The sequence below is a fragment of the Anguilla rostrata genome, chromosome 6 (genome assembly GCF_018555375.3).
Source record: "Anguilla rostrata isolate EN2019 chromosome 6, ASM1855537v3, whole genome shotgun sequence".
In the NCBI taxonomy this organism is placed as follows: domain Eukaryota; kingdom Metazoa; phylum Chordata; class Actinopteri; order Anguilliformes; family Anguillidae; genus Anguilla; species Anguilla rostrata.
The window spans coordinates 54,354,714-54,426,255 of NC_057938.1; the positions used below are offsets into that span (position 1 = coordinate 54,354,714).

At 46.8% G+C, this 71,542-nt stretch overlaps 3 protein-coding genes and 1 long non-coding RNA gene across 16 annotated transcripts in view; 2 read left to right on the forward strand and 2 right to left on the reverse strand.

The window, feature by feature from the left end:
* map7b (microtubule-associated protein 7b) overlaps window positions 1–9,255 on the reverse strand; it is a 45,052-nt gene extending 35,797 nt beyond the window's left edge. For 3 of the 12 annotated variants that reach the window (XM_064340627.1, XM_064340624.1, XM_064340623.1), the window contains exon 1: window positions 4,284–4,836. In XM_064340627.1, the coding sequence (XP_064196697.1) occupies window positions 4,284–4,422 (139 nt within the window). In that variant the 5' untranslated portion in view covers window positions 4,423–4,836. Of the gene's footprint in view, window positions 1–4,283; window positions 4,837–9,095 lie in introns of those variants that run through there. The other 9 variants (XM_064340629.1, XM_064340631.1, XM_064340630.1 and 6 more) reach the window with 8 other exon arrangements.
* A 4,608-nt stretch (window positions 9,256–13,863) lies between these two features.
* Window positions 13,864–34,533, forward strand: ppp1r14c (protein phosphatase 1, regulatory (inhibitor) subunit 14C). Its single transcript, XM_064340638.1, has 4 exons — window positions 13,864–15,237; window positions 28,895–28,978; window positions 29,673–29,705; window positions 32,163–34,533. The coding sequence occupies exons 1-4, from the start codon at window positions 15,004–15,006 to the stop codon at window positions 32,235–32,237; spliced, it is 426 nt and encodes a 141-aa protein (XP_064196708.1). The 5' UTR covers window positions 13,864–15,003; the 3' UTR covers window positions 32,238–34,533.
* LOC135257661 (uncharacterized) lies at window positions 34,097–42,849 on the reverse strand. The gene is made up of 2 exons (XR_010330704.1): window positions 42,716–42,849; window positions 34,097–36,888 (listed from the first exon to the last, which is right to left on the reverse strand). It is a non-coding gene; the product is annotated as an uncharacterized LOC135257661 (long non-coding RNA).
* iyd (iodotyrosine deiodinase) lies at window positions 41,745–49,735 on the forward strand. Of its 2 annotated transcripts, none has more exons than XM_064340637.1 (5): window positions 41,745–42,999; window positions 45,970–46,158; window positions 47,232–47,391; window positions 48,666–48,822; window positions 49,241–49,735. In XM_064340637.1, exons 1-5 carry the CDS (start codon window positions 42,810–42,812, stop codon window positions 49,421–49,423), a joined length of 879 nt encoding a protein of 292 aa, XP_064196707.1. In that variant the 5' UTR covers window positions 41,745–42,809; the 3' UTR covers window positions 49,424–49,735. The 2 variants fall into 2 exon arrangements, with proteins under 2 accessions (XP_064196707.1, XP_064196706.1); XM_064340636.1 differs by having other exon boundaries at window positions 41,747–42,999; window positions 45,964–46,158.
* Window positions 49,736–71,542: the final 21,807 nt, after the last annotated feature.

The following is a 71,542-nucleotide window of genomic DNA, read 5'->3' on the forward strand; positions in this document are numbered from 1 at the left end:
CGGGGAAGCTACGCGGGATTAGCGGCTGGTCATGCGTGCGCGCGCATTGTTCGTGCACACAAAGCGTTGTGTTTATAAGCCGATGACATCACAGGACCCCGGAGGGGACCGTCGCCAGAGCCCTGCTGCTGATTATGTAAACTAAAGCGTCCGCTTGTTCCAGCTCTCCGGTCGCTATCGTTTTAACAATGAAACAAACACGTCCGGACAAGATTGCATTAGCAACGGGCTATTTGTTGCAGGCGCTCGTGCATACATTAATTGATTATGCTGAAGCCGCTTCACGGACGCAAACACACGCGCCTCGATTGTAAACACTCTAAAACCGAAACTAACGTCACGTTAGTTTTTTCATTTATTTTTTTATTTATACTGTGATTTTATATTGGCAATCGACCTTCCTGCAGTTTAATAGGTTTTTTTTTTCCATGCGGGGGGACAATGACAGCTGACGTGCTGACGTGGCATCTGGAATGGTTCGATCCCGCCCCCACACCGACCGACCCGTCCACAATGCAAAACCAGCCAGTCAGCCGATTTTGCGAGCGTGACACGCCAGTGTTTACATTTCTGTCGGGTCACGTGAACCACGCCCCCGCTATCCGGTCCGACCTGTCGCTTGGCACTTCGCCCCCCGCGCTAGAAGGAAGCAAGGAGTCAACTCAGGTGCTACCCCTCCTGAAGAACAAACAGGAATATTCTCGACCAACACCTGTGCACAACCTCACATACTGTAAAGAGTGCTAAGGCCCTTGGACCGCTCGTGTTTATACTTCATTCCATCTTACACCTGTCAGTCACGCGCCACAACAGGGAGGGGCCTGGTCATACCAGTCAAATAATTGCACTGTGAAATATTAATATTGTCACTACTATTGTGTTCTATCACTATTACTATGATGACTATGAATATTATTAACAGCAGCAGCAGCATGCCAATTTTTTCTATAATTATAAGTATAGTTAATTATTTTATTAATTTATACTGAAAACATTTATTATATTAATAATATATTAAACTAGTAAAAATGTTTAAATCAGGGCCAATTAATTCAGAAAATGAATTACAATGAATTTCATTGAAGGAAAAAATGCTATGATGTCCTACAGTGATTTTTCAATGAACTCATTTTAATTCAGCTTACTTTTACATAATTCTTAAGAAAGAAAATAAGCTCAAACCCTGGCAAGTTCATGGAGAACTTTGAGAGCTGTCCATAGAACAGATATTTAAATCCTTTCCAGGTTTGACTGAACTGAAATGGAATTGATCCCCGACACTGTAACTTAAAGCACTATTGCTGTAGCCTTCAGCAAACGTACAATTATGCAAATCCACCCTTCCTACGTGTGTAGCTGTTCCTTAAGTTAAATTCAGCCATCGTATTCCTTTATATTAGAAAACAGCACTGTTATGAGGTTGTCACTGTGAGAAGCAGTTGAGACTATAAGAACACAAGGACGCATAATGATGGGCGGCAGTGTTGTATAACGGGTAAGGAACTGGTCTTGAAACCTTAAGGTCACAGGTTCGAATGCTGCCACTGTACCCTTGAGCAAGGTACTTGACCTGCATTGCTTCAGCATGTATCCAGCTGTATAAATAGATGCAATGTTAATCCTATGTAAAAGCTGTGTAAGTCACTCTGGATAAGGGCTTCTGCTAAATACCAGTAATGTAAAGTAATGTAATGATGAGGACAGGCCATTCAGCCCATCTATATTGGTCTTTTACCAGCAGACTAAAGTGTTTAGGCAGAGTGTCAACCCTGACCGTCCGCGAGGTCATCAATCACATGAGGTCAAGTCCTTCCGAGCTCATTTTCGGAGGCAGACAACCTGGGAGTTCAGCAGAGGAACATCCCGCCCCCGTCTGAGCGCTCAGACACACGCTGGCGTCCCGCAGCCATCTCAGGTAACGCAGGTAAATATTTCAGCGACGGAAACCCGTGTACCTGATAAGTGAATCCAGCAGCTCAAAACGCACACGCTCTGACTCAGCTGTGAGACAAAGTCGGTGAGGAAGAGCCTCGTGAGCAGCCAGAAATAACAGCGCCATCGTCACAGCCACTCGCAAAAAAAAACATCTCACTGAGGTTCACCGGCTCCAGAGTTTTTGACAGAGGCGGGGTTTCAGACACAGACAGGTGCGCCGATCCTTCGCTCTGGTCAGCCGGTAAAGAATTCGGACGGGATCGCTGCACCTTCGTGCCGTTTTACCGAAACTTGGAGAGCCATGACCACAATTAATGTTCACTGGGTGATACAAATCACATATAATAATCATCAGCGTTCAAAATGGAGGCCTTAACTTCTAAACACCACAGGCTTCCATGGCCATCCACTGAGATGTGCGTGGACGGGGCAGGACGGGGCAGGATGGGACAGGGGAGAGGGGGACCTCAAAATGCCCCATTTTCTGGAACGGTGGCGCTGGCGGCAGATCAAAGCCGCCATTGTCAGGCCACCGGGGGGGGGGGGTAGACAGACAGAGCCTGCCACCGAACGGCACCATCGCCATGGTGAATACCGCCATTCAAGAGGCAGGCTGAAGCAGGCCAACTCAAAACACGGCCCCTCGAGGGCCAACATCTCCAGCGCTCCAGAGTTCAGGGAAAACATCTGTGGCTTCACGGCCAGAGTCCCCAACACTGAGGGTACATTCACCTCACAGGCTCTTAATGGACAAACACTTATCTGGGAGTGGCAAAAGACAATTGTTGTACAGGTCAGAATACATTATGCAACACAAAACAAACAGTTCAATATTTGGAATTTCACTCAATATATCGTGACGTGCCCCTATTGAACATTCAGCCTTGGTAGAGTGTTCTAGAACTCCACTGCTTTCATCTGTCAGTACTGCTTGTTACGTCAGAATTAGAATGTTCAGTTGAGAACATTCTAACCACAAGAAGGGTCGAACTGCCTCTACCGTTTACTCATTTTTCACGAACACTTCAAAGGTCCCGAAAGTTCAAAAGTAAGACACCACGCGATCCGAATCGGCAATTTTCAGAGCAGTTACTGGCAAGGGTAGCTACGCCGGGAGAGGGAGGGGTTCGCAGGGATGAGGGGGGGGGGGGGATGTATGATGTTTATGCATAAACAACCACGGCATCTAATATGCTGACTACAGCTAGTGCACTTCAAAAAATGCCTCAGCTAAGCATTCGACAGCGAGCAGAACAAGCATTCAGTCCCACACAGAAGGAAACCGACACTCGCTATCTAACTACTTAAGACAATTCCGTAAAACTCATGACTGACCACGACGGACCACAATTACGACCGATTACGATACGAGAATAAGGACCGGCTACAATTACCGGAAAATAGGCCTGGAAAGAGGGTGACAGAGAGTTCTCTCCTCTCTCCCTCCTCTCTCCTCTCTCCTGAGCCGGAGGCGAGCCGGGCGTTCTCACGGTGCGGCAGAGAAGGCAGACGTGACGCAGTCCGCCGGTCTGCACGAGCGCACACGGGCCGCCACGCGTGTAGGAGTCGACTCCGCTAAGCACACGCGAGACCGCCCACTCCCAGCGGCAGACCGCTCCTGACGCCACTTCCTGATGCCGCTGACTTAAACCCCACGGCATGTGCGTTTCAAAAAGCCCCGAGGCCTTCGCAGGCCGTCTCACAGGTACCAACGATAACGGTTTTATCTGTAAAATAATCTGGGGTGGGGAAAAAATGTAGGGTATGCGGCTCATGGTTTTAAAAATAAAATAATCAAAACAAAACAAAACGCATGCCATTCCAGCAGAGGCTGAATAAGGAAAGAGGTCTTCGGGAGAGAGATTTAGGAAACTCGTTATGAAGCGTAATGAGGACAACCCTTGCAACCCTAAACAGCAAAAGAGGGACCTAATTGCAGATTGAATTCCTGCCCCCCCCCCCCCCTCTTCAGAATGGGTTCCCAGTGTTCTCTTCCCTCCCCTCGCGGCTCCATGTGACCTGTAGATTTCCTGAGATTCGCGAGGTGGAAATGACAATGGCGTTCCTCTGCGTCTGCACTAAGAGTATTCTGGAGGCATTGCGTTACCCCCCCCGGGGGCAGGACAGTAGGGCCCCCCCAGGACCCGTCACGATCCTAACCGTCCCGTAAGCCAGACTGGGGGTACACAGATCTGCCCTGTGCTGAGCTGCCCTGGTTCCCTGTCCTGGGGGGGGGGGCACAGCGGACGGCGTGTTTGCGAACCCGGACGTGAGCGTGTGTGCCGCTGGGCCGGGCCGGGCCGGCGGCGTTCGGGAACCCTGCTGAACCCCCCGCCCGCCCCCCCTACCTCTCCGCCTCCTGCTCGGCGCGCTGCTGCTCTTCTGCTGCTCGTCTTCCTCGGTGATGGTGAAGAGTCCCGGGGCGGCCGCTCGGCTGCACCCCTTCTTCAGCCGGTCCTGCCGCACCCCGCCGGCCAAACCCGGCATCCTCCCGAAAGCCCACCCCCCACTGGGCGCGCAGGGCGGGGGAACCGGGGAACCTCCTCTTCTGTTAGTTTTCTCTTTGTATTCCTCCTCCTTGTTGGTTTATTTTATAAATGTTTTTTTTTTCTTTCCCTTCTATGTTCAGTCAGCGGCTGGACTCCAGTCGGAAGCTGGCTAACGGTCTCCGGATCACTGAAGCTGAAGCAGGCTATCACTCCGTGTCTCTGAAGCTGGCTAACGCTCTCCCGGTCCACCCAGCTGAGGCTGGCTAACGGTCTCTAGCATCAGCACGGGCTGCCTGCTCATTCACTCCTTCCCAAACATTGAGGGGGGGGGGGTGAGAGAGAGAGAAGCGCGGTGTAGCGGCTGACTCACGGTCCGTGTCCAGCTGACGAGCGTACGGAGGGGCGGCGGCGGCGGCTAGTCACGAAACGAAGGGGGGTGGGGGGTCAGGGGGGAGGAGGGAGGGAAGGGCAGGGCAGGGGTACCTTAAAAAGAGACACACACTCAGCCCTGCTGCTTCCCCACAGCCTCCTGGAGAATAATCCGGAACTGACAGATAGACTAGGATGCTGTAAGCATTGCCCTCTCTCCCTCTCTCACTCTCTCTTGCTCACTCACTCACACCCTCCCTTCTTCTCTCTCTCTCCCTGCCTCTCGTTCTCTCTTACTCCCACCCTCTCTCTCTCTCACTTCCCCTCCCTCCCTCTCTCTCTCTCTCTTGCTCCCACCCTCTCTCTCCGTCTCCCTCTCTCTCTCACTTCCCCTCCCTCCCTCTCCGTCCTTCTCTCTCTCTCTCTCTCTCTCTGTCCTTACTTCCTTTAAGCCCAGATGCTGGCGATGCTCTTCCAGGTCTGAGCGGAGCACACGAACGCAAGGCTGACAGCCTCCTCTTCCTCCTCTTCCTCCTCCAGGCACAGACAGCAGACTCGCTCTCTCTCCCTCTCTCTCTCCCTCCTTTGCTATCCCTCTCTCCTGTGTCTCATGCTGGCACCGCTGGGGTGGGGGGGTTGGGTTGGGAGTGGATCTGAGGGGGTGGGGGGGGTTGATCTGAAATATTCAGCGGGGAACAAAAGGCAGGAGAAGCCGATCCGCGTCCTGGCGGACGGTTGCCGTGACGATGAAACGTTAGACGGTTGCCGCGGACGATAACGGCGCGGCGGCGGATCGCTCGCCGGTAACCGGGGGGGGGGGGGTGCGGTCTTCCGGAACGGTACAGCCACCAGCGCCGCCGCCCTTCCGCTGTAGAACGCCACCGCTAACCGTGCAGCGCCGTTACCCACAATGCCGCTCTCCGAGCACAGAGTGCTGCCTTTTATTTCTGTACAGTGAGACCGTGTGTGTGTGTATGTGTGTGAGTGTGAGCATGAGTATGTGCGTGCGTGTATGTGTGCATCGGTGTGCGTATGTGTGTGTGCATGTGTGTGAGTGTGTGCATGAGTATGTGCGTGCATGTATGTGTGCATCGGTGTGTGTGAGTGTATGTGCGTGTATGTGTGTGTGAGTGTATGTGGGTGTATGTTTGTGTGTGTGAGTGTGTGTGCATGAGTATGTGCGTGCATGTATGTGTGCATCAGTGTGTGTATGTGTGTGAGTGTGAGTGTGTGCATGAGTATGTGCGTGCATGTATGTGTGCATCTGTGTATGTGGGTGTATGTGTGTGTGGATGGTTAAGCAAACATAGCCGTTCCAATGATCAAATGGATCTGAAGTGCCAACATGTGAGACTCCACCCCTTCTCTCAAGAGCACCCGCCCCCTTTTCTCTCATGTGACCGTTTGTCGTATGAGACTGATCTCACGGGTCCTCCCCAAGACGGGTGTATTAAAACTCCCTCCACAGCCCCGCTGACTTTAACACTGATCCCTCAAGCACAGGCACATGAACATGAACATAATTAAAACAAACACAAACGTTATTTTAAACTGATAAAATAAAATGAAACAATAAATGCAAATGCTGAGCACAGCATTCTGGGATGGCACCAACTCCAGCTGGTAACTTATTACACTTGGAGATTATTTATTGAGCAAAGCTGAAAATGTTGTACCCAATAACAGGGTTCTGCGAAATTCTGCAGGATTTGCATTTATTCTGCAACACATTTATTCTGGGGGTGGGGGGTGCACTGCTGGCTTCCAGTGTTCATAGCTCTCCATTTACACACACACACACGCACACACACACACAAATGCACATGCACGCACATGCACACGTGCACACACACACACACGCACGCAATGAGAGTCAAACCAAAGCAGATTTTTTTTACAGCTGAGCATCACCATGGCTGCAGCTACACGGTCACATGGCTACACTCAGTACTGGCCGGGCCGTGGAATTGCCAAATATTTACCAAAGGGCCGACTCACCAGGGCTGTGCTTAAAATATCAACTCAGCAATACATACGCACCCTACCTCTTCAATATCCACATATTAATACAGCGAAATCCACTATGATATGTCTACAGTTTTAAATTAATTTATATGAAATGTGAGCACATGGATTACCAAGGAGGCTCAGCAGTACACCAGTTAAGTTAAAAAGCTGTTTTAGTCCGAAATTAAGGATTCACATCTTTAATTACAATGTATTGTGTGGATGCTCATTGAACTTCAAAGGCTTTTGTGTATTCTTAATTTTTATTATTTTTCTTATGTTGATTATTACTTTGCATTACTTTTCTTGTTTTATTTCTTACACACTTGCAAGGGAACACGTGTCTGCAATCGGCGCATACAGACATGCATTAACTGAAGCTTAGTACAGAAGCTGTGCCACTAGGATTCAAACCAGCAGTCGCCTGGTTGCATGCGCAGTTCCCAAACCTCTAGTTCCTTGCGTTGCATTTATCGACTGAAAGAAGGGAATGCCCGACGCCAGGCCACAGAACAGATTGTTCCAGAGGACTTGGTCGGAACAGAGCTACTAATTAGTATGATCTGCACACACTTCTTGTTCGATGTCTGCATTTAAAAGAGCTCGCCCGGTTACCGGTACTTACACCTCGTCAACTCTGCTGTCTCTCTCCCATGCACTACGGACTACACACGCACTACACACACACAATTGTAAAATAAACTGAGAACTAGCGGACATACTCAGATCTCTGCCAACACACTCAATCTCTCACAGGAGAGAGAGAGAGAGAGAGAGAGAGAGAGAGATTCCAAAAGAATTAGCCCAGAGGTGAAATCCGCTTGGAACGTAAATCCGTCAGTATTTGCCGCGTGCACGGTCTGGTCCGATAAGGAGCATTGCGTCTCCTCAGCGGGGAAACAGGCTTTTTTACGACACTGCCAAGCCCAGAGACAAGCGTTCCTGCGGGCCATCAGCTCAACTACTACTAGCGGAAAGCCGAATCTGCGGGAGACATAGGCTAAAGGCTAATAGGAAAGAGAAACCAGATACTGACAGCGGGGGGATACGATACTCTGCTGTCAACAGGGTATCACAAATCCCTTCCTTGACACCTGAGTGCACACCTTCAGATACCTGTTCCAAGTCACCAGCCTCAGGTGTGACAGCTGCTGTAAGGGATGGACCCCACGGCTTCACAGAACAGTGTTGGATTTATTTTATGTTTTTGTCTTTTTGACCAATCAGACCATTGGTAGCCTTTTAAAAGAGACTTACAAAGTCCTTTACTTTAAATGCAATGTGGGTTTTATTTTGATAGGCTACTTTACCGTGACACAGTCCAAAATAATCTAAATGACAAAACGAAACGAAACGAACAGTCATTTATAATGCATGGCCATTCAGCTTTCTTAAAAACGCATCTGGTATGCAGCAACAATGACTTCGGTGCGTACAGCCAAACTCGCGTGTTGGGATCATTAATCTAATTACGGAATCATTATCAGCTTAAACGCGACACATAGGTCTACAATTTCAAAAATACATTTTATATAGCCCACGTTCTGACAAACAGTTTCCTACTATTGATACTATTGAAATGACTCATTTTAATTAAACGTAATTACGCAGCAGTTTGGAGACTATAGGCCATGACAAAAAAAGACGATTGCTTTGCTACGTCCAATTCTGGGACCAGGACAGAATACCGAGGTCCGTCGAGTTCAATCCACCAACAGCCGTTTCGACAGTTGTTTACTGAAAATATTTACAAGCGTACTGTTTATTTGAAATACAAGTTGCAACGGAAGCACAAGCAGGAGCGAGTAAGAAAGAAGAAAAAAAACAGCGCACCATTTAAAGTAAGGTGCACCTGATCGGGTTGCATCAAACCCGTAGGCTATTTCAATGGTATCCGCTGGTTTGCGGACTAGAGCCAGAATGCGAGATGCCTTAACGCGTGGAATTAAACAGATTTTATGAAGTTGGACAAATAAAAGAACGGACAAGGCTATACTCTCATAATCGATATCCCAAAACCAATGGCTGTCCCGCACTCACTTTAAACGGGGTCATTATCATACCCTTAGAGTGTAGCCTATTTAATACACTGGTTCCGTGCCAAATTGACGGTAATCCCCATCTTGTGATCGGACACGAATGCTTCCATTCACTTTAACCTGTTTGCACGCCCGCACTCTTGGAGTAAACTTTCCGCATCGCCAACAACTGAATTCATTAGTCACTTTTTTTTTTTTTACCATGGTTGCCAAATATCATTAACTTAAAAAACTTTAAATCAGGCTGAACACTCACCTTCCGAGTCGAACGGAGATACGTCTGCTCTCTCCGGATCCGCCATTTCTTCTGACGTCAGGCGAAAGGACTAGCCGTGGGACAACCACCACGTACAGCCAGGAAGTGAGCACCTGGCGGACAGGTGAAGGTGAGAGTACCGGATTAGCCCGTATTCCCTGACTGACAGATTTTCAGAAGACATTTGCGGGGTTCTGCGGGCGCGCGCGCGCCTTGAGATTAATTTACCAGCATCGTCTTTTAACTTACATTTTCACTTTGAATTTTAATTCACGTTCTATATGTATGTAAATATGAATCCAAGCAAGTAGTCATAAACGTGAAGTAATAAATACATTAATATTAACACCCTGACAACCCCTGCGTGAGATTAGATTTATCCCTCAAGGGTAGATACTTGCGTGGTACAGAGAGACATCTACCGGGCAGATTGTTGGCACTTTCGGTTGCAATGCGAGCATGTATCCAGCAGGCGGAGTCTTTCGCCAATTAACCACAATACCGCCGTCATATACTATGACCGTGTCGGAAACAGCCTACTATTGAGTATACATGTTGCATCCAAGGTTCTCAGTAATAGGCAAGTAAATCAGTTTCTAACTCGGCCAGTTTTGAAAGAACAAGTAATTGTCCAGAATAACTGTTCTTCAGCAGTATCAGTTTATTATTATTATTATTATTATTATTATTATTATTATTATTATTATTATTATTATTATTATTATTATTAATAATAATAATAATAATAATAATAATAATAATAATAATTACAACAACAACAACAACAATAATAATAATAATTTACTTATCTACAGGATAATCATCATAACACCACACACAGGTGACACCAGGGATTTTGGGCCCCATGAAAAGATTTCACACAGGGCACCACCACTCCAGATCACCCCCCCCCAAGCCCCCCCATCCCCATCCCTGCGCAATTACAGCACAATTTTCTGAGGGCCCTTGTCAGTCAGGAATCGTTAAATGAATCTGCCCCCCCCAACTCCCATATGGCATCGCTGACATTACACTTCATTTGTGTAGCACATTACATACAGACTGCTAAAATATGAATAGATATGCAGTAGGCTGTGTTCCCTCCCTGCTTATGACTTTAATCAGACAGCAGCAGCCTCATTAGACCCCAGCTCTCGCTCCTTAGCCTCAGTCACCCCCGTGACCTCATCAGCACCGAGTCGCCAGCTGCGCTAACGGAAAACCTAGCATGCGACGTAAATCACCCAGAGGTTAGGCAGCGCTGCTCATGCGCACGCAAACACATGTTTATTCACACGCATGCACATGCATATACGCACACATGCACACACACACATACACTCTCTCACACACACTCACTCACATGCACACACATGCACACACTCACTCACATGCACACACATGCACACACTCACTCACATGCACACATGCACGCACACACACTCACTCACACACGCACATGCACAAGCACACGCACACACATGCACACACACACATACACTCTCTCACACACACTCACATGCACACACGCACACACACACACACTCACACACATACATGCACACACTCACACGCATGCACAAGCACACGCACACACACACATACACTCTCTCACACACACTCACATGCACACACGCAAACACACACACACTCACATGCACACACACACATACACTCTCTCACACACACTCACTCACTCACTCACATGCACACACACGCAAACACGCACACACTCACACGCACACACACACTCACACACACACTCACTCACACGCACATGCACAAGCACACACACACACATGCACACACACACTCACACACACACTCACTCACACGCACATGCACAAGCACACACACACACATGCACACACACACATACACTCTCTCACACACACTCACTCACTCACTCACTCACATGCACACACACGCAAACACACACACACTCACACACATACATTCACACGCACACACTCACATGCACGCACACACACACACACACACTCACTCACACGTGCACACACTCACACACGCACTCTCACACTCACGCTCAAACACATGTACACACGCATGCACACACACACACACATGTTCGAAGTAATGCGCAGGAGATTAATCACACCCTAACGTTCAAGCTGTGAGTAACATTAGAGATTAGCTTTCTGGATGCACACCTGTCACCATCTGAACAGCTTTACAGTCTAACCTGTCTCTTAAAAAAACAGACGGAAAGCCTTTTACTCAGAGCAGGTAATTTTCGCCCACCTTCACTGAAGAAGTATTTGCACTTCAGACAAATCACGAAGGACAAGGGGAATCTTGTCGTGCTATGCCTAAGAAAGTGAAAAAAAAATTACTCTGAGAAGGCATTATGCAAGACAGGAAGACTGCAAATAAAAAGATAGTAGTGCTGAATCTAAGAAGAAGGTATTACAGAGGCTGCAATACAGAAGGGAAATTTAAAGATATCAGGTGGAAGACATAACCACTTGGAAGACGTGTGTATTATAACAACAAAATTAAATGAGAGACATTTGCTCACCCTCACTGGTTAACGTTTAGTATTTATTATTTTCTTTTCTTAAATATACAGTGTAATTAAATTTGCATGTGGTTTCATCTATACTGGAAATTACATTAGACCAGGAAAAGAATATGCTTGATCTTCTAGTTTTTCTTGATCTCTTCAGGTTGTTTTCATGTTTGTATCAACACATTTCAAAGAAGCACTTCCTTCTGTTATTTTGCAAAAGTTACTCTGAGTAAAATTGTGAAAAAATTTATCTAGGGCAAACCACAAAGCTGAAAAACTTACAGTTTTAAGTTTTAATGAGGAGTACCATTTGAGTTATTTTCCTTATGAGAGAAGAAAAAGTACCCTATAGAGTCCAGTTACAGTGCAGTCTATAAGTATTTGGACAGTGGCGGAATTTTTGTCCATTTGAATGTGTGTTTCAGGAGGCAAGACTGGAGGCAAAAGCCCTCTGAAACAGTCAGGAACTGAAGATGGCTGCTGTACAGGTCTGTTAGAGCATCACCAGGGAAAGACACCCAGCATCTTTCCCAGCAACCCACAGGTCCATGGGTCGCAGACGTCAGGCAGCCATCAAATGCAAATTATCTGCAAACCAAGTACTAAATTTGACAACTTTATTTAATCATCATGTTAATTTGTCAGATTACTTTTGGATCCCTAAAATGGAGGGGACTACGTATGGAAAGGTCTGTGATTCCTACACGGATCACTGGATACGAATGGAAATGCCCTAACGTTAAAGATAACGGTCCGTACCATAACCTCATATTCATCGTTTCATTTCAAATCCTATGTGCTGCAGCACACAGAACCAAAACAGAACAAAAACGTCTGGAGCTGATTCTAGGAGTGGCGTTTGCGTTTGTGAATCTGTGGCTGGCTGTTGTTTGTCAGTATGAGGAACAATAGAACAAGCCCAACTGATACTCTGCCTGTGCGCTCACAAACAAGATTCAACGTGACTCACAGATATGGAATTCCAGCTCATAACACGGTTAGAATGCAAATATGAAAGAAACGACTTTCCTCAGATGAGAGTGTATACACGGTAAATAAATCACTTTAGTTCAAACTTGACATCGGTAAAACTGTGTACAGTTATTACAGCTACCGCTGTCAAAATCTATTTCTTCTCTTTCCTGAAGTAAATTACGTTCATCTGATTTTTTGCAGAAAGAATGTTATGTTTCGGCGGTACTGTCCCCAGAACTGGCAGTAGGGGTTCTATAGACTCCGATTCTGTAGGCCCCTGGATTCTAAATGCTGAAAGTTCCGTCTCCTTACCACTGAAGGTGAGACATTCCATTTTGATGAATCGTCTGAAAATGAATTAAGGGGGTGTGGCTCAGAACAGCACCGTGGGATTGGCTGTTCTTTACTGTGATGTAACACCTGAAAAATCCTGACAACAACCAAGATTGAAACCAACACCAAAAAAAATAAAAATGCTGAGGTCCAGAGACTCGGTTGGGGGTGGGGTGAGGGTATGGGTGTGGGTGGTGGGTTAGGCCAGGGTATGCTCTTTAATTTGATCATTTACTTGAGGATGCATTTTGGGGTGTAAATACTGTACATGTGCCAGTAGATTAGGCTTAAATTTGAGAAAATGTCAAAGATCATTCATTCCCTTCCAAAAGGAATTGCAACTGGATTGTCTCACTAAAGAATGGCTTTGGAGATTAACATGAAAAAAACACAGAGAACATGACCTCTGAGTCCTCAATTAAGGAACAGGGCATGAGAGGCCGTGCTGTATCGTTAATACAGTCAGGGCTAACCTTGCTGAGAAACTTGCCAGCGCACAAACTTCAAAAATCTGAATTCTCACCCTCTATTTGACCCTGTCCCACATCAATATTATATTTCCATGTGGGGTGGGGTGGTGACTGCGTGGGCAGGCTAAAATAGGGCTGCCCAACCCTGCTCCTGGAGATCTACCGTCCTGTAGGTTTTCACCTCAACACTGACAAAGCACACCATCATTCAACAGCCAGAGACCTCTTTGTGCTGGTAATTATCAGGATCAGGTGTGCCAAATTAGTGTTGAAATGAAAGAGCCCACACAGGACTGTAGATCTTCGGGAACCGAGCCTGGGAGCCCTGGACTGCTTAAAGAAACTTGGGGGCGTATTGTAAGCACGTGGTGCTATTTTGAGCTCCTCGCGAGTCGAGGGTCCCAGGTGCGACCCCTTTAAATGCGGCGGCTCGAGGCAGGCGCGGCCACAATTAGGTCAGGAACACACACACACACACACATGCCCGACCCCTTGGACACGTCCCGCAGCGACAACGAGTGCCTTTCACTTTCCACTGACGTGCTGATCTAAATTTAGTTTTTTTTAATCCGTCACTCATCACCTTAGAAGAACGCACTGGAGCCACTGTTCGTGGAAGCGTAAATGTCTTTCCTCATAGTCTAACAAGGCTATTTTTAGCGGCTGGTATTATTTGGCGCCCTACCACCTCGTTATTGTTTCAAAATGAAGCCGTATGCAGCTTCTTAAGCGTTATATTTAAGTGCGATCCCAGTATCACACATAGCTTATTCTCGTCAGCTCAATTGCTTTGCAGTTTGAATTAGAAGGTTAGAATTTTAGATCACTTCTCAAATGAGTGGCTTTCAACTTTTGCTGCAAAGAAAGACAAGCGCCTAACTGGATCCAAAATAGCTTAAGCTTTACGTATGTTGTCACATTCAAAATTGTTGTAAAACCTAATTAGTATACTTCATTTAAATAAAGGGAAAAATGTCCTGCAGAAATAGCTGTTATCCATAAACTCTTATTTCGGGTTTCAGGTTTTTTGTCTTACTATAGGTTACTTCATGATATGTTGCTTAAAGGTTGTTTTTGTTTGTTTGTTTGTTTTACAACAACCTAATTTGTTAGAAAGAGAGTTTGCGTGTATATAACTCGAACTGTTAAACTGTTTTCCTTTTGTCGAGTTCCCACTTCCCAATAATGGTTATCTATTTATCCACCACTGTCACGAAGCTTGAAATTTGCCCGACAGTCAAAAATCACCTGTTGTAGATTTGCTTATGCCTACCTCCCGTCCGCGAGGGGCTAAAAGGCGGGGCAGGGTTCCGCCCATGCTATAAATGCGAAGAATCGGATTCTAAAACAGCCAATCGCCACTTTCTGCGAAGACCGGCTTCGCTGAAGTACGGCGACTGCTTGCTTGCACTCCCGTCTCTTACCGCAAAACAGCCTAAGCAGCGTCGAAAGCGTTAAAAACAGCCGGGTAAATTTCGTTGAAAGGCGCCTCCCTTTTTGATGACCGACTGCTACTGCTGTGGTGCGCTTTAAATAGCAGGTGTTTTATATTGTGAGCATATATCGAGTCTGTTTTAACGCAGTGAGCAGTCCACACACAATGTCAGCCACCGGCACAGAGACGAGCGCCCAGCTCCCTCCACCCGCGGGGAGAGTTTTTTTCCAGGCGGCTACCGGTGGAGGCTGCGCGGGGACCGGACCGGTGCCACGGGATGATCCGGTCCAGAAGAAACAAGGGAAAGTCACCGTGAAATACGACAGGAAGGAACTGAGGAAAAGGCTAATCCTAGAAGAGTGGATCATTGAGCAACTTAGCGAGCTGTATGACTGCGAGGTAAGACAACGGTTCGTTCGTTTTTAGCCAACTAGTTGACAAACCAGCCGGCTAAACGTGTCACCGCTGCACATCTTTGTTTGCATGGTACTGAGAATGCTTGAGCGCGTAGCTGACTCGACACCTCGTTCGTTTGACAATGATAAATTACACGGGTTATCCTGTGACGCCTGGAGACTGCCTGCCAAATTTAAACGTTACATATGCTGCCTTATTGTGCACCCCCCCCCCCCCCCCCAAAAAAAGGGGGAAAACCTGTCTAGACAATAAGATAGTACCGATGCATTTTGCTTCAAAGGGGTTAGCGTTTGCAGCACCTTTTGTGTTGGACATAGGAGTCTTTTTTTCCTAGGACCGCAGCTATAGCTTAGTGCAGGTGGCGTCTGCAGGACGATGCTCGTCTTTTGTCTTGTTGCGCCGGCATTGCAGCATCCGTTTCAGCAAACGAGGCTGGATAGTGGATAGCCTACAGATATGCGCGAGACCAACGGATATATCCGACCGTGCTATCCTACGTCTGTGCGCGAGCATTTTTACGTTTCATTTCCTCCTTTCCCTTCACTTTTAACGCGTTTGCGATTTTGTAATGCATTTTGGATTTGTTTCGGGTGGTATATTAGCATTGGAAAAATTCACATTTGTCTGCTAGAGTTTATGTTATGTGAAGCCTTTGCTGTCTGCTTGAATTGTTGTACCCCATACTCTGTATCTGGGTTCGCAAGCCTGCACCCGTTTCACTGGGTGTCTTCTGTTGATATTATTCATATTTTCGTTTCATTTGGAATTAATGTAAGCTTTTTCTTTACGTTTTCGGAAATTGAGAATATTGGGAAATTATTGTTGCGACCTTGAACGAGTCCAACCTCAAGTTACCTATAATTTAACAAAAAAAATTGATTTAGTCTTATTTTAATATTAAACACAACTTAAACGAATTTAAACGTATCAGAGATCGATTTGAATGAAATTGGTTGAAATGACCGTCCCTGCGCTCGGATCTGGAGTGAGTCAGGTCAGTTTCATAGATACAGCCTTTATTCGTTTAATTCGAGGGCAATGCTAGGGATGTAACTGGCAAGCTGTTTCGGCATAATAGCCACTCGTCCTCAGAGTGTGGTTGCATCATTAACCTTTTTTTCTCAGAAGAGGTGTAGTGCTGGTCAGGCCGTGATGGTCAAACAAGTGCCAGTGTATGCTTTGAATATTAAGAAGTGCTGCGTTTATTTTCACTTCTGTGTCAAATTCTGTATGACCGAGTCGGGAGCGGATGGGGGGAGGGGGAGGAGCGGCCTGGATCCAGACTTGTATGCTAATGAACCCACGCCAGCCAATCCCGTGACTTCTCGTTGACCTCCATTCAGCTTGGTGAGAATTTCTACAGGAGCACCGCCGGCGCGAGCGCAGCCGTCTGTTTAAGCCATAAACCGGCGTGTGTTTGACAGCCGACTGGTCGGGAGGCTTCACCGGCAATTATGTTCATTGAGCGGTTAGATGATTGGGTGAAAAAAAGTCGGAGAAGGAAGATGAAAGCTGGGGGGGGGTGAGTGGAACACAATGTCAAAACAAGATGTCCTTCCCTGACATTTTGAGGCATCGATCATGCGCCGTTTTTTTTGTAACCAGTGGACATCAAAACGGCGCGAGCGAGGTGCTTCACGTGGTGCACGATCAAAGGTGTCTGCCCTTGCACAGGCGGAGAATCCGCAGGGGACGGGAGGGTCACGCGGTTGGGCTCATCACTTTGTGAGAGCGCGCGAGGCTCAGACAGTACTGGTGGCGGGGACACCTGCCTGCCCCTGTCAGCGTCTGTGATTTGTGCCGCGTTCTCACATGATGCGCGCGCTTCCCCTCAGAGATGATCGGCTCTCTCATTTTTAACGACACGAGAGAGTTGAAAATGAAAGGGACCAGATTTAACTTAAAAGATTATGCCCACGGATGAGATGTATAACATGGGGACTGTCACTTCAAAGGGTATTGCTACTGATACACTATAGTCTTACTAATCCTCATTTTAACCAGCTGACGTTTGGATGGGAATTACATTTTATGGCACACTGAATCTTTTCTAGCGATGGCTTCACTGCATTCTACATCTGAAACAAGTATTGAAAATTAAGGCAGTTGTATTTTCTTCCCAATTTTCAGAAGTGTTGTATTGAAAAAGTAATGGGGGCTGGGGGGAGGTTCAGTTGACAAGCTTGTCTAGCTTTTCTACATGGTGCATTTAAATGGTCGTTGCTTACCTGTGGAAAACAGGCAGCAGCCAAGTGGTGACTTCATCAGCCTTCATTCCACAAGTTCTTAGTGTGGTCATGTGACTTTACAACAGGAAGTCTGTGTACCAGCTGTGTACCACCCCAATCTCCACCCCCACCACCCCCCCCCCCCCACACACACAAATACACATGGTTCCTATTAGCACATACCTGTCTAGCATGTGTCTGAAAGGTGGAAAATTCACAAGGGAAGCACAAGGCTCGTCTCTGGCATTGTGTTTTATGGCACTGTAGTCAGGAGGGTGTTTTTGAAGTGGGTCCTGGATTAGCCTTAGCCCATTAACGGCTTCCCTAAAAAAACTGTTCTTTGAATGGGCAGGCATGGTAATGGCAGCCCCCCCAACCCCCCCTCCCCCTCAAAAAAATAAATAAAAACACTAAATCTGCTTGTGGAGCAGCCGCTTTCCTTTGGGTGAAAGACGGGAAAAGGGGAGGGGAGTGGGGGAGGGGAGCGGGGTTGCTGGCGACAGATTCTCTATGTCCAGCCCACCACTCGCAGTTTGTTGAAAGCCGTGTGCTTCATTGGCGTGTGTGTGGTGAAAGATCCGCTCCTGTGCGGCACCACGGTGTGACTTGGCGAGGTTGTGGTGCCGAGGCCGTGAAACCCAATCCCCCCCCCCCCCCCCCCCCCCATCCACCCTGGCTGCCGGGAAGCCAACAGAGCCTGGGGGGGGGGGGGGGTTGAGGCCGAGGGGGGGTATATACTGAATCTGCCGGGCTGGCCTTAAGTGCAGTTATACTGGTTTCATGTGCCAGTCTGGTCCCAGGCTCTAGTGGAATGTGCTGGGCCCCAGTTAACCACCACTGGCCCATTTCCCCAGGGCCTGTCCTGTGCATCCGGACTTTCACAATTAATGCATCGATTAACAATGTATCGCTTTCAGTTAACCTAATTTGCAGGGCTGATATGTCAAAGATGACACTGTGTGTGTGTGTGTGTGTGTGCGCGCGCTAAGACTGTGAGGGAGGGGTGCGTTTTTTCTAAAAGATACGTAGATTTGTGTGTCCGTTTCCTCTTGGATTTGGCCGTTTTAAGCTGTATGATTGCAAATATGTGATTAGAATGTTCTGACATCCCAATGCTGATGTAACGGTCACTACTGGTAACGGAAAGCAACGGAGTTCTAGAACACTGACTTTGAATTTTTCGGCGAAGAAACCTGCTCTTAAAAGGGTTTCAGAACATTTAACTGAGAGACGAATCTTTGCCCTGTGATCAGTCCTTGTGGGGTTCGTGATGGAATTTGGAACGCGAGTGTTCCGGAATTCCGAATCGCGGAACCCTGAAGGGGAGAAGCTGGGCGGCGGTGGCGCTTGCCAGGAGGGAGCGGTGACGCTAATTCCAGTCGAGGCGCAGATGCACTTGTCCCACTTTCCCGCGGGCCAGGCTGCTCGATGGATTTTCTACTCCAGTAATTCTGATGCATATTCAGCGGAGGAAGCGATGCAAGACACAAAACTGACCGCACACACACACACACACACACACTGTGCATAGACACAGACGCACACTGTGAACACACAGACACTGACACACACACACGCAGGGACTGCTTTGGAAACAAAAGCGTATTAATTAGAAAAAGGCATCCCTCGGACGGTTATTGACTCACTCCTGGTGGATCCCCGTGTCTGGTCGATGGCCATTGGAGGGATTTGCATTCTGGGAGCAGTATCGCCACTAGGCCGCGTCCAGAAGAAGTTGGGGGGAGGGGGGAGGGGTGCCTTCCTGCCTTCCTGCCTTCCTTCCAGTGCCCTCTGCCGCGTTGTTGCCAGGGCGACCGTGAGGATCGGACCGTACGACGGCGGGCTCTGTGCGGGCTCTGTAGCCCCGCCCCCTTCGCTGTGTCAGTGGGGCACGGCGGGTCTGTCCCAGGCCAGCGTACAATGCGGTCTCTGGCAGTGCCACAGGCCCCCTCCTGATCCGTGTAAGCCTCGTCAGCCTGTGTGTCTGCGCAGGCCGCCCCTGGTGTCTGCGTCTGCGCAGGGCGCCTCTGGTGTCTGCGTCTGCACAGGCCGCCTGTGGTGTCATTACATCGGCATTGCTGCATAGGGCTTGTGCTCAAAGGCACCTCGAAACAGGGTGGGGGGTTTGAGGGGGGTTGGGGGGGGAGCTTGCAGAGCTCGGTGTTCCTGAACCCTGTACGCACGCAGCTCCGCCCTCCAGCGAAGGCAGTCCGCGGAGCGGGGGTGCAAATCCCAGGGGGCGGCCGCGACTCTGGAGTTTGAGGGAAAAACTCTCGGAGTACAAGCGTGCACGCGTGCGCGGTAAAGGACAGAGGGGAAATCCGCTTTGAATCCAGCTCTGCCCGTCAAATGCAGCCCGGAGCACCATAAACACGCATGGGTTGGGGGGTCGGGGGGGCAGGGGGGGGGGGCTGCTTTGCCTTGCAAATGATGGTAACTCCTCAGCCTGCAAGTCAGGCCTGCACTTTTGATTTACTGCGCCTGGTGGAAGAAGAGTTGCTTTTTTTCAAGAATCCTCGCCTGGGGGTGATAGAAGATGGAATACAACAGCCCTGATGTCATCTTGTAGAGAACAGAGGAGCTCCACCAATCGTGGAATGCGTTGCTGAGGACAAATGGAACACCACCAGTGGTGATTGGTGGATGCTAACTGGCTACTTTCTGGGAATTCCCACAGTGTTCACCAGATTAAACCCAGACAGTGTCCACCACCAATCACAATGAAACGTTGTTCTAATGGTTATCATCAGTGATTGGTGTAGCTCATCTGTTTTATACAAGTAAGATGACATCACTGTGATCTTACCCCCCCCCCCCCCCTTCAGTTACCACCTGCATCTGAAACCGCTTAGAGGTGTGTGTATGACCTCTTGTTCCTTTGCATGGCAGTGTGTTACATAGTTGGCTTTTCCGAGTGTAATTTGCACACGCCAGCCATTTTGCATTTTACCTTCTTTTAATTCATTCAGCCAGCTGTGTGTTTACCGAGTTGATTCAACATAAGTAATTTCGCTCAAGGCTACGACAGCAGTGCCCTGCTGAAACGGTGATGTTCTGCTCCTGAAATAATTGCGTTATACTGCTGCTGCATTAAAGATGAGGCTTCACGCTGGCTTCTCCCATCCCAGGGCTGATTAAATATGTGTGAATACTCAGCCTTGAGCCTTCAGGTTTTCATACTTCACTCCAACCCCTGAACCATCCCAGGGAATGGTGTGAATAGTGGGAATAAGGCCACTGTGACATCACCGTACTGGTAGAACACTGGGCACAATTGTGATGTCACAGGTTACAGACGCTGATGGTGATTGGTGGATAACACTTCCCTGCGTTTACATGCTGGGAGGCTGGAATTACAGCCAGAACAGATCCACCAATAATTGGCAGCATTGTTTTATTTATTATTTATTTTTTATTTATCCAACATACTCTATTGTTGGTGGATCTATTTTTCCAGGACTGTCTTATAACAATTTTGTGTTCCTTGACGCAACCCCAGCTACTGGCTGTTTTTTTGCGGCAGGAAAAATACGATGCTCCGTTCAAAACCAGGGGAGAGTCCCATGCTACACCAGCGGGTAGCGCTGGGCACACAGTTGGCACAGTGCCACGACAGGTGCCCAGCTGACAGTCACAGCCGTCCTCTTGAGGAGAAAGCCGCACGCCCGGTGCTTGTTGGCGAGATTCAGTTTTTGGGGATGACTAAATGTAACTCTCTCGGCAGGCCTGGGCCCTTAGCTGTTGCACTTTTTTTTTTTGTTCTAAACATTTACGATAATTTTTATTTTTTCTTTTTCAAGTTTGTGCTCCAGCTCCTTCATCTGATATTCCGCACCAGTCCTCTCTAAGCCGAATCTCTTACACAAACAGCAGATGCTGATTAGATGTCTGTGATGATTACCTAACCGCAGATAATCACCAGGAGTCCTCCTCGTCTGTGAATAATAACGGGCGGCCGTGAGTCATAATGGAAAAATCCCGGTTCAAAAAGCAAACAGCTGCTTAGAAATTAAAATGCCGCTTATTTTATTATTATTATTATTATTATTAGTACTATTATTATTTTAATTTAAAAAATCCATTGATTTTTTTACTGGGTCAGAGTTGAAGAGAAGTAAAGAATGAGGATGGGTTTGAACCAAGAATGACCACAAGGTAAACTGCAATCTGTAAATACATTTAAGCTGAATTAAACTGAATATCTGACTGAGCACAAATATGAAAGCCATTCTACAATGAAAGAACGTTATTATGGGTAGCACAAAACGATGAACTACTTTAAAAAGTAAACAACACACTAAAGTGTGTAAAAGTGAAGTGTAAAGTGTTAGAAGTGAGTCAATATTTTTTAGTGACCCCCCATCCCCCCCGTCCCCATCCCCAGGTTCCATGGTGATGTTACCAGTCACCAGGCAAGAGGTGCTGTGTTGTGTTTGCCTCTCTGGTTATGGCCATTAATCACACATTGCAAATGGCAGCCAGCGATTTTTAAACTGTGAGCGATAAGTGAGGCAGATTAGACGGCAGCTTAATGGCTGTGTCTACATCCGAGACAGATGGCAGATGTTTTTTTGTGTTATGCTTTGTTTTTTGTTTTTGTTTTATATGGCCTGTAGATTAGGAGCGGCGAGCCTGCAGTTTGCCACAGCAGCCTTTAGGGTCGCGCCCGTGCGTCTCCTGCTGCCGTTTTTACGCGGGGCGTGTCCGGGGTCCGACCGCGGGGCGTGTCCGGGGTCCGACCGCGGGAAGTGTCCGCGTTCAGTTCTCAGGAAGGGTGGTCATACGCGTGAGAAAAGCACTTAAACTGAATTGTTTCAGGAAATGTAACCATGATACTGTACAAGGTACGCATGTCAATCCTGTGCGGTTATTGAAGTGAGATATAAATGTAAGGCCACTGTCCTCCTGGTCATTTGAAGTGGGGGGGTACTATACAGAACAGTTAATGTTTTTTTCACTTCAAAATCAGCCAATAAAACAATTTGGAACAACAAGAGACCAGTCAACTGCTCCTTTAAGTCCTGAGTTACATAGAAATCCAGCAGACTCTGCAAAAGTTGTGCGTGTGAGTGTCCCCAGTGCCGGTGCCCCCCCCCCCCCCCAGCGGACGCCCACGCGTGCGTGTCACAGCGCCTCCTGTAGACTGTGTCTAATCGCGGTGACCCACTTTTCCAGCGCGTTCCCCACCAGCTGCTTAACTGGATGCTGCTCACGTTCTCCAGAGCCTCAAATCTCGCCGGAACGCCCCTTCGCCCCCGCGCGGACACTCCCACAATGCTTTGCTTCCAGCCAGCAGAGCGACCCGCAGCTGTCACAGAGCTAGTTTTTGAGCGCTCTGACGTGCCAGATGTCGCCAGGGGCCCGAAGTGAAGGATGCTGTCCATATTAATTCTGAACTACTTCCCTGCTTATCTAGCCGGACTGGGATGCCGTCGTGCGGTGTGTTGGGCTGAATTGACAAATTTCATCTTGGTTTGGATCACAGCAGTTGTGTGAATGCCCACCTTCCTGTGCGCTAAAGCAGACTGCATGGAACTAGCCATTTTTTAAATTTTTTTTTTATGAATGGCTCTGAGTTCAGCCAATCACTGTTGAGTGGAGTAGCCTTCATTCATAAAAAAAAAAAAAAATCCATGATTGGCAGCTCTGTGGCTCCATCCATTATGGTGCTTCATGGAGCCTGGCTGCTTGTAATTATGTTCCATATTCCAGGCTGATGTTCTCTGATGCTACACTGACATATGTGTACTCTAATCATTTATTCTGTTGTTTTCAGTTATTCTCTCTTTTTTTAAAATTAGTCAACCTTTCCTTTCCAAGGGTAAGGCCCCTCCCATTAACAGCTGGATGGCTCAATCTCCTAACCATCTGGCCCTGTTCTGGTTACAGGTGTGTAATCTTGAGGGCTTTCAAAGAACGTCACTGGCTTTGTTGGTTTCTGCCCATTTGGTTTCCTTCTATTGCTCCGATGGGTGTTTAAGGTCCAGCTACGAGGAACTGTAGACTTTCCTTTGGACATTTGGCCTTTTGCATGTTCCAGATCAAAAACGTTCCCACTAGTGGCCCGATGGCTGGCGTTCCCCGGGCGCGTTAGCGTGGATTTAGCACGCGTCTGTTCCTGCTGTGGGTCCGTAGTCACATCGTGGGAGGCAACGTTTAACACAGACCAGAGGAGCGATGCTTTTGTGTCCTGTGACCTTGACAGGAAGTGACATCGCAAGGTCATGTGACATGTGGCACACTGATGGAATGTTTACATGATGATCTCCATCCTTGTCCAATTGCTGCCTAGGGACTGGGGGGGGGTCAGTCTTCATCTCGCTGTCTAGCGGTAGACGATACCAACACAAAAACCGGTTTAGACTAGTTTGGCTTTCCCGCCAGACGGCCCGCAGGTCACAGAGTGAAATTAAACGCGCCATACTTCGGGTTTCTTACATTTTTCTCTCGGTCCTCGTTGCGGTCGGCTCTAATTGGCCGCTGCCGCAGTCGGGCGCCGGTCTGCTTTGTGTTCTGAGCGGGTCCATCCGGGCGCAGAATGTCTGAGATGAATGGGAATGCATTAGCTTTAATCTGGGTAATAGGTTTGATTGACGGTGATTAGTGTGGCGTGTGCGCAGACAGGGCTATTTCTGCGCAGCGCTTGCGTGTGTGATGACGGCCTCAGGTGTGCGGAAGGAAGGTAAAGTTTCCAGTGACGTCTGCTTTCGCATTTGAGCGAGAAAGTGTAGCCTGATCTTTCACTCAGTGGCTTATGTAATTGCATTACTGTGAAATGAACTTGGTGTTCAGTTCATAGTCCGGAACTTTATGAGAGAAAACTTAAAGGGGTATTTTCATGTTTGGATTGTCATTTACTTACTTTTTTCTTTCACAAAACCTTGGCTTTGCATTTTGCAAAACCATAATATTTCTTTTTGTACTCTGTTTTTTTTTGTCACATCCTTAAACACAGCTGTAATAATAAATGTAATGTTTAAAACGGAGAAGCCCATTTTGGTTTTGATTACAGTGGTGTGTTCAATGTGTTTTCCAGTTGAGCAGTCAAGACTTTGTGACATTCCCAAACGAAATCAAATCACAGAAAGTTTTTTTTTTTGGCAAATAAGATTCCTTCCTGCTTCCCAGGGTCAGTGGCAGAAGCGCAAAGCCTTCTGGGGGAAATTGCTGCTTGTTCTGGTCAGACGGTTTTAATGTGTTTTGTCACGCTCCAGCCAATCAGCTTGCGGCCGATGACGTCAGAGACTGCGCAGCCACTGCAGTCAATGCGGCGGCAGCGTGTGCAATGTACATCAGCTGCGCATTTTTCTGTCCCAGTCATGTTTGGCGCATGTATGGGTTCCGGTCTTCTCTATGCTTTCTCTACGCAGTGATGCCTTTTAAACCCAACGCACAGATTCCCCTGAGGCAACGCAAATAGCAAACAAATCACCTCTGGAGTTGTTTCCAGACCGAGTGAGCGGTGACCTATTGAGCCGGTGACCCTGGGTCGTCACCGCACTGGAGAACGGCAGGCTTGCTCTGCGGACGCATTCTCTCACCTGCCGCATTACTGGATTCCGTCTGCCTCAGATAATCTTAAATGCCTCCCTTCCATTGTCCATCAGGCCTAATACAGTGTGTTTATACATCTGCAACCCTGGTCCTGGACAGCCGCAGGGTTCTGCTGGTTTTTGCTATTATATTCAGCAACTTATTCAACCAATTATAGCAGCATATTACAGTAGTACAATTAACTTGCCTTGCTTTGTTACTTTGGTCTGAAATGTTTGCTGATTTTTAGATGAAAACCAGTAGACCTTACAGCCCTCCAGGACCAGGTTTGGGGACCTTGATCTTATCACAGTGCCCATTTACATTTTTTTTTGTTGAGAAAACCACTGTCCCATCATTTATGTCATCTGGTAGTTGAGGATGAAGCGTAGTGTGGTTAGATTGAACTGAGCACAGACCGCACTGCCATTTGATTGAGCACCGACTCGGTTGTCAGGCGTCTGGAACCTCCGTGTCAACCCGAGCTGTCAATCATCGGCACGTTCGGATCCGTCGGCGATCGCGTGCCGAGCGCTCGTGCGCACGGCGAGCTCCCCGCCGAAAAAAAACCAGGAGCCAGAGACGCCGGGCGCGTATCGATCTCCCCGGCGTTCCAACAGGAAGTGCGCCGATAAATACGCTTCGGAAAGACGCCTCGCTGCCTTCAAGGGGCCTAATGAAAAGTGTCTTAAGTGGTCGTTTTAGGAGGAGTCGTTCCGGGTGGAACAAACAGAGGAGCTACTCTCTTTTGAAACCTATTAGAGCGCGATTCAATTTCGGTCCCCCCAAGGGAGGGGGCGGGAGACGCCCGGAACGTCATGGAATGATCCGGAACGTTGTGGAATGATTTTTAAAGCCGTATCTCTTGACCTTTTAATCGGATTAATGAAAGGCATCGTGAAATTTATCACGGGGGCAATTACCCACGGCCCCCGTGAAGTTCGTTAACGAGGCCCGACCCTGTTTTTTTTGCCCCCCCCCCCCTCCAAACTGACGGCGAAATTGGCGGCTTTTATAGGGCTCATGGCTTTCATTCTATAGGCAAATAATTATCTAACGAACCGAAAACGATTCCTTTTTGTTCGTTTATGGGTATTTAAGGTTTAATGTATTCGGTTTGTTGAATGTTCTTCTTATTTTTTTAACCACATTTTACCGGCATCTAACGAGTCAAAGTACGACCAATACATATTTGACCTAGGTTTGAATACAATATATCTGTCATAAGCATGGTGTAAAAATATGAAAATTTGGAAAAATTATGGAAAATGTCAAAATTACACGTGCTATGAAAGCAAAAAAACTTCCTACGATTATTTCCAGCTACCAGCACTTAACACCTCATTACCACCCTCCACTGATTAGTGGGATGACAGGTGTGAAAGGGGGCTGAAAGCCGTACACATTAGAACAGCCCTTCCTCGGGTTGTTGGCACCCGAGTCCGCACGTTACCGAGGAACACCAATCACACGCGCTGGTTCTGGTTTCTACGGTTACAGGAAGTGCGTCGGCAGTCTGAGAGCACGTCGGCGCCCTCCTCTTGGCGAATGTTATTTACTCTTTAAAAAAAAAAAAAAAAAAATTTTTTAACCCCCCCCCCCAGATCAAAGCACAATCTCATGGCATTGGGGGGGGGGGGGGGTCGAAATGTGATCTTCAGTCGCGGTGCTATGGAACGCTATCTGCTGTTAGGAGACTGGCTCTGAAGAGACGTCCTTTATCCTGACCTCATTTTTCACACACACACACCCCCCTCCATACCCCCACCCTCCCTTTCCACTGGTATGAGAAATGAGGATGCAGAGGGGTAGCAGATGGGGGTGTTGAAATGGGGGGGTGAAGGTAGTCCTCAGATCTCACTGCCGATGCACTGAGACCAGGGGTCCCCGATCTGATCAGAAAAGGTGCCGGTGTGGGTGCAGGTCTTTGTTTTAGCCCAGCTATACGACACCTCATTCAACCAATTACCTGTCCTTAACAAAACCTCGATAAGTAGAATCAGGTGTCGAAGTGCTGAGCTAAAACAAGAACCCGCACCCGCACACAAACTCTGCCTCTGTGGTGTCTCGGCTGAGGCTAGCTGTACAACAAAAAACCCCATACTCCAAAATATCTTTTAGTCGATTTTTACTTTAAATTGCTCATAAATGTCTTTGCCTTTTACCTGTTCTTTTGACGGGAACATTTGTGGGCGAGCAAAGCTTTTAATACGACTATAATACTTCATAAAAATTGATTTTTGAATCGACCGTCCTTGGACGTGGAGAAATGGGTGCTTATTTATAAAGTGGTGAACAAATTGCGCCTCCTTTGTGTCTCGATTCTGTGCGTTAATTCCAGTTTAATGGGCCGTGATCTGGAGTCTCTGTTTCTCCTTCAGTATCTCTCTCCATTACAGAGCTGTGCCCACCCTCCCCCACCCCCCTCTGTGTGCACCCTATCCCCCCCCCCCCCCATGTGCATTGCTGATGGTGAAATCCTTTTCCCCCTCGTGGCTATATGCTATTTATAGCTTCCCAACACAGAGAGCCCGAATTCATGAGGGTTGTTGCGGTTTCAGAACGCTCTCGTTCAGTCCGTGTCAGTACAGGCGTTCTCCGGGTAAGACAGGTGTCTGTTTTGAGGTTCCTGGGGGGAGGGGGGTCCCGTTGTGTCTGTCAGGGGAACTGGGGGTCCCGTTGTGTCTGGCAGGGGAACTGGGGGTCCCGTTGTGTCTGTCAGGAAAACTGGGGGTCCCGTCCGTTCTGGCAGGGGAGCTGGGGGTCCCGTTGCGTCTGGCAGGGGAACTGGGGGTCCCGTTGTTTTTGTCAGGGGAACTGGCACACCGAAGGGCTGCCTGGGTGAATTCTGAAACTCGCTCACATGCTGTAAACTCGGGGAAAATAAATAAAAAGCGAAGCTGACGTTAGCGTTTGTTGGCGCATCCTCCTGCAGAAAGTGGGGCGCATGGGGCGTCCTGCTCCAGTGCACCTCGCAGTTAATGGATTTCAGGCATGCAAATACCTTTTTTTTGGCTTTCTTTCTTTTACTCTTTTTTTCTTTTACTGTTTTTAGTCCATGGGGGTTGGGGGGTTGGGGGGGCTCTATTGGTCAGGACAAATGCTGGGAGCACCTCATTACCAAGTAAAAAAAAAAAAAATAAAATCAATTTTAAAAACACTTTCTGTCCAAACCTTCTCCTTGAATTGAATGAGGGCCGTCCTGTATGATTGGGTAACTGGGTAAGGAGTGGACACCTTTCACAGATGATCGCCCAGCATGCAGGCCTGTGTCGATCGATTAATCGATCGACCTCCACCCCCAACTGTTAATGTGAGGGGGAATGCGGACATGGGGTTTTTTTTTAACTTTCTCCCCCACAAATACGATTCATCTGTTGCCGTCCTAATTGTTGCTGTACATTTGAAACATTAAAAAAAAACTATGTTCTGTCCTTGTGCCGTGCACATTGTTTTATTGGTTTGTCTGAGGCTTTCCTTTTAATTCAGATATTATTAGCTAATGGCATCGCCGCCCCTCCCCAACCCTCATCTCCCATTTTAATGGCATCTTCTGATGAACGCACAGACGTGAGCTTCTTTCCGGTGGAAATGTCAGCACAGCCTAGCAGCAACGTGCTCCAGAAACCGAAGGCTTTCTGGGACCTTAAAATGGCGTCCTTTCCTTAATTAGGTTTTGCCTCGAGTTCTTCTGTTGGATAATTGTGGATAACATCTCTCTTTCCAGCACCTTTATTCTCGTGAATATGTACGGCGGATGGTTCAATGGGTCGCTGTCCCTGGTCCTTAATAAGAATGGCTGGGGTCTTTGTAATGCAGTTTGCGATCTCTCATCATTTGCTGAAAAGGTCTTTTTCTTTCTCTCCTGTCTGTTCTAGGAGGAGGAGATGCCAGAGGTGGAGATCGACATCGACGACCTCCTGGAGGTGAACGGCGAGGACGAGAGGGCTACCAAACTGCAGGTGAGCTCACCTGGAGGAGCCTCACCTGCTGGGATGGGTGTGGCGACCCCTATCTGACCCCTATATGTCTGTTCCCCAGAATACACTGCGTAAGGCAAACATCTGCAGGTGTGGTCCTGGACGGGATGGGACGGGGGGTTGCCAGGAGCGAGCACGGATCAGGGGGGGACTGATAGCCATAGACACACAAATTTCATACAATTAAAATGCAACTAATTTTGAAACCTGGACTGCGTGGCTCCGGGATGTTTGTGGCCCTGAACGCCTGGTCTGAGTGTTCATGCCGGCGGCCGGCTCGAGGCGGTGTGCCGCAGCTCACCGCGAACCCGCCCGCCATCGCTCTCGCCGCTGGAATGCGCCCGGATCGGCGGATTCGCTGAGCTGTCAGCGAGTAATAATCCATCCCACTCAACCCGTTACCCTTGAGCTAATGCCACTATTTTTATTCTATTGTTTTTTTGATTTTGCTTTCGTTAAAGCTCTTAAGTTCATGTCCACGCATAGCTGGAGCTGAAGGTTGTAAGGCTGTTTTTGACGACTGAACCTTATTTTCAGGTCATTCTGCCTTGTCGTTCACCTTACAGGTGTGTATACCTGTATAAGGGAAGGAAGAATGGAAAAAAAACACATCGTACTACATTAACTGACCCTTCAGAGTTGTGTGGTTTTTCACTGTTTTCTCTTCTCTCTTTAGGAGTCCCTGATGGACTGCTACAAACCCACAGATGTGAGTACTGTGCTGCTCGTACCACACGAGGAGGGGGCGGGGGTTAGGGGTTATAGGTTAGAGGTTAGGGACCAGGCAGTGTCTGTACTACTGTAGTTTATGAAAAATATCTGCAGCTTCTCTCTGTCTCTCTCTTTCTTTCTTTCTCTCTCTCGCTCTCTGTTTTTGGGGTCCTCCATGCAGAGCCCTGGGGTCACCACTAGGGGCAGAGGAGCTGTTCTTCTTAACCCACTTAGAAGGGGCTACAGAAGTGGAGCGTGTTTGTTTAGCTCCCCCATCGCCCCCCCCCCCCCCAGTCATGCGCCAGTGCCCACCTGCTCCTCTCTCCATCTTTTGGGGTGCACTCATCCCTCTCAAGGAGCGCACAGTCCGAGTCAGTGCCCCCCACCCTCCCATTGTCTGTACGTGAACACAGTTTGATGGGCGAAAGTGCTTTGCTGAAGAGCTCTCGACAGAAAAAAGAAAAGATCCCATTGGCTGGAACAGATGAGCCAATCAGGGGCTAGACGACTCTGAAGCCGCTGACTCAGGGGTGCACCGGGGGGGGGTACAGAAGCTTACAGTTTGGCTTTGTGACGCTCTTCACAAACGACGAGCGACACCCCGTCTTCTGCACATGTGAAGCGGAGAGGATCGATGCTGCCCAAATTAGCGGCGGCTGAGCCTCGGTTGGTCGGGCCCGGACAATAGGACCCGCGGGTCACTGGCTCTCCCCCCGTCAGAGCGTCGCGTCACTGTCACCATGGTTACCGCAAGGGCGGGGTTTCAAGGCACGCTTGTTTTGTTGTTTTCCTCTCTAGAGGGGTCATGGGGTCAGATCTAAGGCCTACATATGGGGCCTTATAGTGGAACCAAGTGACTAAATTTGGGGCCTGGCGGTGTAGTGATTTCTAACCTGTCCGTTAAAATCCTTGCAGAGGCCCGGTGGTTGTAACTTCGAGTAAAATCTTTCACGGGAGGCGCTTCCAGGAAATAGTAAGCTGTATTTAAATTGTCTTTTTGAGTTGATGTAATTATCTATAATGAGGAATAGGTCTGCCGCTGCTCTCGAACCCTGGCCTTCACAGACCACTCTGGGCAAGAGCTATGATTAGCCCTCAGAATTAAAGAACGTGAAACACCACCTCAGGGTCTAACCACTACAGAGGTGATTGGGATGATTGGCTTACGTGAGATAATTATTTAACTGTTCATTTTTAAGCAGAACATTTTTTCCTTTGAAATAATTTTACGTGGTGTGCACAAGGATAGAGTCTCAGTGGTTGCAGTCAGATGAAAGTGAGTCTCCTCAACGCTTGCTATTTTAAACTGACGTGCTGTGCGATAATGAAATGCGGTCTTGCTGCTTTGGGGGGGGAGGGAAAAAAACGTTTTCTCGTGACTTGACGTGACCGTGACATAAAATCTGGTCCGTTGCTGTCGTGTGAAGTGGGACGCATTCGGCTCGAAGCTTTACCCACCCCCCAGATGTTCAGCGCTAGGGTCACCGCCCCCACTCTGATTGTGTCAGGACCCCCCCCCCCCCCAGGGCCACCAGACGGAACTGCTTTTTCGCCCCCCCCCATCTCAGCGGGGTGACCCCAATGTGCCCACGTTCAATCTGCCAAACAGAACTACTGGTGCTTGAACAAAATGGCCTCTGCTGACACATCTGCCACACTAAATATTCTGTAACGCTGACCTATATGGTCACTAGCCTATAAGGTCACATGGTCAGTATGGTAACGGTACTGTCATTACTTTGGGGCCCAGTGTGTGTAATGCTGTTCAGTAACGAACACATACTGACCAATGGGGGAAGAGAGCTTTGTGTTTTGTGGAACTATTGTTACACAAACTCAACAGCTCTGTTCCTAAGGTAGTAATTGTGTAGCTGTTTTAATTGTTGTGAAAGTCGCAATGGCCACATCTCTGTCTTTGTGGCTATAAGGACGTAGTGCGCACTCGATCCTAGAGCAGGCGATGAGGAGGTGTGGAGTATTTCCGTTTGCTTTGATACAGGGCTCCCAGCTCCCTGTGTGTGAGGCGCACGGTATCTTCAGCCCTGCTGCAGTGCGTGGGAAACCCCAGGGGACTGGCACAGAGGCCTGCCTTCGTCTTCTGATCATAAAGGGGCGCCAGAGCACCCCTGAATTACAACCCCTGACTTGCTGTGGAGTGTACCCCTGCTTTTTTTCCTTTTTGCCAATTAGCTGATGAATTATGGGTTGTGAATTGTGTGCTTTGGCTGCAGTGCAGGCACATACACATGTACGCTTACACACACACACACACACACACACACACACACACACACACCTGATCGCCCCATAACTCTTCGCTTTCAGCATCTCTGCGGTGGCTCATTATAAATTCGCGAGTTGCCTCCTCGTCCTCTCGGACCCCCCCCCCCCGGGCGGGGCGGTTCCCCCGGACACCGCTAACGGCTCCTGCGTGTGGCGCTCTTGTGTCTTGCAGGACTTCGTCAAGGAGCTCCTGGGCCGGATACGGGGAATGCGGAAGCTGAGCGCCCCCCAGAAGAAGCCGCTATAATGGCCGCCGCGGCGCAGGCCGTTAGCCGCGAGCCGTTAGCCGCGAGCTCCACGTCTCTCACGCGCAGCGGGCTCCTGCCTCTGGGTCCTCACGTTTTGAGTTCGGGGTTTTTCCCGCCTTTTTTTATTTTTTATTTTTTGTGATCGACAGTGATCGAGGAAATGTTTGTATTTAAATGTAGAAACAAAAAAACTGAAACTGAAGGAGAAAAAAAAATGGCCGCTACTCGAAGGACGTGTTTGTTTTTTTTCCGTTTGTTCGTTAGTTTTTTTTTAAAATGGTGTTTTTCAGATTTTAAAGATTAGAACCGGTTTTGTTTTTGCCAATAGGTTGATATTTAAAGCCTCACAGCTTGGATTTCTTTGTCCCCCCCCCCCCCCGGATTAATCTGTCACTCTGTTACACACTATTACACACTGACCCCGAGGCGAGTGTGTTTGCAAAGAGAAGGGGGGGGGGGTAAAGGACATCATCGGAGGGCTTTTAAATGTATAACAACCAAAAACTTAGTGGCCAATCACAACTGAGCGGTTAACAATCGAGAACACCATTCAACCATGTCATATTGAACGTTCTTTGTTTCTCTCTAGATGCATATCACTTCCACTATTTTACCACAACAGTATGTAGAGAACCGTTTGTGTAAGAATTGTTTGTTTTTTTGTAATTTTAGTCCCCAAAAGCCCTTTTTGAATTCTCAGTGAAGCCATTATTAACAAATGAACATACTTAAAAAAAACATTTAACATGAAACAGCTAATGGCTGCAACTGCTTTTTTGGCCATTTTCCCAAAAGCTCCCTCTAGTGTGCACTGTTGTTACTACATGAGCTATTCACTTAGCGAACCTGTTGAACCCTGCAGACCCAGGTTATAATGTGGTCAGACCACAGAAATCTCAGCCTTGGGCTGTCACTTAGAACAAGGCATGGTGGGCACTATAGCCCAGCGTGTGGCCGTGAAGCCTGTGTGATAAGCGCTTTTAAAACTTCAAGTCTTTCAGTATGACCGTTTTCACGACGGGTCCATAGTGTATGTTACCCGTGTTATTATTTTGAAGTTCAGTTTGCAGTCCGTGTAACACCGCACCTCGGGTACCGTTACTGAGAATCCGAACGTAAATTTAAGTCGCCGTCTTATTCTCGTACGATGTAGCTAGTTCTAACGGTTTTTATTTATGTAGACTTAAGAAACGACCGCACCTTTTTTTGTCTGCGCTTGACTCAAGCACAATTACACAAACAAATCGTAGTGACATTTTTTTTTTTTTTTTTTGAAAGTTCACAAACCTCTAGAGCTCTACACCTCATTTGCATCTGTTGGTCCGTCTAGGGGACGTTTGAACGTGTCGGAAATTACGGGGCTGTCACGACAGGTGACAAACAGAATGAGAATTTTGAATTTCAACTAATGAAGCTGGACACAACCGTTCCATTTTGTTTTTGTTTTTTTGTTGTTTATTTGAAGCTGTTACAATTATATCACTTCAGGTTATAAAGTTGTTGACTGTACAAAATACTACGAAAGTGAAGTGTAGTTTTTTAAGGAGTTGGCAAAAGCTGTTACAGGGACAATATTGTTTCAGAATAGATCTGTGGCTGTTGGTTGCATTTTCTCCACCATATTGTTCTCAAGCGGCCAAAGAAAATGCCATTTCTTTCATGAAGCACTGGGTATAACTGAACAAGAGTGTGTTAGAAGGAAGGGTATGCTGGCTAGCTTAAGCTAAGAGAAGTGTCTGTTTTTTTCATGCCTGTCTGGCAGTACATCTGTTTATACTTAGTTACTCAATACCTTTTTAGAAAACCAGGAAAAATATATGGTGCTGTTTTTGCTTTTTTTTTAATAGATTTTTTTCCCCCCAAATACCAGTTGTTTCCAGGGCATCCACTGCTCGTAGACTGTGTTATTGACAATATAAATGTAGATCTCTTTAATATTTCCTCTGGTAAAAATATTCAGGTATGTTCATTTACTGTATGAAGAGTTTCTATTCAGGGCTATTGAGTGGTTTTAAAATTGATGTAAGTATTTTGAGAGATGGTAACGTGTGAAAGTTTTCAAACCGCATGGATTAAGTGTCACGAAAGAAATATATAAAGACCCAGCTTTTTATTTAAACTGCTTTTTCCTTTTTATACTTTATTAAAGAAACACACAGAGTCTGCAGAATTTCTTTTCCATACATCTGCAAGCATTTGTTTTTATTTTATAAAAATGTAACGTGTGGTAATTGAGTTGTTTTGCTGACAATAAAGCAGAATGACTAATCTGTTTTAAATAAAAAGTGTGCTGTTCTTGGTTGTTTTTTTTTTTGTACCCCATGATTTTGTGGTTTGAAATATTGCACTTGTTTGTAATGTAACACTTCTGATGATCAGGGCTGATCATGTTGGTTTTAAGACATTAAAAACTTTTTTTTGGGAGCGATTCTAAGAAACTACAAAACCCATGATGCCTTGAAAGGACTTCTCCAGAGAAGTGCACCAATGACAGCTCAATTTGCAACATAAAATGCAGTATGGAAGATGATATGCAGTATGATGAGCAAGGGCTATGTTTAGCCATATGATCTTTTTGTGGACCTTTAAAAATGATAAGCCTTTCACACTGGGTGGTCAGGTTCAATGCGTTTGTTTTTCATTCCAACCAGGTAGTACTGTTAATTAGATCAGGTAATTAGCAGAGAACAGCAGATCTAAACCAATTAATTGGCATAGAAGGCACTGCAGCAAAACATTTGAGTAGCTTGCAAAAATCAACCGTGATTTGTTTTCTAAAAAAAAAAAAAAAAAAAAAATTCTGGATGTGGCAGTTGATTGCGCTGATTAAGAAATTAAGAGGTGAGGTTGGAAGGAACGAAAGATGGAATGCACCCTCCAGGAATTTAGATTTGCACCCCCCATTTTAACGCTTGGTGCCTTTTTCAATTTAATCCCATCCCATCTTTGAGCTGATTAAACTACTTAAAGAAGCCTGAGAAAATGAGAGTGAAACTTCTCCTTCAGCTAATTTCCATCTTTTTCCTGTTGTTCTACTCCTGGAGTTCTACTTAAAATAGCTTAAGAAGTCCACTCGATTTAAAATGTTAAAAACCTCACCATTAAATCCCTCGACTCTTCTCGAACTGAAATTAAGAGGTTAGGTGTTATCTGCTTCCTCGTAACAGAAGTTAGATCTGGAACCATCTCTCCTTTCCTATACGATTTCTGTATTTCTACGAAAACGCTCATTTGATTGTGTAACTACTAATTTAACATCTGTACGGTTCAGTGGACCAGCTGACTTGCAATTAAACACACATGCTCAGTAACTGCCATTTAAAATTTTTTTTAAAAAACGTCCATAAAGGCTGGTGCGTTTTTCTGGGTATTGGATTCGTCGGAATTTGTTGAGGCCTCTGCTTTTGTAAAAGGTCAGAACAGGGCCCTGGCGTTCCTCCAGCTTTGACAGCTACATCCCCGCAGAGCAGCTCGAAGCAGCAATTGGCTCGCGTGAAATTTTGGGACAGTCTTCTCTTACTCCTCCAAAGTCAGTGTACGAACATGGTGAAATTATACATTTTTTTTTGCGAAATGTCTGGCCTAATTTTCCGTAGTACATCACTGAAGACTGTTGTTTTTCATTTTGGATTATAAGCATACATGCACTCGTCCCCGATTCATCCTGTGCCTTTTCAGTGAGGTAGATCTCTGAAGGCTCGGAGTGTAGGTGGTCCTGATGTGTTTTTTTTATATAAATCTTAATGTGCAGCCTTTTAAGAGACACATTGACTGACTGGGCTTTTTGCGATCCTGTCGTCTTACGCAGAGAAATCTCCCTCCCCCTCTCTTATCTGCTTTTTTTACGGTTTAGTACAGCAGAGAAAATGTGCTCTCTGTTCTATTCCACTCCAGGGAGAAAAAGACACAAATGACATCCAGTCTTTTCTTTATTATCCATTCTGACAGAACCGAAATTCTGTACCGAGCAATATCTGCCCATATATTGTACTGAACTGGAGTTCATTCTGGAATGTAAAATTAATTTTCTTTTCTTTTAACCCTTTGTAGAGTAGGTTTTTTTGTACTGTTTTTCAGAATCAGTGTTCTAGAACTCCACTGCTTTCAGTTACCGGCAGTGACTGTTACATCAGCATTAGAATGTTCAGTTTAGAACATTCTAATCGCGTACTTGTGATCACACACCTTTGAAGGGTTAATTGATGAAATGAAGGATGGAATTTGGCTACAGCGCTGAGAAGGAATTTACAGCTGACCTTGCTACACTGGGTCCATCATCGGAATGGATCCACCCTCAGAAAAATGTTAGGTGTAATAGGAAACAAATTCTTGCAGTCATATGATCTAATGTTTCCCAATGCAGAGAATTAATACTGACACCTGAAAATGTGAGGCAAATATCATCACAGGGTGACCCCCCCCCCCCCCCACCCAAACCCCCAGTCCCAGTTAAGATGAGTCATTCACTCCCTCTTCTGACTGTGGGCAGGTAAGATGAGAGGGGTCACCTGTCAGAACATCACACACCTCAATCCTCTGGTTACCTGGCATTCAGACACCAGTGTCCTCTCCACTTCACTGCTTCCAGCCAGCTCTTCCCATACCTGTTTCAGTCAGTTCCCCCTCAGGCACATCTTGTTTGCTTTTCTGCTGCAAGAGAGAGCCAACAAAAAAAATGAAATTATTAAAAAATAATACATGCATATGTGTAATAATACATTAATATATATATAAATAATAACATGAAATGATCTGGTGGTAGCTGTAGGTAAAACATAAATAATGATTGGGAGATCACAGGAAAAGCTTAAATAGATGTCACTGTGTTTTGTCATGGAGTATTGCAGGGTAAATACTTATTATTTCATATGACATATTTTCCCAGACCTAACCGGCCTTGCTGCACTGCAGGCACGCGCTAGGATAGCGAGAAGCCAAACTGGAATGGAGGGGGGGGGGGCTGCCTCTTTAAATTCCGTGACCCACTTTTCCCGGCCGACAGTGGAGCGGCGAGGCTGAATAAATGACTGCAAGGTGAACGCGAGGAGAATGGCTAATGACGGAACGATCGCGCAGCACGCTCGCTATGGTCGCACTGCTGCGCGCGCGCGGACGCTGGGGGGTCGAGCATCAGCGCGGTGGAACGCTGACGCATCGCTCCCGGCAAAGCCGTTCGAAGCTCAGCATTTTAAAAATCCAGCGGAATCTTGAGACAACGAATTAACGCGTAACGGTTTTGTTTTACGGTTAACTTATGTTAATAATGAAACCAAATGAGAAATGTCACTTGAAATCCATCTAACATGTCCTGTAAAAAAATTAAAAAATAAAATAAAAAACATGATGGATGATTTTGAAATTCAAACAGCAGGCCTGACATTTCATCTCGCACTGACACGTTATGGTGCACAGATTTGATATTGAGGGGTCCACCTGTCTATCTGTCAGTTGGAATCCACTATAAATAAAGACTAGTTATGTGAGTGAATAGGCTGCTCAATGATGTCTTTTCTCATAAGGTTATTTGGAATCTAATGTAAAATCCATACATGTATTAAGGTGATGTCTGCAGGAGTGACAACAGTCCATTAATAATATAACAAATAACATTTAAATGTCAGTCTGACCAGATCAATAAATAAATCAATCAGTCCATCATATACTTCTACCCAGAGATTCTCATAGCCTTAAAGGCAACAAACGCGGAATGCAAATAGGAGAATAAAATACTATCGATATTTTGTGTGAATACATATTTATGGCTGGTATGTTTTTCAAATGCTCACTGGTCCAGGTCGCATAGCACCAGCGGATTGCCTTCGATTGCTCAGCGCAGTGCAGCCAGAAGAGAGAAATCAATCGCGTGACTATAAATCACACAAACTCTTGGCAGCTCCCAGCCGTGAAATAACAGAGAGAGCAGTTCATTTCTGCTGAAGGAAGCACCCTGCTTTCGAGCGCGCGCGCGCGTTTCTGTCTGCTGCTGAATTAACTCCCTCCCCCTCAGTTTGAATAATCAGCCGGGGCGCTCACAAGGCTACTTAATGCGAATGATTTAATCGGGGAGGGAAGAGCTAAGAGTCCGCAAAATCGCAATGAAGCCGTCGTCCTGATGTATCGCAAAACAAACGAGGCCTGAACGCTGTAGTATGCGCACGGTCTAGAAGATGATATTTAATCACGTGAGCAGTCTTCGGCGGGGAAGGGAGGCGAGTTTACGAGCCTGGTCTCTTACGCTAGCTTATGGTCGAGTAAATCCACCGCAACCTTACTTCTCAAGTGATGCACATAAAAGCTCTATCCATTAGTCATGCCTTGCTCTTACCAAAGGCATAACTAATGGATTTCTGCTCCATAAAGCATGGCTTGCTCGCTTTCAAGGAGATGCCTGGTGAAGAACTGATCCAGGGACAGGGCCCAAAAAAAAACACACCCTGAATTTACAGCACTGTGCCCTTTCTTGCAAAATTGTGATTGACAGCAAAGAGTGACACAATAAAGTGTAAAGGCAGTGTCTCTCTCGCTCAAAGAGAGGAAGATAAAGTCACCTCTATTTAAACGGATCGGCTCGCAGTAAGAGCTGCACTCAGGGACGATAAATGTTTTACATCCATTCCATTAACCTTCTTCCCAGCTGTTGGAACAGGGCTGTGTTCTTCAGGAATACAACCAATATGATGTCACGGTCATGTGACGTGTTTACTATTGGTCCCAGGAATGTATATTTGCCTTAGTCCACTGCACACACTCAAAAGCTCACCCCACAGAATCACAAAAACCCTGGTCTGGACCACCCCTCCCATGAAGCACCAACACTTGTGATATTCTGTGCCCACGCAAAGTTTTTTATTTTACTTAACAAATTGATTTTTTTCATTGATTTTGTACGTTTTAGCTTCAGCTTTTGTTAACCTTGACAGGTTGCCAGATTCTGTGAGATCCCCCCAGGTCAGGGGAGGTATAGTGACATCACACAAAAGATAATCCTCTTAGACAGCTTACTGTAAACTGTTTGCCAGCAAACCAAGTCTGCTGTTTTAGACCATCTGTTTCCACCTTTTTTAATCAACAAAGAGATTACCACTGGCTCCAATGAGCGATTCATGTATCTGAACCACAATAATAAAACTATGAATCTTAACATTCACACATTTGTTCATTTGTTGAGGAATAGAGCAGCCAAAATAAGCAAATATTGTTGGATCTACACATTTTTATGCTTACATTCCTCCCACAGTCCAAAGACATGCAGGTCAGGCTACTTGGAAACTATAAACTGCCCATAGGTATGAGAGTGTGAGTGAATGGTGTGTGTGTCCTGCGATAGATTGGCCGACCAGGGTGTATTCCTGCCTCTCGCCCAATGTGTGCTGGGATAGGCTCCAGCACCCCCCATGACCCTGCCTAGGACAAGCGAGTATAGATAATGGATGGACGGATAATATATAACTGTAAAAGTGTGATTAATCTGCACCATTATCAATGATGCTGAATGAATACCCCCAAAGTATCAGGAATCACAAGAATAAGGAAGAACGGTTGATCCCTGACAATTTGGGAGCCACTGTTTCGCTGAGATACTGTGTGAGGGAGCGTGTCTCTGCAAATTACCATACAAAAAAAAAAAAAAAAAATCTCAAGATTTTCCTGGCAATCTTGAGAATGAGGGCAGATTCAGGCCTGGCTCACTTAGGTCACGCAAATCACAGCGGAATACATTACGTTACCATGGAGACGGCGAATTACATGACCGCATGCCCTGCGTTTAACATGGCTGGAGTTAAATGCCAAACACACCGTATATAGGGGTGCCTGGCAGTCGACAGTAAGGACTGGTTCTATTTCCATGCAAACTGTCAGCCCCTCAAAATTAGAGCGACAAATGAACTTGATGTGAAAAAAAATGTCACCATTGAACACTTTTTTTTTCCAAAAGGAAGTGGTATTTACTTTCATACGTATTATGTCTGTCTGTGATTCCAATTTAGTTTAGGAAACGCCAACCATTCTCTCCTGTGCCACTTTGTTTTCTAATCCATATCTTGGAAGTTGTGGTCGTTTCCTGTTATTTCTTACTTTTTTTGTTATTCGCGTTTTAAATAGCTGATTTCCCTTTAAATAAGGCATTCAATCCAAACCAAGCCTGACTTGGCTTGGTTTTTTAAATTTTTTTCATAGGCTACCTGTGCAAACACTCAGCATGAGGGTGCGCATGCTGAACAAACAGGCTATGAAAACACCCCCCCACCCCCCCACCACTCTCCACGTTAAAAAGGCAATCACCGGGAAGAGCCCGGTTCTGTTTTGACGGCGCTGAGAGGCGAGCGAAGCGTGTCATTTTAATCAGCCGCTGACAGCAGCTCAGGCTGTTTCTGTCAGGGAGACGGAGGAGAGGAGTGTGAACAGGTCTGATCCCCCTCTCCTGTTCTCCAGCAAATCCCCCTCTCTCTCTCTCCCGTTTTCTATCTCTCTCCCTCTCCCCTGTCTACTTCCCTCTCTCTCTCTCTCCCTCACTCCCTCTCTCTCGTTCTCTCTCTGTCTCTCCCATTTTCTCTCTCTCCCTATCGCTTTCTCTCTCCCCTGCTCTCTCACTCTGTCTCCCTCTCTCTCTATCTCTCTCCCCCTCTCTCCCTCTCCAAGACGAGCAGCTTGTGTGTATTACTTATTTATCTAAGAACATGCCTTTCAGAAGCACAGAAAGCTTCCGGAGTGTTAGCCGTTAACACAGCTCCGCTCTCATTGGACGGAATCTTCTGTTTCAGGGCCTGGGTGCTTCTGTTTGTGCGGATACTGTGGGCAGGGGCACCACCAGGGATTTTGGGCCCCATGAAAAAGGGCCTCACGTTGGGCCCCCCACCAGCCCAGGTTACCCCATCCCAGCACAATTTCTTTGAGGGCCCCTTGTCAGTTAGGGCCCTTGGGATTTGTCCTAACCCCCCACCACCCCCCATCCCCCCTTACAGCAGTCTTGACTATGAGCCGTGGTTTAATTTAGATTAAAGAACAAACATTTCAGTAAAAAAATAAAATAAAAATTATTACATGCAGGATGCAAATTTCACCCCGGATAGATGCGAGAATATCCCGTTGATAAAAATACTCCGACTCTTCCCCACCTTTTTCCTGACCTACTTCCACACGGATGAGTCTCATTCACATGTAAGCACAGGAGGAAATATCCACTGGATATCTGTCTCTCTTGGGGGTTGCCAAAACAGCTGGTTGCCCTGGAAACGACGTTTCACCAGTTTCACCGGAAAGCAGCTTATACGATCACTGGGCGTTCACACACACACACACACACGCGTGCGCGCGCGAGATGAGCTGAATCGATTTCGTGATTTTAAAATCCCCGTGATTTTAAAAATGGCCTGAAAGGTAACAGACTTGTTTCTTCAACACTGAGCGACCGTCCGCTGTTTTGTATTGCCAGTGCGGTGGGCTGGGATCACAGCAGACAGTGATGTTTATTTAATGTGATGCATGTCAATTCTGTCTCTCCACATGGCCCTGTCTGAAGACCCTCCCAGTCAGCAAGAGTCTGATTTAATTATCATCTCCTAGTGTCTTTGGTAAAATAATTTATGCCCCCTTGGGAAGCTAGAGTCTGTGGACTTGTATAGGTAAGGGTTTGTCAAAGAAAATGTCATGTGACAGTTTGCCTTAGGTCCAGGTTCAGTCTTACCTAAATGGAACTTGAGTAGATGTGCTGGGTTTTTCTTTTTTTTACTCAGCATTAAATTGATTTTAATTACAGCAGTTTATTACACAGTTAACTCACTTCACCTGGTTTCTTGGGTGTGAACTGGTTGCTGCTTGCAACGTGAAATCAAAAACCAACAGACCCTGTTATTTTTAAAGATTTTTCATACTTTTCCCACCCACTTGCGGGAGACCTTGATTTTATTTTCTGAGATTTAAGTTGATTTTTGTCAGATTAATATGATTTTTGGCTTTGTACAAATAGGCTAATGCCCACCACGTCCTTCAAGCAGAGGACATTTCCTTTCATCGAGTTAAAATGATAATATCGTATAACCAGATCATAGAAATATCATAATGTGGAACAGTAGCCTGGAGAATAGACAGATATGGAAAGCTCGATAATTTTTCAATTATTAATTACACAGAGTAACTGCCAAACAGTGTGCTGTCTTGAACAATATATAATAGGCCTACTTGTTATTGTTGAACGACTTTCCCTGAAGAAAGGTGCACTGTTATTCTTTCCAAAATAAAATGACTCGTAGTAGACTTGTAGTTTTTCTGTGTTGTTAACGGTATTTAGCAATAGCTTTGTAGCGGTTGTAACTGTACTAACTGTAGACCACTGTTCGCGCGCTTATTAGAGCTGCCAGTAAAGAAAGTCTGAAATGTTTTCAATTTTGAAACTTTCGTTGCTTCGACTCATTTACACCCCGGATCAATCCGTTGTTTGGCATACTTGTTTGATTACGACCGAAAACTGAAGGCTTACCTCAAAAGACCGACGTACATTAACAGTAGGAGGTGCCAGTTTGTCAGAGTTTTCAGTTAGAAGCGTGGATTCCTTTTGACTGGGTTCTGCTGCTATGGCGCTGTTTTCCTCTCTGACACCTGTGCTCGTGGCAGTTTTATGCGTCGTTGTCGTCGCCCGTTTTTTCAAAAGTTTTCAGAAGAAACACAAGGAAACAGACACCGACGCCAAGTCCGCGGTGAAATCCAGGCCGTGGGTAGACGAGGACCTCCAAGACGACACAGAAATCAACACCAAAGATGAAGGTAACTGCAGCGCGCGCACCCCGTTATGGATATGCATCTATGGAAAACTTGCATAACCTGTTCTTTCCAAAAATCGATTGAAACAGCAGCGTTATTCAGTAGGCCTTTCTTACGTTCATCAGATTTATCATCTGAAGGTGAAATCAGTTTTGATTTAGAATGATTCGATTTAGAGTTATTCTTTTTTTGTAGGCTTAACGTAGCCTACAAGTTGATAGGTGATGCTCATTCACAACCTGCGTTGCTATAGGCTATGCCAATAATCTTATATCTCGTATAGACCACGAAGAATCCGATTTATGTGGGAATAAGTGGACAGTTGTGATTGACAGTTCTCCGAACCTAAAAACGTTCCCCATTCGCTCTTGCAATCAACAGAACTCTATTTACCTTTTTAAGGGTTTTTACTTTGGAATGTTGTTTTCCACAATCTTTCTAGGACTCAGTTACTTTCTAGTTACCAGTAGTGATTGTTACCACTAGCATTAGAATATCCAGTTAATAAAATTCTAATTACATGTCTGTGATCTTGCACCTTAAGGGGAAATATAGCCTTCGCACATTCTGTTCTTGAGAATGCTTGCAGTGTAACAGTGTAACTCTATCTCTATCTCTCTCTCTCTCTCCGTCGTTCTCTCTCTCACCCTCTCTCTCTCTCTCTCTCTCTCTTTCTCATACTCTCTCACCCTCTCCCTCTCTCACACACACACCCTGTCTCTCTCTCTCTCTCTCACTCTCTCTCTCTCACGTGGTGACTCAGCACAAATATGTCAGAGAACGAGTGTTGCCAGAAGCACACGGCACAGACATCCAACGTCTGATAAATAATTTCGTCCACGTCTAGGCTACAACCCTAAATAAAGACGTGAGGTGCCAAAATACCATACTGTGCGCGGCTAAAGCAGATGGAGTTCCCTCACAATATCATCATACTGTAGCTAAGCTATTTATGATGAAGCCTGTTCAGTTTGCCTGACTGCAGCAGTTGTATGTTTTATACATATTCAACTAATTGCCCAACTATTGAGCTAATCAGCAGTTATTGTCGCAGTGTATTGATTTCGTTGAATTTGTTAATCATTAATTCACGTGGGCATTGAGAGTGGGAAGTGAGGTCGGTTACCTTACTGAAGGGAATTAGTCTAGGCACCACATTGGCACGGAGTCAAACCCGCAACCTTTGGACTGAAAACGCGTTTTATAATTGCCAAGCCACTCCATCTTTACGGTAAAAAAAGTAACTAAGCAAACATTAAACTTGGCACCACAAGGTGTGTGGACAACAGTTATGTGTACAGTCAGACTCTTGCTAAATACATGAATACATTCAAACAGTACGCTGTCATACCGAAGTTCAGAGGACTTCTGTATGTAAATCTGGGAGGGAAAATAACATCTGCCAAATTCTGAACGAGGTCACTTCCTGGATTTCATACCAACATCCACTCGGATTTATTGTACTGAGCCCACTCATTAATCTGAAATGTTTCGTAAATTTCTTAAAAAGCTCGTGTACCCAGTGAAACTCCTCGCTGTCAGGTGAAAAGAAGCGGCTGGCGACTACACATGTATCGGAGGAGGCATGTGGTAGTCCACACCCTCCCCAGACCAACAGAGGGTAGCGCATCAACCATAACGCATAACGACTAAATTGGGGAGAAAATGGGAGAAAAATTGCACAAAAAAAATAAAGCTTATGTCCATCCACTGAAGAATGTTTTCCGAGGAAAGGTCGGTCTCCCCTGCAATGAGACACTTATTCTTCATAGCAGGCATACCTATTTCTGACATAATGTGGCTGAAGAGGGTCAATAATCCGTCGAAACATGAAAAGCATAAGTTAAAAAAAATGCTTAGCGCTTATATATATAATTCCTAAATTGCAGTTGTGATTGGAACAGACAAAAAATTGTACACCGGGGGCCTAGAGGACTTGAGTTTGAGTCTGCAGGTTGTCATGGTTACTCAGCACTTAACTGAGCAATTGAAGCCATTGATTGGACAGTTAACTCACCTCACCTGGTTTCTTGGCTCTGTATTGTTTGCTGATTATAAGCTGAATTCAGAAATCAGCTCTGTGCGGTTCTGCGTGTTCACTTTCGTTTCCTGTGTAGTTCTAACGACCTTGACAATGTTTGCCAAAACCTGAACTTTAATCACTACGGTGTTTGTTTACCTCAGTAACTACAACAATCGCAGAAAATGTAAATCCAGTCAGTTGAACTGGCTGGTTGAGTAAAATTGGAGGAACATTTGAAGTTGAATACATTTGCATTATTTTAATCATTTATGTGGACCAAAATCACATTCTGCAGTTAAATATGGCTTGCTTTCCTGATATAATGAGACACACACACTCATTTTTGTTATTATATGATTAACATTTTATCAAATAGTCATTGCTCTTGAAAATGTCTCAGAATAGGTTGGCTATCAAACCAACCAGTGTGGTGAATCTGACCGGCGTTGAATCATTTATGAGAGAGATCATCAGAATTCAGAATCGATTAGCTGCTGCATATTAGAAGGAGGGAGTTTTTTTGGCGGAAACTATGTACACGTACCGATTCTTAATGCCAAGGATTAAGACCTTCGGACAGATTGGCTGTTGGCTCATTGACACACAGGTCGGGTAGAGTGTAACTCTGTTGTGTTGAATCGTCCCGTTCTCTGGTGACTCATCCAGGTGGACAGGGTGTGCTGAGACACCCCCCCACCCCACACCCACACACACACACACACACACACTTTACAGCACAGCTCCCCGAGAGATTGGGGCGGGTTCCATCCATGCATCCATCCATTATCTATACCCGCTTATCCTGGTTTTCATTACTATTAATACGTTTATCCACACAGTGACTTTACTGAGCCATGGAGACATGCCTCCAGGTGGTTCTCTAATAGTCTGGATGTATGTTAGTTTTTTTTTTGTTTTTGTTTTTTTGTTTTTTGGGTTTTTAGCGGAAGGTGAAGACTGGGCGCCCAGCGAGGAGGACGTCCCCCACGTACCCTACGCCCCCCCGCGGTACCCCTCTGACGTCATGCTGCAGCGCTCGCAGGAGTTTTACAAGCTGATGAACGAGAGGAGGTCCGTCCGCTTCCTCAGCCCCGAACCGGTGCCCCGCGAGGTCATCGACTACGTCGTGCGAACCGCAGGTAGGGTACCGCCCGCCCCCCTCACAGCGCGGGGAGGGGGGGGGGAGGGGCAGCGGGTGTTTGAGTACCACTAAGGGGATATAAGAGATAGCGGGATTTGAGCAGTAGCAGGTGCAGCAGTGGGGCATTTTGAATAGAAGGGGTTGTTGGGTAGTGTGGTAGAGGTGTAGATGGGTAATGTAGTCTGGTTAGAAGCATACAGAGGCAGTAAGAGTAGAAGGGGTTGTTGGGTAATGGGGTAGAGGTGAAAGTGGATACTTTGGGAAGAAGGGTAGTGGGCCAGTAAGATTAGAGGGGTGGGGTGGGGGTAGTTGGTGTATCAGGAAATATTGACATTAGGACCCGGGGGTTTGATGTGAAAGATGATCACCTCCCTGCTGTGTGGAAGGTGTCTCAGTTGGAACCAGTCCCAGAGTCCTTTGCTGTAATCAATGGCCAGCTGATCTGCTTTCATTAGCCAGGGCTACAAGGTTAAAACAGTCGGCTCAGTGTAATGAGGCAGGGGTCTAATGAGCGGCTGAGGCTCTATTTTTAGCCCACGAGCACGTCTTGACCGGACATGTCGTCATGCGCACTTCTGTCCAGCAGGGGGAGCTCTTGCTATGGCTGCTCTGCCCGCCGGACTCACGCCAGAGCCTCGCGCACTGCAGGCGGCAGTGAGGATTTATTACCCACTAAAATACGGCCTTTACTGAAAGATCAAAGACGATGCTGTTAATGGCTCTCCGAGGATTTTCGGATACCCTCTGTACGCCGCTTTTCTGGAATATAAAGTGAACTGAAATATATGTTTTGACTGCCGGCTTTCCATTGCTAGCCAGCGCTAGCATTAATCAGTTAAAACAGCTGACGACACAGTTGACCCGCCTCGTCTGGTTACATGGGCGGTATGTCCAAGTGCTGTATTTAAAATGGTTTATCACTATTTCCAGCAAATTTAAGTCCTAAAGTAGTAGAATTTAAAATGGTAGCTAAAGCGGCATTAGTACACAAAAGGCAGATGTGACCCTTATAATAATAATAATAATAATAATAATAATAATAATAATAATAATAATAATAATCCTGGACAGGGACGGCCCCCAGTGGGGCTCATACAGAGCCCTGGACCTTTGTGGTCGTGGCGGACGCCGAGGTCAAGCACCAGATCCGTGAGATTGTGGAGCAGGAGGAGGAGATGAACTACAGGCAGAGGATGGGAGACAAGTGGGTCAGTGACCTACAGAGGTTGAGGTGAGGGGAGTGGCCACACACACACACTCACACACACTCAGACACACACACACACACATGCACACACAAACACATGCACACACACACACACTCACCACACAAAACACACCTAGATACACACAACACACACTGCATGCACTACACACCATGCACACATACGCGCACGCACACACTCATGTACGTATGCATACACATGCATGCACACACACAGACACACACACAGGAACGCACACACACACACACACACACAAACGCACAAACACTTGTTGGAAAGTTGGCATCCTACGATTGAACGTCACTGAGCTCTTCAGTACAGCCCATCTTCAGTACTGCCAGTGTGTGTCTATGCACCTTTAGCAATGGATGTGGCTTAAGTAGCTGAATCCACTAATTAGAAGGCATGTCCGGATAATTTTGGACATGCAGTGTATGCAAACACAGTACACTGTATATGCACGGACATCACATAAGGAAAAACCAAGACTCTGCTTAGTTACAAAATCATTGATCGCTTTCCGTTAAAATATGTATATTGTGTTTTTCTCATATTGATCTTGTCCCTATGTAATCCAGCCCGGCCCCCAGCAGTCTGTCTGTCTGACCTTCAGTCCGTCTGTCCTCAGTTTACACCAGCCCTGCCAGACAGCTGCCATAAAGAACCAGACCAAAGAAAAGGATACAATATCCAATAATAAACAAACCTGAGAGGGGGGAGGGGGGAGTGAGAAAGGGTGGAGGGAGAGAGGGTAGAGGGAGGGAGAGAGAGAGAGAGAGATAGAGAGAGGGAGAGAGAGAGTGGGGGAAAGAGGGAGAGAGAGAGTGTGTGTGGGGAGAGAGAGAGAGAGAGAGAGATACAGGGTACATACAGGTACTGTGTGTAACACCCAGACTGGCAGTTCGGTCATTATTGAGGGGAAGCACAGACACACACACACACACACACACACAGGTATACCCCTGACCGCTCCCCTCTCCATACGTCTCATCCGATTGGTAGATTGTTCAGCGGAGGGGAGCTCAAAGTATAGCTCCTCGCTGATGGCATTCATAGCACAGGGGCGCCCCCTGGTGCATTTTTTATGCATTGAAAGCTTATTGCTTTGATGAGGTTGTTCCCTGTCTGATTCTGTGGGCCTGCAGTTTGCCACCCACCGCAGGTTCTATTGAAGCATCATAAACTGTGCATTTGGCGCTGAGGGAGTTTGCAGATTTGATTATGGGGTGAGCAGACCGGGCTGGTGTTTTAGTGTGTGTTGTTTCCCTGGTAACTGCAGGACAAACTGGATTAAGGAGTACCTGGACATCGCTCCCTACCTCATCCTGGTGTTCAAGCAGACCTACGGGCTCAAGGGCAATGGCAAAAAGAAGACACACTACTACAATGAGATCAGCGTGTCTATAGCCTGCGGAATCCTACTGGCTGCACTAAAGGTGAGATGAGAAACATGCACACATTCACCCTTATACACAAACATGCACTCATGTACCCTTATACACAAACATGCACACAAGCACCATTATACACAAACATGCACACAAGCACCATTATACACAAACATGCACACATGCACCCTTATACACAAACATGCACACAAGCACCATTATACACAAACATGCACACATGCCCCCTTATACACAAGCGTGTACACATGCCCCCTTATACACAAGCATGCACACATGCACCCTTATACACAAACATGCACACTTGCCCCCTTACACACAAACATGCACACATGCACTCTTATACACAAACATGCACACATGCACCATTATGCACAAACACACACATATGGCACCATTTTGGCTCAATCCACCGCACCTGACCCTCGTCCTCCCCCACCCGTCGCAGAACGTCGGCCTGGTGACGGTGACGTCGACGCCCCTGAACTGCGGCCCGCAGGTGAGGCTCCTCCTCCGCCGGCCGGCCAATGAGAAGCTCCTGGTGCTCCTGCCCGTTGGGTTTCCCGCCAGCGACGCCACGGTGCCCAACCTGACCCGGAAGAACCTGGATGACATCATGGTGTTCGTGTGACGCTGACCCCGGACGCGTGTGTGTGGCTGGTAAAAACATGACCTCACGTATCATGACCTTGTGATACATCCAGCAGCTCGTGTACTAAGAAGATAAGAGCGACTATGTGTTGATTCAAAGCTTAAAAGGATGTAAACTGCTAAGCAGTTCAAGCAACTTTTATTGTTCTTGCTTTCCACTCAAATCAAGATCCTCTCTGTAAGCCCAATCAAAATGTATTACATGTCTTATTCTCTTAAACACAAATTCAGTAAGTGCTGCTGAAAATTGTAATTAAAAAAATTAATAAATAACGGGCGGTATCTCCCCGTGTGGAATTGTGGGCGAGTCGTGATGTCACCTTGAGGCAGGTACGTCGGTGCTCGCCTTGGAGGACCAACCAGCCGTTTCCATCCCGGCTGCGGGGGCGACCTTCGCCGTGGCGACCATCGCCGCGGCAACGTAATAAAGCACCCCGGCCGCTCTTGCACCTGCGGGGGCACGGCGCTTCCCGGAAGGTTCCGGCGTAATTGCCAGGCGGAGGAGAGCGAGGTCGCACCTGGACCAAGGTGAACCCGCAGACGCAGCAGAGGCCCAGCGTTAGTGTCCGTCAGCGAGTCTGTGCACACCTGTCCGTCATCGCACGCCTGCGCACCTGCGTGTTATGACTACGCTGAAGGGCAGCACTGTGCACAGTTCTACAGTGGAAACAGATGTCCTCGCGACCTCTCTGACCTTTGTGTGACGAGGTATTGAGAGGACTCGACTGTTAGGAGAGAATCTTTTTTTTTTTCATTTTATTTTACATTTAGGCATTTTGCAGATTCTCTTTATCCTCAATGACTTGCAAGTGCATTTAGTAAATCAGACCCAGTTAGAGTTAGGTCAATTAGGTCAGACAAATTGGAGTGATTTGCGAAAACAGGTGTGCTTTTTCTAACGATGCAGAATCAATTGTCACTCTTGTTTTTTTATGTTTTATATGGACTCTGGCCCTCTAAAATGATGCATTCTTTCAGTAATCAGAGCAGCCTGGCTCTGTCTAAGATGCTCAGGATGTTGGCTGCAGTCTCTGCAAAATGAGGATCTCTGCGGGGAACTGCATTAGTGCAGCATTACTGCACATTTCCGGAACGGATTGAAAATGCGGCGAACGCTGGCTGCTCTTCCTGATTAATCCGCTCCCGTTCTGCGGAGACCAGCATTAAATGCCTCTGCAGAGTGCTTCATCCACTTTGCCTATCAATGTATACACGTAGCGCGTTTCTGTGTTTTATTTCCATGTCGTTCTGTTATTTCGATAAACTATGAGCTACGAGATTCGCGGAAGAAACAGTAAAACCACACTTGCTTCCACCATTCCGAGTTGAGAATGTTAGACACAAACAAATGTGGGTTTTGTGCTTGACTTTAAAGCTTCTCAATCAGGTATACTTAATGCGTTTCTTTTCTTTTTTTCTACTTATCTTCCTGATCATCCTCCTGTGTAGGTGCGTGCTTGCACGTGTGTGTGTAGAGACGTGTGTGTACACTGTACACTGAGGTAATCCAAAGTGTAGGCATGCAATCTTTAGAGAAGTAACTAATGAGATCTGGTGCATTTTTAAAAGTATCAAGGACTAATTACAGTTAGTCCATGACAGTATTTTGATTACGAAATCCAGATCACATGCAATTCTACCCAACGCCGTGTATCAGTACTTGTTAGAATCAGAAACCGGAAATCGCTGGCAAAGGGCAGCACTTTTATCTTTTATTTATTCAGTCTTTCCCTCTTTTAGTTGCACAGAGAAAAGACAGGCCCCCCGCCCGCCCAGCTCTGAACAGAAGGGTTTATGATAAAGTCCTCGGGTCAGAGACGCGCTGCAGGCAGGTCTCGTTCTCTGCACGTGAAATCCTCGCCGCGAGGCGCAGCCGAGTTCCTCTCAAAGTAGCGGTTGCCAAGGAATTCGTCAGACAAAGCGGCCACTGTCGACACCTTTTATTTGGATCGAGACGGTGGTTGGAACTCCGCTCTGCGAGTTCTGAGTGAACTCTCGTCTGTAACTTGCCCTAGTTCTGCCTCGCTGGTGCTTATTCTCAAGTCTAGTACTTGTTCTAACGCCGCACTCTTTTCGTTTTTTAATTGACGTATTATTTGTGTACTTGATAGACGCAAATTACAGTGCGGAATAATGGAAAACACATGCCGTATTTTGGTCGGCCAATAATGGAATTCACAGCGCCTGCCAAGATTATTACAGCTAATCTGTCGAATTCACATCGTTATTTTACATGATACATCTCGTATTTTTTGTTATGACTTGACGTTGTTAAACGAACGCCGATGGGTATGCAAAACATAGCGTACTGTGATGGCTTTTTTTTCTCTCTCCCTTGGCTGTAAACCCAGCAATTTATGAAGGTTAACATTCAATCACAATACGTGGCTGTTTTGCGTACTGGTTAATACAAATCGCAGGTTTATGCAAGTGATTATTATTTTTGTCGCCTTGAGCCTTTACTAAGAGTGACAATGAATAATGCTGACTGAATTGTAGCAATTATGTTATGTTTTTGGGAGGGTTATTTTTGCTTTATGCAAGCCTAGACAAGCTGTAAATCACATTTTTTTCATGGTATTAGTAGTCAAATCAAAACTCCCTGGTAAATTTGTGTGTTGGTGTGTTACAGCATCGGCGTAGGTTACCACTGGGGGGCGCTAAGGATTAAAGTCAGATTTTTAAATGCGTTTAAGAATCTGGGAGAGAATTGAGTTTTATTTCACACATTGCCGCAATGATTTTTTAAATTATTCACAATGAATTTATTGATTACTCGTTACTTTGTAAAGTTTTGTAGGGTGTTGCAATTGCCAAACAGGAAATCCGTAGGAAAACGTTGCTGACATTTAATACCTGCAGAACTCTATCTGTAGGCTGCGATGTCGCAGTACAGTTTGGGGAGAACTGGTCTCGTCCAACAGAAATACTGTGTAGAGTGAGGTACTCCCAACACTCGCTCATATGAGCATAAAAATCAATTTATATCTCTGAGCCGTGTTTGAAAACACTGGCGTTTCTTACCACCGTGCGGGCTTCTTGATCTGGGGGGGGGGGGAATCCACCCGTAGTCGGGGCGGAGAGTTTAAAAATGAGCTGTGGGGCTACGGGATCAGCAGAGAGAAAGGGGCGCGTTAGTCTGCGGCCCTGGGACGTCCTCGCCCCTCCCGTCCCAAACCGGGCTATTTCCAGCCAGCCCTGAAAACCAGCAGCACGAGGGGGGGTGGGGGGGGGCGGGGGGTTTGAGGCCTGTCTCTTCCTCAGCGCCCACCCCTGTACTTCCTGTCCGTCCTGAGTGGGTCTTTCCGGCCTGTCAGCTGCCCCTTGGTCACTAGGCTGGGGGGGGGGTGGGGGGCTGGGGTGAGGAGGCGCAGGAGTCTGCTGCTCCCAAACCAGCAGATGCACAGGAAGTGGACACAGATGGACGTGATGTGGGGGGGGGCATTGTGCCGTCGGTTAGGGGGGTAGGTTGAGGACCTTGGAGCTCCGGAGGGAGGGAGGGGAGGGGAAGGGGAGGGTTCTCTCTCAAAATGTGTGCATTTGAGGGGTTTAAAGTAAGGCCTGCCACTCTGGCTTTTGTGGCCCCAATACCCACCTCTCTCTACTCCCACCCCTTATGCCCCCCCCCCCCCCCCTCCCCTTTGGGGTCACTCACTGCATTATCAATCACGGGGTACCCTCCCCCCCCCCCCCCCCCCCCACATTTTCCCCCAGAGGTGACAAACTCTGGGAAGGGGGAGGTCAGGGTACGAGGGGTGAAGGTGACAGTGGGAGGGGTGGGATGGGGCAGGGACAGGGACAAGGGGGGGTCAGGAGGGTGAGGGGGGGGGGGGCAAGGGGGGGCAAGGATTACCCCGCCTGGGGCAGAATTCAGAGGGTGAAGTCATGCGTGAGGGCCGAGAGGAGAATAGGCTCATTGTGGCGGGGTGCGGGGTGCGGGGTGGGGGTGGTCAGGGGTGGTTTTTTAGAGCGGGTCCCGCACGGGGGACTTTAAGGACACGCCGGGCACCGCGAGGGCAGCGGCGGGAACACAATAGCGGCCCGGGAGCGAGACGGCGGCGGCGGTGGCCGGTGGCAATACCGTACACACACACACACACACACACACACACACACTGCGCCGAAAAAACCCCGTTTCTCAGGCCGATGCATTTCAACATTTGACTCGAACATTCCGGCACTCCGTGTCCGTTTACCCAAACGAGCGGTGCCCGGACGGACGGAAAAGAGGGCACGTTGTTTTAACAGCCGATCCTCATCTCGGGCCGTGTCATCCAAGCCTTTCCCCTTACGCACCGGGGTAGGTGCCAGTCTGCAAAGCTCTGAACTGCTGATCGCTAGTGGGCTGCTGTATGCTTGCTAGCCTGGCGCTAACAGATTATGGGGCCGATGTGTGCTTGCTAGCCTGGTGCTAACAGACCACAGGGCTGCTGTATGCTTGCTAGCCTGGTGCTAACAGACCACAGGGCTGCTGTATGCTTGCTAGCCTGGTGCTAACAGACCACAGGGCTGCTGTATGCTTGCTAGCCTGGTGCTAACAGACCACAGGGCTGCTGTATGCTTGCTAGCCTGGCGCTAACAGATTATGGGGCTGATGTGTGCTTGCTAGCCTGGTGCTAACAGACCACAGGGCTACTGTATGCTTGCTAGCCTGGTGCTAACAGATCATAGGGCTGCTGTATGCTTGCTAGCCTGGTGCTAACAGACCACAGGGCTGCTGTATGCTTGCTAGCCGGGCGCTAACAGACCACGGGCCGACTGTAGTGAAACATTGCTAGCTGTGCTTGCTACCAACAGACCATGGGGCTGATGTGTGCTTGCTAGCCTCATGCCAGCAGACCATGGGGCACATCCCTGCACTTGAAACACTGCGTTTTAGTGGGATGAGCCGCTAACCGCTGTGTGCTGCTTGCAGGGATAGCGCTGACCTCATCCTCTACTCTAGCATCTGGTACTTTCGACTGACTGCCTCTCCTACAGTCCAGCACAGAGTCCTATACACTGCCCACCATTTTGGGATGCTGTGATTTAAATAATCCGCATAACTACGGAAGCCTGGCGGGGTCACAGCAGCACAGCAGATGAAGGGCATAGCTCACATTCCGTCCTCTTGCATTTGCAATAGTGAAAAATAGCGACCTTGCTGCTAGGGCTAAATAGCTCTCGCTGTGATACACTGCTTTGTGGCACGCACGCTAGTCTCATGGCTGTTTTTGCTTAGCGGGATCTTCAAAACGCTTTTGGGTCGGAGAGCTGGAACCAGGCCAACCCTCTTTCCTTTGGTGTCTGGCTATTTTTTGAAAGACATTTATATATTTTTGGACTGGCGTAAGCTCCGCCCACCAGTGTTACTGTTGCTAGCCATGGAGGAGTGGTGGGCGGAGTCAGTGTGGCTGAGGACATAAACACTTAAGGAAGAGAGGGCTACGCCACCATTTCTGTCAGCGCGGATCACAGATGAGAACCGGAGATGAAAAAGGAAGTTAGTGAAGTCTAATTTTCTGGGGGTTTTTTTTTTTCAGGAAAAGTGTGTCCTTGGCCTAAAAACAACGTGCAGACAGTTATCATACTCTGTACACCATTACCGCCTGTGATTTAATGAAAATGATAAGCTCTTGCTGGTATTTTCGCAGACACTGTTACCCAGAGCAACTTACATTCTTCTGAAATAAAGTCCATTTATGCAGCTGGACAAATAATTGAACCCATTCAGGTAAAGGACCCCTTGCTCAAGGGTACAAGTTCAGTCTGTTCCACCTGGGAATTTAACCTGCAACCTTCAAGATAGCAGCGAGGCCGGTTCCCTATCCATTATACGACAGTAATGAGCCAACTTTGGCCCCAGCTGTGTAATGGGAAAGCAAAGCTTGGGGATTCACGAAGGGGTCAGACTATCCTCCAAGACAAAGGGTGGAATTTGGCGAGACCAGGAACATTGGAACATTTGCAAATAGCCAAAGAAAAAAAAATTGTGGGGGGGGAGGGAAGGGGAGGTGGGAGCAGCCCTCTTGTAAAATGCCTTGGAATGTGTGTTGCATCTCCTCAACTCCCACTCCCAGCTCATAATGCGATAAATGGATAAATATATTGGCCTCGTGTGAAAATGTACACATGGGGCACGCCCCCTCCCCCTCCCCCTCCCCTCCCCCCCCCCTCCACCCGCCATCCAGGCCCAGAGCGCTCATAACGCTGTGAGATATTAGACTGAGCGCGAGACTGGCGGTAACATCTGCTTCGTTTAGCCGTCAGTCAGTTAGCGGTCGCACGTGAAGGCCACGGGCCATCTCTCAGGAACCCGAGCCGAAACCTTCAACTTCCACCTCCACCTCCACCTCCACCTCCCCTCCACCTCCCCCTCCACCTCCACCTCCCCCACCTCCCCTCCCCCTCACCTCCACCTCCACCTCCACCTCCCCTCCACCTCCACCTCCACCTCCACCCCCCTCCACCTCCCACCTCCCCCACCTCCACCTCCCACCTCCACCTCCACCTCCACCTCCACCTCCCCTCCACCTCCCACCTCCACCTCCCCCCTCCACCTCCACCTCCCCCCTCCCACCTCCACTCCACCTCCCCTCCACCTCCACCTCCACCTCCACCTCCCCCTCCACCTCCACCTCCTCCACCACCTCCACCTCCACCTCCACCTCCACCTCCACCTCCACCTCCCCCTCCACCTCCACCTCCCCTCCACCTCCACCCTCCCCTGGAAGCCTTTTAAAAATTACAGCCGACCCTCGTCATCTTTTTTTTCATCCCAAACCGTCATCCCCCCCCCCCCACCCCCCGTCGCTGGCGACATCTGTTTCCTATTGACCGGGAGAAAAAGGGCTAGCGGGCCAGTAGTAGTAGCGGATTTCGGGGGGGGGGGGGTGATTTACTTTGCACGCGCACTAAAACAGAACAAAAAAGACGGAGCGCGCGAACGCTTCGCTTCGATCCGCGGCACTGCTGGTAACCGGAGCTCTTGCCTTCGACGCGCTTCCAGATCTGACCGGCCCCTCTTTTAAACTGGGCCTCTTTGTCCCGGTTAATTTATGAAGCCCCATCTGTTCACCGAGGGGGAGCTAGCTCTGTCGCTAACCACGAGGTACAGCGTTTTTAATGCGATGTTCATCCACAGGCTCAGCATGGAGCTGAGGGGCTGAGCTTAGATAAAAACACAGACCTCCGAGGGTGTTCTGAAATGTAAAAAAAAAAAAGAAAAGAAGGTAGGGAACTGTCATTATTACTCTAGAGCAGTGGTGTCAAACTCGTTGCCATGGAGGGCCGTGTGTATGCAGGTTTTCATTCCAGCCTCAGATCTTGATTATATAATTAGTTAAATTATTTGCTGAATTAGGGATGCAGGTTTGTGCACAATGGTGACCCGACGTCTATGGTGACTCACATTGTCTAAATAAAAATTTTCTTATATTCTGTGCTTCAATGCAGTTAAACGCATATGGCTGAATGAGTAATTGGACTCAATTAAGGCAGCATTAATTGGTTGGAATGAAAACCTGCATACACACGGCCCTCCATGGCAACGAGTTTGACACCACTGCTCTAGAGATTGCAGGTTCAAATACCAGATGGGGCATTGCCGTTGTACTGCTTAATCAGGGACCTGAACTGCTTCAGCAAAAAAATCCTGTGCTAGTGAATGGGGCCTGGTTTAAAAGGTTTTTATTAATGTTAAACCCTGAAGTTAAAGTCTCAAGTTAAACTGGCTGAGGAGGAGTTCAAAGAAAGCAAACCAATTTTCTCTCAACCCGTGCTTTAGACCAGAGCCTCTTTTTGTGGGTCTCTTCCTCATTTCACACTAAATGCAGTGGACCCCACCTCCCAGTAAGCCTAGCATGTGAGCAGGACTTGAAAGGGTTTGTCTAAACTCTAACCTGATTGGCTGTGGCAGGTGTCCACCGATCTGGTCCTCTGTGCATCTTGCTCCTCCTCTGCCCCCCCACCCCCAACCACCCCCCCCCCCCGCCCCGTTCAAACTCAAGCTTCAACTTTTGTGGGGGGCCCCTGGTCATAACTTCCTCCTTGACCTTGATCCCAGTGACACCACCCACCCCCCCCACCCCCCCCCCCCCCCTCCAGGAACTCCAACAACAGAGGGGAGTCACCGGGCCTGGCTCAGTGGGACAGACCTTCCAGAATCTCGATTTAAGGGCCCACATGAAACAGACCTCTCGGTCCATTTCGGACCGCCGGTCGAAGGTGTTTAAAAAGCGTCACCTGTGATCAAAACACTCCACCTGCCATCAGTGAAGCATCCCCTCTTTACTCTATTCCCCCTAAACATTTGGCACAAAATGGCGCCTCTTTCCTTCTCATCCCTCTCACATCTCACGTCCGCTTGGTTGTCCCAAGAAGAAAACACCCCGAGGTTCAACCCTTCTTTGACCGCTTTCAGATTTATGTCCCGGAGAAGTTCGGGGGTCCCCGAAAGAGGCAGGGGGCTTTCCCGCACCCCTCCCCTCAGGAGTCCAGCAAGTGAATAGCGAATGTGCCCGGCGGGCTTTGTTTTCTTTGATATGTCGCTGGGGGGTTTCCAACGGCAACAGCGGCGTTTTTGGATACATGTACATCTGATGCGACTTGAAGGTTCTTCGCATGCTGCGGCAGTTTTGTTTTTCTGTAAACAGGAGCAGGCAGCAGGAAGGGAATTGCGTGCAGTTCAACTTCAGTTTCATCACGTCCTGCTGTGGAAGGGTGGTAGAACTTGATACACACTACGAGCTTGCATCTAACGTCTGTTAATCTCTAAATAGCAGTGTTAGTGATCTTCGTTTTGAACTGTATACGGTGTTAGAATCGGAAACAGCGCTGAAGTTAAGGTGCTTTATGCAATATCACATTTCCTGTGCTAGCAAGAAGTGCGCCAAATCTGTTGGAAAACCAGCTATTAATGCAGCTTAACGATCCAGCAACCGTACCATTTTTTAAATTTCACAATCTTGGACATTCGGTGTCCATTTCACCCACATTAAACAGGCAGAATGTTTTTTTTCATTTTTAATTTTGTCTCACGATTGCTTTTTATCATGGCGAAATGCACGCGTGACCGATGGCGCTAACATACAGATAGCATGTGAGAATGTGTCCCAATTAGGAATCGAACATCAAAGGGGGGGCGTGTTGTAGTTAAACCAGCTGTAAGGGCCATGTTTCAGGGAGGGGGTTCCCCCCCTCCCCTTCCAACCCCGTTAACTCAAGAAGCCAGGAGCTGCAGATGGAAGGAAGGATTCGTGAGGCTTCATGAACCCTATAATGGGTGGAGCCCTCCTCTCCTGCCAATCACCGACGACCAAGCTACGACCAACCTACATTAATTTTTTGTCTATATATATATATTCCCGTTTCCATTTTGAAAGCTAACCGACATACGCATGACCAAACTATCCTGCACCCGGGGACTCATCCTCTAGTGAGCAGCGAGCAGCTCATTAACGTGTGAGCTAATTGACTTTCTAACTTTGGGACTGGAAAAGTTTTCGCATTAATCAGTCCAATTTACGAGGGACGGAGAGGGGGAGGAGGAGGGGGGGGGGGCGGGGCGGGGCTGGGCGGGTAATGTTCCTGCTCTCTTGTTAAAAAGTTTAATCGTTTTTTTTTTTTTTCACCGTCGAGGGAAATCTGCAGTTCCGTTTCCCCGTTCGAACATCCGCGCGTGAGCGGCGCTACGCGCTAAAGAGGGAAACACACTCGCCGCAGCAGACGCGAGATCCGAACAGGAATCCCAGAAGCACCGGAGAACAATGACTCTTATTTGCGGGGGCAGATGTGTTTGGATGAAGGAAATGTGACTCCGCTTGTAGATTACAGAACGAGATACCGTGTTCCATTAAAACTGTCAGCAACATCGGATGTTGTACTTATTTATTTTACTTCTTTTGTTTGTGCTTCTTTTAATTAGTTCAACGAAATTAAGACCCTTTCGGAAGGCACACACTAACTCCCGCGAAAACAAAGCTGAAACCGATCAGATGACGTATCATCGACCTGAGAAGAACAGCTAATCCTCGCCCCGTGTGACACAGCATTGCTCACCAGTTTCTTGGTGACAAAGAAGGTTTTTTTTCTCCCTTGTTGTCTCAGGGATTTGTTTTGTAATTAGATAGTATCAAGATCCGTACCTCGGATCCAGACAAGACTTTCTGTCGTGTTTTTTATTTATTTATCCGATTACACGTTACTGTCCAATAACGGAACGGGACGGCACGGGGTGACGCTCAGTCCCTATCCGAAACGTCTGCTACTCCCGTGGCGTTAATAACTCTCCAGAACGCCAGATAAAGATCATCTTGCGGCGCGGTGGAGACGGAGGCCCACCCTAAAGCCTCTTAAATCATACTCCCACACCCATATGCTGAGCGCACTTTCGACCCACCCAGAATCTCAATTAGGGGACGTGGGACCTTCTGAGGTGGGAGGGGGGTGGGTGGGGGTGGGTTGTAGGGGGGGAGCAAAGAACATGCCTTCAAAACAACTGATAACATAGTGTTGCATGTCAGTAACAAAGCATTTTTAATGAAGAGGCTGGGTTTAAGCATTCAATAGTTGTACTTACAAAAGATAAACACATATGCAAATACACACAGTTTATTCTGATGCTATAGAGCTGCCACCTAGGGTGTAATCAAATTAGAGGTCAAAAGCTGCAGTTTTTTTAGGTGAGCTGTATTTAAAAGTGACGTTTAAAAAAAAAAAAGTATTCTCTGGCTCTGTCGGTTTGTAGGTCAGCTGTCCGTCACTGATGGGAGCCCCGCCCACTCTTGGCCGAACTGTCACACTGTAAAGCCGTGAACCACTCCCCCCTCACCTTTATCTCTGTCAGAAGCTTCCGGAAACGCCTGGAGGTGACCCTGTCAGTCAGGGACAGTGACCCGGCTCGTGTCGGACCCCCTCGCACGGCTGATGGGAAAAGCAGAGCCTCTCGTCGTCGCTGCCCCCCCCCCCCCCCCGATGACAGGAGGCCGCGACGCGGAGAGCTGGCGAGGGGCTACCGAGCCGGGCGGCTTTCGCTCGCTAATGAGAAACACAGCTGGCGGGAAGAAGGGGGGGGGGGGCGGGGGGTGAATTGGGGTATTCGGAGAGCTGGCGCTCGGAGTGGGTTTCGAGGGGAAAGAGAGGTCTGAGGGAAGATCTCACAGCCTAGCAATGCATCGCCCTTGGGGAAACCCCCCAAGTTCCCGACACACAGCGCTCCGGAGAAAGGAGACTTAAGACAAGACAAAATAAATAACCGAAAAAGAAAGGTTTCAACAATTACATTATGTCTAGCTTACTGTTTGCAGGTTTTTGGCTGGATATCTGCAGCTTTATGTATTTCTGACTCGGTGTCTCTGCAGCAGGGATTTTTGGAGCATGAGGAAAATTTCGTTTGATCACAGAACTCCCTGTAGGTAACTGAGGGAGACTGGATCACCTTGGTTAACCTTGAGCACGTCACTATCTGAGTATAACCTGCCCTCATTTTTCCTGTGTCCTAACTTATTCAACAGTACTTGCCTGACATTCCCTTCAAATAATGGAAGCTTTTTTTTTTGCTTCAAAGCCAGACTCTTTGAGGCCTGTCAGCCCCATTATGACATCTGACCAACTCACAAACAATGAAAAATGTTTGTTTAGGCAGGGAGTGTGGCCAAACTAGTCGTCTGCAAAATGGGCTCTGGAAGACTTTTTTTAATGAGCCAGTGTTGCCGCACCAGTCAAATTTATGTTACATGCACACTCATGGTTTGTCCGATCCAGTTTTCACCAAATTTAATTAATTTGCTTACAGCTTACTGGATCCAGAAGTTTATAACTTGAGCTTCTGCTGTGTGTGTATGTGTGTGTGTGTGTGTGTGTGTGACCTTCTTGCTACCTCTGATGGAACGACTGGACAAATCAAGTCAGCAGCAAAACCACAAAACTCTATGTGACCTAGAGGATTCTGGGATGTTGATGCATAAATCTGTGCACAGGCCAGTCCTGTTGTGCTTTATAATTCCCATGGTTACTATCACTTACCTCTCCCTCCCATCACGCACAGCTGCACAGCGCTATTCCAAAAAATAAAAGAGGGAGAACTGGACGAACTGTCGGCCTGTTTGCCTCTCAAAGAAGCCACTGGCCCTAAACAGAGTCACTGTATCCAGAGATGTGTTTTCTCACCACCACCCCACCCCCCCCTTCCCCCACAGCTACCCATCCGGAAACGAGGGCGACGCCCGCGAGTCCATCTCTTATCTCGCCTCGTTTTTTAATACCGGCTGAATTCCGCAGACGCGGTGTGTTGATGACTACGGGTACAGCTGCGGTTAAAAAAAGAAGAAGAAAAAACATTATAAGAAGGGGGGGGGGGGAAGAAAATGAAAACAATATTTTTAGACCTGAAAAGAGTATCACATCACTCTTGACAAGTCGAGCATTTGGCTTCCTGCTTGTATCTGATAGGGGTATAATGAACCCCCTTCCTCCCCCCCTTCCACCCCCATGGTTCAGCCGATATGAACAGACCTGATGGAATTGTTTAATAGTGGCAGTAACCCCCCCACCCCACCCCCACCCCCTTCCTCCTCCATGGTTCAGCCGTATGAACAGACCTGATGGATCGTTTAATAGTGGCAGTAACCCCCCACCCCCCCCCTTCCTCCTCCATGGTTCAGCCGATATGAACAGACCTGATGGAATTGTTTAATGGTGGCAGTAACCCCCCACCCCCCCCCCCCTTCCTCCTCCATGGTTCAGCCGATATGAACAGACCCGATGGAATCGTTTAACGGTGGCGGTAAGAATTGGCGGGTGACGGATGACACGGAAAGCCTCTCCCGCTGGCGCCAGAGACTGCTCTGAATTCTTCTCAGTCTCTTGGCACTTCCACAGTAATTGGGAGCATTAGCTTCTGGGACGGGGGGAACGGGGGGTGGGGGGAGGAGGAGGGGGGTGGGGGGGGGTGTTGTATGATCACGGTCTTCACAAAAGACCTCTGTCTCTCCCCTGCCCTCTCGGCTCTGTAGACACAGAAGTGACACATCCAGTGAAACCCTCCCGGTCCAGGTCGCACAAGGGGTGTGGGTGTGGGACGAGGGTGCGGGGGGGAGCGGGACGGGGGGACAGGGGGGACGGGGGGCGAATCAGAAAAAAAAAAGCAAAGAAAAGTTCTGCGGTCTTGTTTCACCTGAGTGCTGCTCAGATCACATAACAGCCTTGTGTGTGAGCTGCTGACGTCGTTCACTCTCTCCCACACACAGACCGTGCATTATGCTCGAAAAACAGCTCAGACTGAGCCTTCTACCCCCCCCAGCACTCTAGAAACTAGAACAAATAAAGCGCTACATTAAAACAAAACAAAAAAGTCATTAAATATTACGTTACGCATCCACTACGGAATTTCCTGCGCGTTTCAAAGTTCACGCACCGGTATCCATCAATCACGGTGAAAACCCTGCCGTCCCTCTCTGTGCTGTAAAGACGTCTCCTGTTCATCAGCTGATGAGGGCAATTATCCGGGGAGAGGACCACAGGGCAAACAGTCCTGAGTGTGTGTGTGTGTGTGTGCGTGTGTGTTCATGCATGTGTGTGTGAGCGTGAATGTGTGCGAGTGCTTGGGCATGTGTGCGTACATGCGTGTGTGAGAGCATGAATGTATGCGAGTTCTTTGGCATGTGTTGTGTGTGTGTGTGTGTGTTCATGCATGTGTATGTGAACGTGAATGTGTGTGAGTGCTTGGGCATGTGTGTGTATATGCGTGTGTGTGTGTGCGTATTTCTACCCTGTATCCTCCTCAGAATATGCAGTGCTAAAGAGCATTGTGGGAACTGTCATTACGTCACTGTGAAAAATAGTTTTAAGAAATCATTAGAAAGAATAACATTCACTCAATCACAAAACATGCCCTGACATCGTTCTCTGCTTCCTTCAAAGCCAGATTTAACTACTTAACTATGTGTACCCCATACCTCTGCTTTGGAGACCAATGACTCTCAAATTTATATTCTCCAGATTGTAACTTGTCATACTCCCAAGAACTTGGTAAATCAGTAACTACTTTGAGTAAACTGTACACGTTTCCTGATGGCATGAACAAAAGGAAAAAATAACAGTGAAATCAGAGAAAAGATTAATTCAGCTCATTTCTCGGCAATATGGCGGGGGATGGAGGGGGGGAGAAATCTGTGGAAAAGCCTTGTGGGAGATGTGGTCAATGCTCCGACTCCAGTCCAGTCGGTCATGGGTTCGAACTGTGGAATGCTGCCCTATGGCGGGGAGGTAAGCTATCCCAGAACCCACCGCTGTTGAATAGCCTTCTAATAACCCTTTGAAGAGTAGGTTTTTCTTTTGGAGAGCTTTTTCAAAATTCTAAGTCAGTGTTCAAGAACTCAATTTCTCTCACTTTACCAGTAGTGATTGTTACATCAGCATTAGAATGTTCAGTTCAGAACATTCTCATCACACATAATCTTATATGTGATCTTATGTCTAGAAGGTTTTCGTAATTGGATCCCATGGGATTCCTGCATTGTTCATAAGAAGTTTTCATTTGATATTATGTTGGCTCAGCTCCACAATGTCTAACATGTAAGTGTATAACTTTTCTGTGTGTGAGACATTAAAATAACTTGCCATCTTTATGCATGTCAGGTGGAATTAATGTCAATAACGAATTGGTAACTAATTCTTGGAACTTTTTCCCAGAAAGCAAACAGTTATATAGCAGATGAGAAATGATTCATTACTCAAAGTTAATGACAAAATGACAAAGTAACTACACAGCTTAATGCATTTTCAGTCATTATATGTACAGTTTATAGCAGTGTAAGTTTGAAAATTTTGATTAACATTTGTTGGGGTAAAAAGATTTTTTTTTCTCAGTAATGCTACACATCTTCTTTCTCGGTCTGAAAACTTCAGTGTGCTTTTCATATTTTTCACATGAATGCTGAATTCAACAGTTACATAAGCTTGCTTTGTCTGTTTTCACACCCCTCAACAAAGGCAACCAACTGACTTAAAAAACCACAGCCAACACGTTAGCCCTTAATGCTATTCAAATGCATTAATCTTATTCAAATTTCAGCATCAGCGGAGCTCTTCAAATCCATAATAGGATGTGGGAAAGACTCTTTGAGATTTCTGGGGCAACAGCGAGAGTTTTCATCCGAGTTGAAAACCCATAATGAGGAATACATTACATTAAGAGTAGCACGCTAACTTGCCAGCAGGTTTCATTTCAGATGCAGGAAGCCATCTGCAAACCACAGATTATAGCGTTTGAATGGAGACACAATTTCTACTGCAATTATTTGATTAAAGGCGTCCATTTTGTTTCATTCAGTGGAGCGACTCAAAAAGTAACTCCCCCCCCTAACCCCCCCACACACATACTGTATGTGGCTATAAAAGCTGGGTTCTTTTTACGGTGGTTTTGGATCGCATCCCTGGCATCTGAGAGCACAAGAGCACACAAAAGCGAGAGCAGGCCATTCAGCCAATCTCAGCTTGCTATTCTCCTATGCGTCGCTCTTTTGTTCTCTCTCTCGAGGTGGTAATACCTTCAAAATCGCAAAATAAAACATAAAAATAATTCATTCATTCACACACACATAGATATAGTAACTGCAGTATTAGTAGCAGCAGTAGCATTACCAGCAGTGGTAGTATTGGCAGTAGCAGTACTAGTACTAGCTGCGGCAGTAGTGGTAGTATTAGTACTACCGGCAGTACTAGCAGTAGTAGAAGTATTAGCAGCAGTAGTAGTACCAGTACTGCAGTAGTAGTATCACACAGTGTATCAAGTCAAAGCCTGGGGCTTCATACAGTCTGAGACTCCGCATCGATTGATGACCAGGCGATGCTCTGTCTGTAAAAAAATAAAAAAATGGTTGGGGTGAAAGCCACACACGATCCCCAGTAGGGCGAAATGAAATACCTTCATGGGGTTATTTTTAAAGCACAGCTCCGGAAATCGTTAGCTGGGAGTAACTGCAGCTGTCCGTACACTGAAGAGGAGAGCGCTGCTCTGTTGTTTCAGGGATAATAGCCAGGCACAGATGTATTGGAAAGTTGGGTTTATTTGTAAAGAACAGGGCCAGCCAGGGGGGAAAAGAGTGTTATATTTTCCCAAAAAAAAACGATGTTTTGATGTGGTGATACTACTCAGCTTTTCTGTTTTTAATGGAAAGTACAAAAGCAGCACATGCAGATTTCCACATGCATTATGGGTATGTTCATATTTAGCTTCATCAATAGCAGACATCAATGAGAGAGCATAAACCCTTCTAGAGAGGGACTTCACCAGATTTTTGTGTTTTTGCATATTTTCAATCTCTCCACTGTTGTATGGTTAAAAAATAACCATCAGCGTTGCGGTTGTCTGGATAACCTACCTGCCACGCCCTGCATGTGAAACACACCTGTTTGACTCACCTGTGCATCTGAGTGGGCGTGGCTACCCAGGTGATGTGAAACAGGTCAGTTGAGCAGATTTTATCAGGGCAGGAGAGGGAACGTCTACACGAGAGGTATTTGCATGTGCAAACATGTAAGTGTATCAAATTTTCCCCACGTAATCAGTGGACAGTTCCATTTACAGTCAAAATAAAGATGTAAGGGCAAAATTCCCCATCAAACACTGGGGGGGGGGGGGGGGGAATTCACTAAACGACAATGTTTGTATCAGTGTAGTCTGCTAATCACATTTGTCTCCCTGATTGAAACCAGTCCTTTGAACTCTCCGCGAGTGTCTTTTTTTTTTTTTTTAGCCGAGTCATCCGTAAGAAATTTTAACGGTCGCGGGGAGCCTCCGTGTCCGTCACGAGGGAAACGTGCGGTTTCGGTCCGGCCTTCCTCGCGCATCCGGGCTTCCTGCGGAGAAACGGCGTCTCGCCGGACGCTCTGGTGCAGCTGGCCAGCCGGCCCGGCCGGCCCACGATCCCTCGCACAGCCTTTATTTCACTTCCTACTGTTGGTACAGCGCGGCGCTAGTGACGGACACATCCTTCCCTCGGAACCCGCCGGCCGTCATCTCCCCTGTTTTGATTGGTCGAATGCTTCGACAAACACCGCGCGGGACGCTAACCGTACGTCGGCTACTACAGCACAAACGGTTTCGGGTGAAACGGTTTTCCGAACTCACGGAAGACAAATGAGAACATTCGGGCCTTCTCTGAGTGGGAAAGCCTAACTAGATATCGCCAGCAGCACACTCTGCTTTTTTCTCAAACCAAAAGTCTAACTGACTGAATTTCATGAGCCGAAGAAACAAAAGAAAGCAACGATTACACACAGAAATAGAAAATGGAGAAAAGAACGGCTCAATCTCTCATCTGCATACGTTACAATGTTATGGTTATTTATTGCCGTTACAACAGTTTTACTTGATTCATAATTTTAGGATTACATTTTAGGCCGCACTTGGACCGAGAAGCTCAGTCACTAAGGGCATTTTACCAGCAGCTCACGCTGGCCCTACTGCTGCAGCAGGTTCAAGCCAAAACCAGCTGCAGATTATAGCCAGGACCTCGCAGTGCCTGGACACAATGCCCCCCCTCCCCAACCATGTTAAATTTGAGGGGGCACGAGGGGTACCCCACAGACTGATTAGGTTGGCTCAAGGCAGCAGTTTGTGCTCCAAACTCGGCTGGCTTGGGACAGGATATCAGACTGGACCCACGCTTAATAAAACAGGATTAAGGCGGGCTGTGAGGTGACTGAGGTGTACAAACATTGGCGTCAAACAGAAGCGAACAAACGGAGCTAACTTAGTTCTACTTTGGCACCAGTGCCTGGATACACCACGGTCTGTCAACCTTGTTTCATCACCCCTGATTGGGCCAGATAAGTGTCATGAAGTTTTTTTGTTTTTTGTTTTAACACAAAGTACTGAGGAAGCCCAGCCATAAGGGCTGCATGGCACATGTGCAGCGTGTCCACTTGTCAAACAAATTAGTCACGATTCCATTAATGCAGAGTTTAAGAAAAGATGTCTGGTGTGGCTCCAGAGGGCAAGTCCAACGTGTCTGTGGAGGTCTTAAGCTTGACAGACAGTAGTACAGTCTGTTCATCAGAGAGCCGTTGTGAGTGCTAGCTACTTGTTTTGGCTCAGCCGTATCTATCCGACACATCTAAACAGCTTCTTCCTCCCGGCTAAATGCGAGCAACATCAAAAACGGCCAGGAAATGCCGGCCATTTTGGGATGACAACGTTCGGCTCCGTTTGAATCATTAATCACGCCGTTCTCAAAACGCACTTACCGGTAATGTTGGTAACAAACAAAAAACACAGCAGGTTTGTTTTGATTTAAGGGCGTGCATGGACAGTGTTTCTTTCTTCTTCACATCACATTCATTTGGCAAATGCTGTTGTCCAGAGCAAATCGGGGGCGAAAAAAAAGTGCAATCAGCATTTGGCCACCCAATAAAGCAACACTTATGTCTGTAAAAGAAGCATGTACAAGCTTGATTCAGCTGTACAGAACATTAGACATCCGTCACATCTAAGAAGTTATATGAAAGTTTGCCTTTATCATGCTTTATCTTAACTAAATCCCAAGTATTGTAGCTACTTAACGTGCCCTTTCACTTTACTTTCCAGAAGTAAAATTAGATCAAATTAGATTAGGTTTAAATACTTAAAGTATACATCTTTGGGATACAAAGTTTAGAAGTAGTTCATAAATGGTATACTTAAAGACAAGTATAGTCCCAGGAAATACTTTAAGTATACTTAAATTGTCCAATTTAGTTATAGAAAGCACTTAAAGTATACTTTATAACGTGCTTAATTATACTTTAATAAAAAAATTAAAAAATAAAAACTTTTATACATTTGTAAAGGATATCCAACTGAGGTGTAGTTAAAAAACAGCCTTGTTTTGTTTTGTGTAAGCGCGTTCCTATTTTTTTGCATAATAAATGCCAAATTTAAACGATATGCAGCATATTAATTTGAAACAATGGGCTATATTCATTTGCAGCGCAGCCTGAAAACGAACTTAATCATGTTCTGGGGTTTGGAAGCCGGCGTATGCCAAATACACGTCCAGAAACTAGTGCCAAGCCACTTATAATGGAATTCCCAGTAAACCGAATGTTATTTTCCGTTTTTTGCCTCTTCCCCTTCTGGCTTTTGAGGATTCTCCCCCTTAAGTTGTAACGACCCCCCCAAACCTGTTCACGACACCTTGATATGGGCTCGAGCCAAAAGTTTTACCTGCGTCGTCCGTCTAAACTAGATGGTTACTGGTTTCTAAACCATAGTTTCTTTAAATGCGGAGTTCAGTGTTATTCGGGGTTTGTAATATTTTCACAGTACACAACGATAGGATAATACCCAGATAAAGATAACAATAGCCTACTAAATTTCCCGAAATTGTTCATCGGCACAAAGACCACTTGACATAGCCCAGCCTACTAGTAGCGAACAGTACGATGACCATTTTGCCTCCGCGTCCCGTCTGAAAACTGACTGCTCTTAATTGGCAGTTTACCAAAAACCATGAAGTAGCTAACCGTCTGAGACTATTGAAGGCGGTTTGTTGAAGAGCGGCGTCGCAGCCTCGCAGGATAAAACAACTCTGGAGACGGATGAAGAATAATCTCACTCCCGTGGCAGAGTAGGCTATTCGTCTGTACGACGTCGATTTACTTCAGAAAATATAGGCTACTCGCACGTAAAACGACAAAGGTAAGAGTCGATAATATTACAGTTTACTAGACCTGTGTTCTTATATTAGGCTACTCCTCCAATATTCCGTCGCTGTGTGTATAAGAGTCTGCAGAATGAATGTAATGTAAGCGCTGGGGATATCACTTTTTGTCAGTTTGTAGGCTATAGTTAAAAGTTCGTATTCACGACATGTAAGTCTGTCAAGGTGTTCAAACGCTGTACAGGCAATCGGTGTCATTTTTGTTTTATTTTCTTCACTGTCAACTTAACCAATTTTGTCTAAACTGGCTATACAACGGTATTGTTATGTGTTATTTGGCGAAGCATTTGTTACTTGGTGTGCCTCCTATTTAGAATACAGCGTTCTCTAGAAACTATAAATTGCGCACAGCTGTGTGATATATGGCTAGTTTGGGATATGTCTTGTCCAATCAGACAAGTTGTCAGTTCGTTGGGGCCGGAATGTTGGTGTAGCGTTTACCCACCGAATCTTGCAGATAGGAAAAATCTGTCAGGCGATGGTAACAGTTTGATATTGTCTCATACTGCGCTTAAAATACCTTTGCATATGGTCTAATAGTATCCCGTCGTGTTTTGTAAAAGCACAGTTGCTGTTCTTTATCATTTTAAATGTTTTTTTTTTAATAAGATGTGAGATGTAGCTTTCTTTAAATAGTGTGATATTTTTTTTTGTCAAACTCAAGAAGTCAGTCTTGCGTAACTAGTGTAATTACACAAAACTTTTTCGCCTGAAGACAAGTTTAATGTCATGGACGAGGGTTGAAGAAGTCTCAACGGCAGATACCTGTCGAGGTTGTCTAAGAAAAATGTTAGTCTTCAATATGACCTTCCAATGATTTGTGCTCACAGATGTTGCTGTTTGTACTGATCTATATCAGAGACGAAGCAAAGACGAGTAGCATTTAAAAAAAAGAAAGAAAACGATGGCAACAAGGGGTCCGATTTATTTTTGAAGCAGTGACGTTATGGGTGCTTGTTTCACATTTTTTGTGCTTTCATCTTTACCAGAGTGTCATCTTGACGCTTGAAGATGACAAACATTTAGAACAGGGGTTCCTGAACTTGATCCTGGGGACACACTGTGTATACTAGTTTTCATTCCTACAATAATTGCAACTGAATAGTAATGAGCTGTTAATTGTTCTTAACTAGACACATCATATTTACTGAAGGATAATTTACCGCCTTTAGGCCATATTACGTCAGAAGCAGCCATGTTCCATAGGAGTTTGAGTCAGTCAAATTAACTAATGCTTTCATTTTTTTTGTAAAGTGATGTATGACCAATTAAGTAAAAGGTTACATTTTTAATTTATTTAGACTGACAGGTCAAAATTATTTGCTGCTGGAAGTTTTCTCACCTGGTCACTGAAAGTTAACCATGTGTGAAAAATGAAGAGTTAAGTGTCTGAGTAAGTTGCATTTCATGTTGTCTACATTATCCTGAAAGAAGAGACCATTTGAAAAACCACTGATTAAGAAATTGGAATTTGGAACAATCCTTGATGATTAATACTGGCTAAAGCAAAGCTACAGTAGTGTCCTCCTGGAAGGAAAATTTAAAAAATGGCAGGCGTTTTAGCACCTGAAATCACGTGTGTTGCATATATGTGATGCTCCTGAGTATCTTTGTGTTGGAGGTGGTGGTGTAGCGTATAATCTGTCGGGAGATTAGCTTGGAACACCGAGATCACAGGTTGGTGCAGGTGCCATTGTGCCTGTTGCGCTGCCATTGTTACCCATGAGCGAGGCACTTAAATTGAGTTGCTTCAGTAGATGTCCAACTGTATAATGGGTTGCATGTGCAGACAATGAAGGCTCTGTACGTCGCTCTGAAGGAGAGCACCTGCTACAATTGCCTAAATAAATCTTTTTGTGCCACCGGTCATGTGTTACGATGTCGGAAAGCTGTACCCTGGTCTCACAGTAGCGGTTCTCACTTCTGTCGAAAGTTGGCGATTTATGGCGACCTCGGTTTTCTAGGGTCGTAGGTTCCCCCCCGAGTTTGTGACTCGTCGGTGATCTGTAACGTCTTTGTTTTTGTTTTTGCTCTTAGATGGCTGAGCTTTGGCGTTAGCCAATGCTAATGGCGACCATTACTCACACACAGCTATGCTCTGCGGAAGATGTTGCGTTTTCAAGGTCCCTAGAACTGCTGCTCCTGTAGATTGAATGCAGTAAGCTGAGCAGTAGAAATATACAGTATTTCTCCTCAAGTAGGCATACTCTATATCTCCACAGCTTGGTGGCTGGTGTACCTATTTTCCAAATCTTGCTTAGTCAGCAATTTCCCAATGTTCTTCACAAGACACTCGCTGGTTTTGTGGACGCTGAGAGGCAAGGCCTTCGCTATGAATTTTCAGGTCTGGGGAAAATAGCTTGGGAGACCCCACCCCCCCAATAGATTTTGTAACAAATTTAAAAATAGTTGTGTGT

Excerpts from the sequence above, each read along its gene's own strand:
- iyd (XM_064340636.1), top strand. The coding sequence starts at position 42,810 with ATGGCGCTGTTTTCCTCTCTGACACCTGTGCTCGTGGCAGTTTTATGC. Across the intron at positions 43,000-45,963 it reads AATCAACACCAAAGATGAAG|CGGAAGGTGAAGACTGGGCG; the intron begins GTAACTGCAGCG and ends TTGGGTTTTTAG. Across the intron at positions 46,159-47,231 it reads CTACGTCGTGCGAACCGCAG|GGACGGCCCCCAGTGGGGCT; the intron begins GTAGGGTACCGC and ends AATCCTGGACAG.
- ppp1r14c (XM_064340638.1), top strand. The coding sequence starts at position 15,004 with ATGTCAGCCACCGGCACAGAGACGAGCGCCCAGCTCCCTCCACCCGCG. Across the intron at positions 28,979-29,672 it reads AGAGGGCTACCAAACTGCAG|GAGTCCCTGATGGACTGCTA; the intron begins GTGAGCTCACCT and ends TTCTCTCTTTAG. Across the intron at positions 29,706-32,162 it reads ACTGCTACAAACCCACAGAT|GACTTCGTCAAGGAGCTCCT; the intron begins GTGAGTACTGTG and ends TGTGTCTTGCAG.